This window comes from Buteo buteo, chromosome 1 (genome assembly GCF_964188355.1).
Source record: "Buteo buteo chromosome 1, bButBut1.hap1.1, whole genome shotgun sequence".
Taxonomy (NCBI): domain Eukaryota; kingdom Metazoa; phylum Chordata; class Aves; order Accipitriformes; family Accipitridae; genus Buteo; species Buteo buteo.
In genome coordinates this window covers 27,131,873-27,197,182 of record NC_134171.1, presented here as the reverse complement: position 1 = coordinate 27,197,182, position 65,310 = coordinate 27,131,873, and the positions used below count along the sequence as shown (strand labels likewise).

The 65,310-nt window shown below is 37.2% G+C and overlaps 2 protein-coding genes across 4 annotated transcripts in view; both read right to left on the bottom strand.

Moving 5' to 3' along the window:
• Positions 1-5,185: 5,185 nt before the first annotated feature.
• SLC30A9 (solute carrier family 30 member 9) lies at positions 5,186-45,002 on the bottom strand. Of its 2 annotated transcripts, none has more exons than XM_075025050.1 (18): positions 44,765-44,968; positions 42,625-42,801; positions 39,056-39,118; positions 35,398-35,497; positions 33,916-34,008; positions 33,438-33,520; positions 31,954-32,012; positions 31,076-31,143; positions 26,273-26,375; positions 22,849-22,904; positions 21,105-21,240; positions 20,641-20,680; positions 20,130-20,201; positions 19,563-19,670; positions 18,098-18,263; positions 12,329-12,458; positions 9,699-9,812; positions 5,186-8,194 (listed from the first exon to the last, which is right to left on the bottom strand). In XM_075025050.1, exons 1-18 carry the CDS (start codon positions 44,859-44,861, stop codon positions 8,150-8,152), a joined length of 1,710 nt encoding a protein of 569 aa, XP_074881151.1. In that variant the 5' UTR covers positions 44,862-44,968; the 3' UTR covers positions 5,186-8,149. The 2 variants fall into 2 exon arrangements, 1 of the variants encoding a protein (XP_074881151.1); XR_012650050.1 differs by lacking the exon at positions 5,186-8,194 and adding an exon at positions 17,089-17,200 and having other exon boundaries at positions 9,723-9,812; positions 44,765-45,002.
• An 11,550-nt stretch (positions 45,003-56,552) lies between these two features.
• Positions 56,553-65,310, bottom strand: part of TMEM33 (transmembrane protein 33) — a 12,457-nt gene continuing 3,699 nt past the window's right edge. For both annotated transcript variants that reach the window (XM_075025027.1, XM_075025032.1), the window contains 3 exons: positions 64,967-65,100; positions 62,942-63,025; positions 56,553-61,578 (listed from right to left, as the gene is read on the bottom strand). In XM_075025027.1, the coding sequence (XP_074881128.1) occupies positions 61,449-61,578; positions 62,942-63,025; positions 64,967-65,100 (348 nt within the window). In that variant the 3' untranslated portion in view covers positions 56,553-61,448. The remainder of the gene's footprint in view (positions 61,579-62,941; positions 63,026-64,966; positions 65,101-65,310) is intronic.

Below are 65,310 nucleotides of genomic sequence, written 5' to 3'. Positions count from 1 at the left end.
ATTCTCTAACACTGAATATCAGTTTACGCTGGAACACTGAATAATTTAAGCCACCTTGTTTGTAGGAAAGAGGACCTAGAAAAGATCCTACTAAGCCCCAATTCAGCACCAGAAGAACTGAAGAAGTCTAAATTAAAAAAGCAAAACAAAACAAACCCCCAAAACACCCAAAACCCCACAGTACAGAACTTGGGTCAGTCAATATAGGTAATTTACTAGAGGCTGAGCTGTGAAGGGAGAAATTATATCCCTTTGCTAAGGTTTTCAAAAAGTTTAACTCAAATGGTAAAGGAAGGTTTACTTTCCATGATCTTTTAATAAAGTCCTCCATAAAATATTTGGAAAGACGGACAAAACTGATTCTTGAACAGATTGCCTCCAACCAGCTGACTGCAAGGTCCCACTTCAACCCATTACCAACCATTTAACACAATTAAAGAATGGCCCTTCAACAAATGCCACAAATGGCAAATAAAGGATTTTGAAGATTCGAGGTTACATTATGCAAAGAGACAGAGCTCTCTCCCTCTTTCAAAGTGGCCGAGACCATCTGCCTGGTTATTCAGATAGCCCAAAAGACAGTCCAGTATTTGGACTTGACATCGAACACACAAGGCCCTGAAGTCTGTCACTTACCTTCTCAAGCAGATTTTGTGCCATTTTGTTTATTAAAAACAAAAAACAACAACAAAAACACAACTAAAAAAAACAAAACCCAAACCAAAACTGTTGGCAATGGTATCACCACCCAAAAATAATGTTGATGAACGTGGGAGATGAGTTTGTGACACACAGCCTTTTGCAATCTGAACACCATACATTACTGCCCAGTGTCCCTCCAAGAAAATCCCCTGAGAAAGGGAGTCTCTCGAGTACGAAATGAAACATCTTTAGCAATCAGGACACATGCTGCATATCCAAAATCTTTCCTGAAATATGTTGCCTGATGTATGCAGCTTTCTGATATCCAGTATCATACAGACAAAAACTCCACAGTTTTTCAAGTTTCTCTACTTTATCGCCCAGGCTTCTGGCATTTTTGTCTCTTCTTTCGAACCACACACAGGGGGTTTTTTTAGCCCAATCAAAAGTAGTTCTTTCCGTAACTGGATAAATCACCAGTTTTCATCAATGTTTGTGACAAAAAGTGGCACTTTAATGAATCAGTATGTTAAATCCTTTCTGAGCTGACCAATTTCAAGTGAATGATACCTAGCTTTTTCTTAAGAGGTTTGGACAGCTTTGCTGGGATTGTCAAACTACAGTTATTATGTAAGTCTAATACATAAACCCAACCTCTTCAAGAAAGTCTCCATACCCTTGACTATACACAGACATGCAACCCATCTGCCTTACCACCTTTCTTCACATCATCCTTAGATGTGGATCAGGACTGGTAGCCCAAACCAGAGACAGTGCCAGCGGGGCCTCTGAGCAAGGCCGAAAGAGCTTACTCTGTACTGGGAAAGGAAGTGCACTCTTTGGGGATGGGGGTGAATAGGATGAAAAGCACAGCTGCCAGTGAAGTAGAGAGTATACATAAATACAGCTTGGCTACCCTAGGCAGGTTGCTCACGTACCAAGTGCATGCTATTTAACAGAGTGTGTACCGTCAACATCACAAAGGCAGATTGAATAACTAGTACAAATAGATGGATATAACCTTTGTTTTGCATCCATAAAGTACTGTTATATGCATTCTGAATTCAGAAACGTAGCAAATCATCAACTGCCTCAAGCCAGTGTTATTGCTTACCTTTACTGTATATATGCAATTGCTTGAATTAACAGAACACAACCTTTACCAGCTATGTAACGTTTTACTGAGTAATTACAACTTCCAGACATTTTACAGGATGTACTGAACTCAAGTGTAATTACAAAAGAAAGAACACATGCAGAGAAATATTTAAATATCTACACCTCACAAATCAAAATTACTTCCCCATACTAATATGGGGTAACCAAGACACCGAATGAAAAAGCCAATACACCAAAAAGCATGGCAGGGGACAGGGAGGGGGGCAAATACGTTTGATTAAAAGGCTGCATGGAAAAACATGCTTCAACTTTGAGATTGCCCTTTGAAAGTTCTACCACCAGTGAAAATTCTCACCGTTGACTTTCAGGTTTAATACAATTTGACAATAGCCAAAATGGTTTCAGAATTTTTCAAATGCTTCTTCTCACATAGTTCTTCAGCATCTTTAATTTGAAGAGAAACTTACGAAAACCCCTTTATATTACATCATTTATACAACATTGCATATTTTTTTCTTCTATCTTCAGATCTGAAGCAGCTGATCACAACATCAAAAGTTTTAAATATAGTCTAAATTTACATTACAAAAATCAAACATAGGCTAGAGTGTGGAGCTGTATTCCACTATTTTAACAGACACCTTCTCCCCGTAACAGCCTATGAACACTGGCAATACAAAAATTTGACCAGGCTTACTGTTAGTATAACACTATAAAAAGTAATCGAGACCTTTTATTTTAATTGGTGGCTTTGATTTACACAGGAAAAAAAGCAATTGTCCTCAAGAGCCTCATGTAATATAGAACAATGTTCTGCCTATCTACTATAATCTGTTATAGTATCTGTCTCTGGTATTTAAAAAATGTACATCCTTTTCACATAATGCTTTATATGTTTTCTTTAACTCCTTTTCAGAATGTGATGATTTAACTGGAAATCTTACTTATCCACAGACATTTAAGCACCTTGAAGAATACGGACTAACATATTCACCAATGATTACAGTCCATTGCAAGAATTCTGCTCCCCCACAACATTTTCAGTATGGTGCTTCAATCATTTTCTGGCAAAGGAATAAATTCATTTTCTCTTTAACTCACTCCAGCTTCCTGTTTCCACATTTAAAATTACTCACCCTCCACTCACGAAATATATACCTCAAGAACAAAGTTCCAGACTGAGATTACACCATCACCCTGAGCAATAAGACTAAGTTTTCAGAGGGCAAATAGGTTTATAACTGCAAGACTGAACACTGTATTAGGAAACAGTTAAATAGAGGCACTGATTTTTCAATACAGGAAAAAAAAAAGATGAGTTTTTGCTGAGGGTGGGAGGGAAGAATCACCCAACTATCTGAATATTGCTAAAAGAAAGAGGATGTCATACTACATCATTTTATGCGTTCCAATCAAATATCATTTCTTTCTGTTCTTTTCCTCTCCAATCATCATTTCTTATTTCTGGCCACATTTTTCAGATTGTGTTCATCTTTTCCTATTGCCAAGTGCTCAACACCTTAGTTTTTTTCTTTCCTTGTATTCTTTTCTTTTTACCACACACTTTGTTATAGTTTCTTTTCTTTTGCTTCAGCAAAGCCTGATTGAATGCAGTTTCTATAGTCCATACAACCACTTAGAGCTCCTGGCACATTTTGTTTTCCTCAAAGGACATGCATTTCAGAAATCTGACTATTGTGCTTTAAAGCCTGGATTCCCATTTCTTTTTATATGTAATAAAGATATAGTCTACTTTTGATCTTAATTATTTGTGTCTCGCTAACAAGAAATGAAAAATTACTTATTTAAGCTATGCAACTCCTCTACAAAAAAATAATCTTTTTGGTACACCTCAACTTCTCATTTACATTAAGCAGGTAAACTGCAAAAGAGATGTTAGTTGTACTCTCTATTCAGAGCTAACAATAAGAACAGAAGCAGCACAATACTTAAGCTAGAGGAAAAAAAGCACATTGTCATTTTATATTCACTTCTGCAACATAAGCCTTCAGGCATGCACAGAAGTTCAGTTTTTGTACAGGAGTCAATATTAATCAATTGTTCTATTCTACCAAGCCAAAACACCTTAAGAACATATGACTCTTCTTTCAGATCTTAAACAATATGCTTCTGTGGATTCTTTTGTAAGAAACATCTAAATCAACTTTAGGAAAAGGATTACTTAATTGAGAATTTTCAAAAATTGCCACAATTTCAATACACAAAAACCTAAAAACTCTTTGCAGGAAGCCTGTATTCAATGCACTCATCATTAGTACAGGTACTTCCATAATGCATAATTTTTTCTTTGTTATGGAAAAAAAAGTCTGCTAAAATGATAACAAATAAGGAGAACACAGAATTGCCATCAGTGTATTACCTAGACAAAACATACCTAAAACTCTTCCCCATACCCCCCCTTATCAAAGGGGGGCCAGTAAAAACCTCTCAATAAAAACTGAGTCTCAGGATACAGCTGAAAAACTGCACCTGCCAGAATCAGAAAACTCTGGTAGTTTTGGCTAACATGACTTGTAGCTTTCAAAACAGCAATCACTATTGTCAACTATCAACAATGAAGTACAGTGCAAAATCCAGAGACCAAGAGTATTATCTAGCCCTGCTGTTAAAAACATAAGATGCTCATAATGGCTTCCTCCTCTAAAATAAGAGTTAAAAAAAATAGTAAAATCTGTGTGGAAATTCAAGGAAGGAGAAAAGCAGAGGCTAAAAAACCTTCAGCTTGAGTATGAGTCACAGAGGATAAAAGATACAACTTGTCCTAAAAAAAAAAAAATACGTTCCCCTGTTCCCTAAGTCCCTGCTACTTCTAGACCAGAACACACAGCAAGCAGTCCCTGTAATACAGTAGTCCACTAAAGTATTTACTACTACAATATGCTTAAATGCTTTGGAAAGTGGAGGGGTAGAGGGGGACCACATCAAATACTGAATTCCACAGTGTATAAAGGAGACAACTTAGACTTCAAATTGGTTCATGGGGGAAAGACGATCACTTCAGAACTTTATAGAAAAATAAATTCTACAGGAAAACATGTATTATTAGCATCCAGTCAAGTTTGACTTAAAATATATTCAGATCACTCAGTGTATTGGAACATTAAAGACAATTTTTTCCAAACATTGCAAGTTTTACAGAATTACGAGACATTGCGCAACAGGTAAGCAATCTTTCACAAAGCAGAGAGCAGTAGTACTTTGAACACAATTTGAAAAAATAGAACCTGCAAGGCCAGTCTACAAAAATAAATTATTTTAAAAGACCACACCTTAATCGAAAAAATTCTAGAATATAACTTTGTTAGCTAAATCCTCACTCCTTTTCCTTAAAATCCTTTTCCTTAAAATCAATCTAAAAGAAACATTATGTAATAGCATTTGTGATTAAAAAAAAATCCACTCCTCCACACTTTATAAGTTTTCTTTAATTTTGAGGATTCTATCATGTAAATGTATTAGCTAAACATTTTCCCCAAAACCACTAAAACAAAAGTAAACTAAGTACTGGACCCACATCACCTCAAGTTGTAGAGCATAAATACAGTTAAGAAAAAAAAAAGCAGTAAAAATGTCAAAACTGTTAAAAACAATCTGCAAGTTATAATATATATTTAAATTTAACAGCTTGGAACTACTTTTCCTTTCTGACCTGACAGGCTCAATGAATCATTATTTTCATTCAACTGCAAGACATGTAAACTTACAAGGTATTGCCAAAACCAGTCTGCCTGCCTTTTTGTGATACATCACCATGCAGGTTGTTTTTGAAAATGGAACTGGGTCCTCAAACTATGCAACTGTTATGTACCCAAAAACATTCAAGTTCTGGCTTCTTAAATTTAACATATTGTGATGCTATAATCAATAACATTACTGGGAGACCAGGATCTGAATTTTATCTTGGAATACAAACAAAAGGTGCGTGAAAGGTATGCTTCTGACTCAGATAAAGAAATTAAGATCAGAATTCATAAGAATTTCATCTCTGATAAATAAAAAAAAAATTAATAGGCTTTTGGAGTAGATGCCCTGTAGGAATATAAACTCAAGCCACCTCTTAAACAAGACATGGGAACACTTCAGTATTGAGATAACATTTACTAACCTCTCAGTGAAATTTCTGCCCTGTAAATTGCATATTAACACTACTCATTCATCAGCAGCTCCAGCATACAAACCACTTAGATCACATTGGCTATCTCCACTAACCTCCCCAGTAAGAACATTTTCCCAGTTTTACTTCTCTTCAGGTTTTTAAGATTTCTGGAATAACAGGTTTATTAAAGTGTTTATTCAAATTCAAAATCCACATAAATATCCTAGGAAGAAGGAAAGAGGTTATGCATTATCAGATTCCAGTGCTCTTCATGAATAAGACTAACATCAGCAGACTGCATACTGAGACGAGATGAAATTTACATGGAAGGGTGAGGAGAAAGGTAATCATTTATAGTGTCCTAAAATATGCCTTATTTACTTGATACAGTACACTTCCAAATTACCTTTAACTGCATTTCAAATCATCAGGCTTAAATATACTAACTAGTTCTACAACAGGAGAAAACCAGATAAAGTAAGCCTTATTTTGGATTAGCCATAATAAGCTAATATGCTACAAAGAAGCCACCAATGAATAGGGATTATAGACAAGGGTACTAAAGAGACCCCTTTACCCACAGTTACTGTACGTGAAGTCCCACCTGTAACTAAACTCTGGAATGTTTTTCTACTTAAAATGACCAGCATGCAAAGTGCTTTGGAGTTGTCAAAAGGCATGCTATTTTAAATTCTCATAATTCACTGGTAAGATACACTTGGTATGGAAAAAAAAAAACCCAAACATTCTAAAAAGCTTTTAGTCATACCTGGACATATTGGTCTCCACAATTATTATTGTGCATAAGCTGCAATGCTTATAATTTGATCTTAAATTTATTTTTGAAGACTTGTGTTTCATATCAACATTTCTTCTCTCAGCAAGTCAGTCATTACTCAGCAGCTGGGTCACTAGGAGGGTCTTATTACCACCTCTCACCCATGAACCATTCTCATTTTACTGAAATATGTTAAAGTGCATAAAGGATTTTCCTCAGAGTTATTTATGCAGTTATTTCACTTATATTTCAACTTGCATGTTCAGTATTCATGGCCTTATTAATAACGACCGGGTCTCAAAGAATCTGGTACAACTTGGGTGCCTATTGCAGAAAGCCTTGAGGCTGATTATATACAGTGCTAGAATTGCACATTTCAAAGGCAGAAACTCTAAACACTTAGCTCAGGACTGCTGAGGACCACTGATAGAATTACTCTACTTTCCCAAACAAGCAAGGTCAATTCTTAAAAAACACAAAATAAGCAGTCTAGAATTCAGGTAACAGATAATGTCTAGAGAGAAATAAATTAAAAATACAATGTATTCATTTGTTTAATTATAAATAGTTCCGATACATTTTTTACTATTGTAACTTCCAACTATGTTTCTTACACCTTCTAGCAAAGACCATACCTGGCAACACAGCCTATTAGATGTATAAAAAGCCAAAAATGCCAGGTAACTTTTAATAAGCACTACCATAAATATCTCCCAGATTACATCTGAAGATACTTACAAATAAGAGAACAAGTGTCAAAGTAGGGGAAAAAAGAACAAAATTAAAACAGAGGAAGTTCAGTGAAATCTCTACACAGTAATTTCTTCACAGTAACTTAACATACTCTGGCTAATGACATACAGCTGACTCCACTGAGGAGAAAAACCTTATTTTTCTGAAGTGCAGTTGGTAATCACAACAGTGGCAAAAAGCAGGTTTCCAGGTCATGGTACTTGAGAGAAGGCCAGCACCTATTTTAAAGAATTTATCTCATAGAAAAGAAAAACTGTGAAACAATCACACAGTTGAAATATTACAATTAGTTTAAGGTTGGCAGGTTCCACTGGAACAAACTCTTCCTAGCTAATCTTAATATCTCCCAAGAACCTTTAATGATATCTTGAAAGAAACTAAAGAAGTGCAAACTGACTGCAAAGGGACACAAATGGAAAAACTAAGTGTGTTGTGTATTTTCAGGCAGCTACATTTGCCTAACTAAGCCTCAAGTCTTAAGTTCTGAATTGCAGTAAATATACTCTGACAGACTCTCCTGTGTAATTTAAGTCAAGTAGCTTTTTAAAATTGATTTTGCCATGGAAATTTTTGTCTGCAAGTCTAGCGCTCTTCCAGAAACAGAAGCAGTGCTAACTCCAGGAAGCCTACAGCAAAAGTAAGCAAGGTATGGTGCTGAGGTCACTGCAATTTCAGAAGCTTTTCAGCCCTTTACATGACTTCTTTTCAAAATGGTAGCAACCTGATTTCTTCTGCCAAGGCTATAGTATCTCCAAATCCACATGACGAACATCAGGATTCCGTTGCTGAAATAAAATTAAAAAAAAAATTAATTGAAAATATTCAAACACATTTTTGCACATGGATAATGTATTTCTGGTACGATGTTGGCAGCTGGATAACAAATCCCCTTAGCTGGTAACATAGGGACTACTTTAAAATTAGAAATAGCCTCAGCAAACATTGCCCATACTACAAGCAATTTTTTGAAGGCTACGTCATCTTTTTATTTGACAAATATTTTTCAACACCACAGATAAATTAGTTCTTATGCTTTATAAAGTATGAAGCAGCTCTCTTGACTTTAAAGACAGTTAGTTTTTATACAAAAACTGTCCAAATAAACGTGTATATATATATCACTTTATTAAAGTTTTAACAGATACTTTCCTGAATAAAGGATAAGATTGCTGAAATAATTTGCTCCATGACACTGAAGCTATTTATAAAGATTCAAAATACTGTTTCTCTTAAGAAATATGAATTTTCTGATATTGTAGAAATATGTTATCGTCATTACATGGATTGTGTAATCCACGAGAGGTTTACTGAAAGTTACCGACTTCAAAATCATCCAGCATGTGAATCTGACTAGCATATTTAGTAAAGCATATTCAACAGCAACACAATCACTGAAATCCCTGCCTATACCAAAAAACAGTATTCATGTTTATAAAATAATTAGTCATGATCCTACTCCTCAAAAACCATGAAGAACTGGATCTGCTGGTGCAATTAAACTCAAAAATAATACTCTGATTTTTAAACAGCACCACTCTAGGGACAGAAACTAAAACTAGGATATTTATCAAGTATAATAAGCAAGGACAGACATGCTTTTGAGCACTGTCTCCTGATGACCAGAAAAGGCAGTCGTAACAGGACTGTATTTGTCTGGCAGTCAGTATACTTATAGTTCTGTATTCATGCCAGAAAAGGTAAGATTAACAGCCACAATATAATTATAAAATTAAAAGTGGAAACAATCCTTTGTTGCATCAACCAAAGGATCTTTAAATCACAGAATGAAAAGAATGTAATTATTAGAAAGTTATGACGGGCTTAAAAGTAAACACTGTACTGCTTCAAAAAGAGCAAAAAAAATGTTGAATAAAGCCCTCATCACACACTGATATACTTGATACAATGCTAAGTACCAGATTTAAAAAAAAAAATAAATAAATTGGAATTTGCTTCTTTACAACCAAAACATAATTCAACAGCACGTAAATAACCTGACATTCTGAGAATACAGTAACAAAGACACGATCAGGTCTCATTTCACAAAAATATTGTCCTACAGTGGTATAAAATTGAACAAAACACATAACAAACAGATCAGTGGCAAAGTAAGGGTTTGCTACTGGTCAGAACTTAATTAATTATACTATAGCAAGAAAACCTGCATTAGGATTATTGACCTCTTCCCCTCTCCCATATTTACAAACAAAATCCCCAAAAGTAGATGCAGTCATATTGTTTAAAGTATATCACTGAATAAGGACTCCCTAATAAGCAGCTCAATTTTACCTTTAGGTCCTTCTCAAGTCTGTCTACTTCAGCTCCCAGTGTGTCAATGATATTCTCACCATGCTTAAGCATGAAGGCTTCTAATTCTTCAAGAGTTTTCACTTGTTGAATTTCCTAAGAAGAAATCAAATTTAAGAGGCTGAGATGAGGGAAAGAAAAGAAACAAATAACACTACAGAGGGTCCTGACATATTTCAAGTGGGGAAAAAAAACAACCAAAAAAACCCTCCCTAAAAAAACAAACACCAAACACTTTTCAGCTTTTGCCATTTCCTTTCAAAATGTCATCTGTTCTTGTATCTGATAGACACAGAAGAGTAGCATCTATTCAATGAAAACAGCTGGCTTACCATTACACCTGCACTTGATATAAAACCTTCTCTCCTTAATGGATTTCCTCCTGTACTTGATATAAAATCACCTTCTATCTTTAATGGATTTCCTGCTTTATTTTCCAAGTAAGTTTAGAGAATTTCATTCATTTTCTAGAAGTTTCTGGGGTATCCCTTGCTCACAGCAAGGCAAAGCAGGGTACCCTGTGTATTCTTTCCTCATTTTCATACATTCTTGCTATTGCATTACACTGCTTACTCCTGGCATCACATTATCAACTCATCTGAAAACCCACAAGGATTACTACGAATGCTGCTGTAAATACAGCTCCTCCATAATATCACAAAACTCACAAGATACTTGTTAGGAACTCAGACTAAGAGACCCACAGCACACAAGACTGAAGGAATGATGTTAAGGAAGACAAGATGCTACTATGCTTGTCCCTCCAAAAAAACCACAGACACCAGAAACACCAAAGCAGGTATTACAGCATTGCCATGAGCTTTCCGTAGAGGTCTCGCACCAAGTTGGCCAGAAGCCATTTGCCCTGTAGTATCTCAGCCATAGTTTAGGCAATACAGCTGCAGTATGTTTAGAACAAATAGGTTACTGCTAACAGAGTAATTATTAAATAGCTAATTCTTCTTGTGTATATAACTACAACACAAGATCAATTTCTTCCCTCCCTCCCCATTACTCCAAAACTGAGGAGGAATAATGTAATTGGAGAGAGCTTAAAAGATATTCCAACCACAATAATCCATGACTATGATCACAGCAAGTCTAACAAGAAAAAGAAATGAGATTAATCTGAATGACAGAATTTCAACAAATATTTCACAACTTTAGAAAGTAATGTTGATAGCAGTGCCAGCTGAATGAGCTAGTTATTTGAAAAACTATAGATCAAAAGGCAAGCACTATGTCTGCTCTTGACTTCGTATGGCTGAGTCCTGCTAAAAGTGGCTATCTTTCAACCATGGTTTTATAGCTGACACGAGGTTACTACATGAAACTACAATGACCTGTGTAGGAAAACAGTTGCCAACCTAGAAACAATCAGGAAGAACTTTCCCAACAATACTAGTTGGAAGAACCAGGGAAGGCTGTATGCAATCGCCAAAGGGAATAGTGGGTAAAGAACAAAAGCTAACAAAACCTTTGAAAAGAAAAGTAGCATATTAAATAGCTGCAATAGCAAAGCGACTGAGACTTGGCAATATAAAACCAAGCAAACCTGCAGTGCCTCAGTTGTACAAAGCTGATGGCACTTTTCGTCTCAAAAATGTATCAAATTGAAATCCGACACATGAACAGATCACTTACTGCACTACATATATAATATACATACATTCTTATTTTGACATTAAAGGGCGGTACTTTTTAAAAACTGGGACACTGACTAATGGTTTAAAAAATTGCAGTAATTTAAATGTAAACTCAGATAACTTCTAAGTAGTGTTTAACAGACAGACATAAAATGCAGACATCTGACATCTACTTTTCATTTTGAAAGCGTAGCAGAGAAAGAAATCTTGTAGGTACACAAGCAAATGTATATAGGTAAGTTACTGATGAAAGCGGGTAAGCAAGCGAAACATTTTGCCCACTTAAAACTCTCCCTGTAATTTAGATGATTTAGTCTTTACTTCATAGCTTTGCCATTTAGAATCCAGCTGAAAGCAGTTTTGCATTTCTATATTGAAGAGAGGGATTAAGAAAAGCTACTCTGAACAACACTAAAATCAGAGACAGACACTTACTTAAGGATGGTTAATTGTTAAATGCTGTCAAAATGCTAAGTCATGTGATGCAAGCAATCCACATTCAAGCCTAGTCTGAATGGCAGAATCTGTAAACTGTAACACTGCATCTCCAGCACCCAAGGCAAACGGCTCTGCCAAAACAGATGCTTATTCTCAGGTGACAGGCTTCCAGTTTTAACTAGGGATCTTGTAATTCAGTAAAAATTTATTGGAATAACTATGTTCTCATCAAAATTATTTTGGACAAATCTGTATTTTCTAACAAAAAATTGAACTTAAAAAAAAAATTGGTCCTCCTCCTACCCAGGCCCTACTCAGCCCAGAAGTGGCTCTATTTCAGCAGCACATAATATGATTCCATGTACAGATATTTAACACGCTAACACAAAGTAGAAACATCTGCAATCCCTGAAAATTAAGAAGTGAAATATATGTCACCTACTTGAAAATCTTGGGTTTAGACATACGTGAAACTGGAAAGTAAATATCAAATATTGGAAGTTACAAAATCATTTTTTTAAAACATACTTGTAGCAGCTGTTCAATGTCTTGTTTTTCCAGGTAAGAACGAGTAACAACCCGTCCATCAAAGTCTACTTCTGCCTTGAATCTCACTTTGCTCATTCCCATGTCTGTGGCTTTAACATCATGAATTGCTCTGAAACACATAATTTTTAAAAAAAATGTAGAACAACATAAAACAAACAACTAGCTAGTTCGACTTCTGATATTAACAATATCGTCACAGTAAAATGATCCTGTAATTTTAAAAGGCCACTGCCTTTGACTAACATATCCTCATTTTGCCATCACACACTTCCATTAAATACTGATTTATATTTAACTGGTTATACCACTTCCACAGGTATCCGCTACACCAAAACATCTAGAAATGGCTCGCTGTAATAAAAGACAGACTACAAGAAGCATTGCAGATTTAGAACTAGACCAATAGTATAAAAACAAAAAAAGACAAAAAAAACCAAAAAACATCCCACAATAGAATGTGAGAACCTCCCTATTCTGAGTTAAACTTTTAAGTTCAACTTACTTGCTACTATACAAAAGTTTTTGTGCATGTACATATACATGACACGGTAACAATCTTTAAGTACCCTCAGTTCTCATGTAAGGAACAATAATCTATTGTCAATTACTGAAAGCACACATTGCAACTATAGAAGCGTCCTTTCCTAGATAACTACAATTTGTAAAGGCATGGCCTTTTGGAGAATTTTCTATCAAAGTTATATTTGACATAAGAAAGTTACGGATACTGTGTCTGGAACTCATTTTTGATCGTATTGAATTATTGATCACAACTGGTCACAATACAGCTGTTTGCAAATGCTGAACATACATATTTATTTAAAGGTTCCTAATAAATAGAAGAACATGAAAGTTGCAATATGTTTATCTTTTGGTCCTTTGAAAAATTCTGTTTTTCCATAGCATAGTTTTGTTCCAGTTTGTTATATTCACACATCACGGAGTTTATCTAAGTAATAAACAAAAAGCCCTCTATTTTTCAGGGATAAAAAGATATGAAGCAAACTCAGGACCCAGACATATTGTGGTGCATTTCAACAGCAGAATGAATATAAAATAAAATAACAAAATAAAATACTCTAGGGTTTTTTCCAACTAGATTAACAGAAACTTAGTTTATCTTTAAGGCTAAGTAGAATTTAAAGTAGCCACTGCAGAGTAAGTTTCCACATTTTTCCATCAAGGCCAGGAAAAAAAAAAGTGGATACTAAAATACGGGACATAAATCACAGAGAAGTTTCAAATTTTTGAAACTATTTCTTCTGACATTTCCAAATGAAAACAAGTATCTGAGGTCAACTATAAAATATTCCAAAGACTTCGGTTTTATTAACAGAAAAATGCAATCTTCATAATTTTTAAAATTCTAACACAAAATTTAGATTCAGCAATAAAGCTCACTTGATGGAAAGTTACTAAACTTTTTTTCCGCATTCATTTTACTAAGTTGTGCATTTTCAAAGCATCTTTAAATTTAGCATGCCCTTTGTCTCAAGCAAATTTACTCTTCCCAACTAGAAATGTTTCTTCTCATCTGAATGTTTATAAATCTGAACTAACTTCACAGGCGGTGCAGGAAGAAAGTGGAAGGCATATATTTCAGAAGTAACCTGCTAGAGTAAACAGCCGACAAGGAACAGGAGGCTGAAATTTAAGATGAACAGTCACAGGAAATGTTTATGGAATATTTCTTGTAATACTCAGGGTGGAGGAGAGGTAAGCACATTAAAAAAGAAATAGAACATGCACTAAATATAGAAACACCAAAAAATACATCTTAGTAAACATTTAAGCAAATTAAAAGAACTATCAGTTTACTGGTAGCAATAAAGAATTTCCAGCTCCAATTAAATTTACACAGCTATTCTGTGGGAAGCTACCAAATCGTAACAGTATTAACTGGAGTAACCTAACTGGCAAACTACCTCCTCGCACAAAGGGTATTTAGGATAACGGATGTGGTCCAATGAGGGTTACTGAAGAGAATTTGAATCCATGTGATTCAAAAATGCTGAAGAAGTATCAAGTGCCTATCGGAGCTAAGCAATAAGATAACAAGAGATATTTGAGATTCTCATTAAGCAGTAACCTGATAGAATTCAGTTGAATGATGCATATTCTGTAAATGTGAAGAAAACATGTCTACCTTACTGCTTATAATCTGTCCAAGAAAGATAAGACAGCGAGTCAGGAGGAGAAAAATCACTAATAATTCAAAAATACAGATGTGTAGGCTAAAACTTAAGCTACAAAGCTTTCTTATGGAAGCTTCTGGATGGCTAGTAGGCAATTCAAACTAGGGAAAAGAGCAAGTTTCACATTAAAGAAAGATTTGTCAGAGGATATTAAGTTACTGGTTTTGAGCCATCAGTTGTAATACTTTTTTTTTTTTCCCTCCAACCAGAATAACAGATTTTCCAGCACAACAGTAGCACCATTACCCAATAACTGTTACAATGAAGTAAAAATTAAAAAGATGGAACTGTCACTAAGAATAGTTTATGCCTAAGGATCCATAATTACATTCCATAAGAACAGAATCAGGACAGTCTGTACCACATCATATATTTTATTTCACAGTTCTGAAAGCCTAATCTCCTACACTTCAGTTAAGCTGAACACAAGAAAGAGACACCAAAGGTGTGAATGAGAGTTAAGAATGGAATGTTTGTATAGCAAAAAACAAAATCAAATAAATTTCCAGCTGAGAACAAATCTGACTGAAAGCCCATTCTGGATCACAAATGAAATAAGGGCTACAACTAGAAATTACCAAGCAAAATGAAAAGAAAGGGGAAATAGCCATGAGCCTAAGAAAGAAATTATGATGTCCAGAAAACTGATAGGAGAAGCATAAAAAAAGGCACTGTATGTGATACAAACCAACATTTTTTAAGTATAGCAACACCAAAGGACAACCTGGAAACAAGCCTGCTATTAGATGGAAATGGTAAAATTGTTACTGATGATACAGATTAGGCAGAAACATGCAATAATCATTGTCGTCTTGATCTAAAAAAGCAAAACTGTATTAGTACAACAAAACATTTCCCTATTAGTAGCAGAGAAGCATACTGGATATTTAAAAGGAAGAAAATGCTTCTAATTCAGCAGGCTCCAAAAGTTGCATTCAAGAGTAAAAAGAACTAAGAATAACTGTGAAGGCCAATTAATTTTTCATCCTGCAATACTGATGAGAATTCAAAACAAGAGTAGATTAACAACACTGTGCCAAAATTTAAGAACAGCAAATGAGGCAATCCATTTAACTAAAGACAGCTTCACCTGACAACCCAAGGAAAAACAGTGAAAAGGGTAGGGAAAAAAATTATATATAAAGAGCATTAATTCCAGTCATTAAGGTTTTATGGAATGTAGGTCTTGTCAAACTGCCCTCTGTTGAAAAAAAATATAAATAAATAAATCAAGATTTAGCTGGGGAAAAAAAATCAACAACACAGATTTATTTTAGTAGCACAGCAGTTACTATTGTCTGATAAATGAAACACTTCATAATTAGCAGCGGAACATGATGTTCAGGCAACCTACTGCTAGAATAGTAAGCTAAGTGGTGGTGGTGCTGACAGGGGCAGGGGAGAGTGGAAATCAGACCTTCTGGACCCTTTGGTCAATTTGGATCTAGAATACCTTCTGGTGAATACTAAATGATTCCCTAATATATCCCCTTCATATTTGGCAGAACACATCTGAAAATAAAGATTGCAAACTCTCCCTGAAAGAGCAAGGGAGGACTGTTCTGGGAAGCAGCAGCTGCAAAAAGGATTGCATTGAGAACTCAGATATAGTTTGATAGCTTAAAACCCTGAAAGGTTGAAATAAAAAGAGTAAATATGAGTCACAGCTTCAGAAGCAGACCAGTCCTCAGGAGCTTTTTCTTTTACATTTTGTGTCACTAGAAAAAAAAAGTAAGAGTAGGACATACTACTACACAACTCCATTTAAGAAAATGGGATTTTGAATGTACAAGAAAATGCTGAAACTCTTACAAGCCCAAAGCTATGTGATGAAAATGTACAAGTAGCCTTTTGAAGAAATACTTGAAGCTAAAAGACTTCCTCATTTCACAGAAAAAAGTTGAAAACAAACAAACCAAAAAACATAACTAACCAAAGGTTGGAATAAGAAAAAAACATTTAGAGTAGCTTTTTCCCAAAATTTTGCCTAGTTACAAGCAACGGTAATATACATTTACACCTCAGAGAATTCTGAGGTCAAGACCCAATGCCTTATTAGAAGATGTAAGTTAACCAAGCTCAAGATATTAGGCTTGTTACAACAAGAACTTGGTCAAAGATGAAGTGTACGCTAGAAGAAATCAAAGTGGATAATGTAATGGATCTAAGAAAGAGATCACTCAAGACAAAAGTGCATACAGAAGGTCCTGCAAACAGTGTTTTGAGAAGTACCTAAATGAGTTTCAGCTTCTAACCTTAAGAGAAACATGCAGGTTTTTTACCAAGTCTTCAGTTTTTTAATTTTTAAAAAAGCAGGAAGAATAAAGTTACTTCTTGTTTTTTAAAAATGTCTACAGCAAGAAGGAGATGAAGTAAGTCTGCTCTGTTGAGAGGTTATAGCCATCTACAAAATGGAATATAATATAAAAGGGTGCTTGGAATAGGAGAAATTTTATGATTCCAGTCTGAGACAAGCAAAAGCCAACTGTGCACTTTGGAAAAAAGAACTACAGAAGTCATGTACAAATAACCATGTGAACTCACCTAGTCTAACACAGCACTGTTGACACATGCTCCTCCATTTAGACCAATCCAGGGCCACCACAAATACTTTAACAGAGTTTAGTTACTGACACATGAAAATTCTAACACAATTCTGTTCCAAAATAAGAAAGGAATCTTGTTTAGTGTCTGGAATGAAGGGCATGTTGTTCAGACCTGTTGCTTGCAACTGAGATGATGCAGCACTTTGTTTCTTTCAAGTATTCTGGTGTTAACTAATGGGCTTGGTTTTTTTTTTTTTTCCAGAGCTCAGTAATGACTACAAATAAATAAAAAAAGCACTAAAATATTCCAGCTGATTTACACAGAAATATATTTCTGAATATAGAATAAGAAGGAAACAAAAAGGGGTTTGCTTCTAAATTAAGGTTAATAGGGTTAAAGCTAAAATAGCTCCTTAAAAAGCATTTAAACAAGATTTCATAATTACAATGAGCTATAAGTTTATTTCACTACAAATTGCAGATTTCTGAAGAGAAATTAGCATTAAGTTCATTTTGTAAGCATTTACCATGCAGAATCTATTACATCATAATACTGCAGCACTTCACTGCCAACAGCTACAGAATTCCAGACGCTGAATATTAACAGTAACAGAATTAAATATTTAAAGTGCTAATAAACTATAAAAGCAACATTACAGTATCATGTAAGCACTTGCATTTCATGCATTTGAAAATAGTTTTGTGATGGCTTTCTCATTAAGTCATTGTCAACTCCTGTAATTAGTGTAACTGTTAGAACATATTTGCAATTTTATTTCAGCTGTGGAATATGAGAGGTACGAGTATGCACTCATCGAAATTTTTATCGCAGAAATAGAAGTTAGTAATAATTAAGATTCTAAAAATCTCAAAACAGAAGAATCCACCCTAAAAATAATCAATTTCACCAGATTTCTCTCATTTAAAGTGCTTGAACTATTTTTTGCAAATGTTATTTTTTTGCTTTTTGTTGTTCTTAGTAGAGATTGAGCTGTAAAGATTCTTACCTTACTACAGGATCACTTTCCAGTAACTCGGTGAGGCGCTGCAGTTGTTCAGGCTGAATGGATCGTCCCAGAAGGGCTTCAGTGTTAGTGTAGATTAGAAATGCTGACACAGTTCCTAATAAAGTTCCAACACCTAGAGACCCCACACTGTCATAATAAGGGTTTCCTAAACAAGACATGTCAAATTAGTTTCACAGAACATTAATAAAACATAGCAGATAATTCAGATTTCACACTGTAAAGAGTACATAGTTTGGGGGGCTTTGGAGGGGGAGGGGTGTTGGTTTTGGGGTTTATTGGTGGGCTTTTTTTGTTTTGGTTTTGGGGTGGTTTGGTTTTTTTAATGCACTGGCAATTCTTTCCTACTGAGGAACAAGATGAAACTGGAAGAAAACAAGTTATCTTAAGATAATGTTTCAAAAGTCCCTCTTGTCCGTCAGCCACTCCTGTCTCCTGCAGGACTCATAAATGGTAAACTCATCAGCTATTTGGGTTTCTGTGTACAGATTTACCTTTATTAATACAAAATTATATACACCTAAACACAGGTAGTAGCACAAAAGTCTGTGTTCTTTTATCAGTAACTCAGAAACTTGCAAGTATTAACCATTTCTGGAATACAGTACTCAGACGTTTTAAACATACATTCATTCATATTCAGATTTGTAGAAACAGTAAAGTATTTTTAAGTTTATGAAAGAAACTAGAGATGGAATAAAAAACTGCCTTCTATATAGAACTGAAACTTGCAACTAACTCATTAGAAGCCACAAAGAAACAAAATTACCACATTTATTTTTTTAAACAATTGAAAAGCCCAGGCCAATACTTAAAAAGGGACAAATAAATAATCTTTCCTCTTTAGAAACTTAACTGTGCAGCAAAGACAGACTTTGAATCAGTTGCCATATAGATCATCCTACCTGTGTGAGTTAGGTTTGCCACACCGTTCAGGAGCAGCTGTTGTAATCTGAAGGTAACACTAATACCACTACATATCAAAAGGAAGGAAAGAACTGCTTCCTTAAATCCTCCCCACATGCACATGGAGCTGCACACCACTGAATAAGGAAGCTCAAATTATGTAATCCCACCATGGCACAAAGGGATTTACATAACTGACTACAATAAATACACGTTCAGTTAAAAAACCCTTAGTTTGTATTACAAAATAGCTCAAAAGGAAGTTAGACCGATCTGTGAGTACTCTTTCAAGCTTAACCCCACCAATAATAAGACACTAAAAAAAGTATGGGGTTTTTCATATTTTACATATTTTCAACTCAAACTACTAGAAATCAGATCAGAGAACAGTATAAACCTCCAGAAGCTTACAAAGTACAAGTATCAGAAAAACAGTAGAGATGTATTTTACTCAACCAATATAAACTAAGTGCTCTGTGTTCATATCACGCACAGGAGGAAATTCACATCCTGCTTGCCTCAGTTTGAGGCAGAATTTTACCTGTTAAAGAAGTCAGACCCATACAGGTAGCAGCTACAGCCACACTCAGAACTGCTGCAGCATCCTCCAGTAACACCACGTTCGTACTAGGATCACGACTCTGCACGACTGCATATACAACAACAAAAAAATAACATTGCTTTGGAAAGCTAGCTTTACTACATTATGCAGAGTACTTAAACTATATTAACACCGGCAACTTAAAAGAAAAATTTCCCTAAGTATATAAGCGTAAACCAAATTTTTGCATATGCACACTTCTGGAAGCATTCATAAATACACAGAACAAGCCCTGTGTCAATTATGGAAGCTTCTCCAAAATGTTTGAAAAATTTTAAGGGGCATTTAACATGAAAAATCCAAGTAGTTTAGTAAAAGTATCGAAGTATTGTTTCTGAACAGGTTTTCATCTAATTTGTAGAATGTATTTGTTACTAGAATAGAAAACAGATCAATATAGCAAGAGGAAAGGGAAAACAGACAAAATTGCTTCTCTTGTTATGCAAACACTGGTAAATAGATTCTGTTTTAAATAACCACATACCTTATTGCTGTAACGACACATACCATATTGATAAAATGACAGACCCTTGGCTCGAGCACTTCTGCGAATTTCATTTATAGCAACAAGAAGGGTAGCTGAAACAACACCAAAGTAGTTGCTGAAAATGTTTAGAGGCAAAAAGACTTGTTTCCATTTTGAAAAGATGGAACTTCATATCATAGAAACATCAAGAAAGCTCTGATTATTGATAATTGAGTAATGACAAAGCATAAAGTTATCTTCTTTTCTACATGCATCTCCCATACAAATCAGAACAGTTATATTCGCTGATAGTTGAATACCAAAAAGGCATTCTACATATACTTCCCAAATAATGTGTTCTTCAACTTCTTATTATATAGACAGGTAAGAAAAAAAGTTTTCCCAACTTTTTGTTTGTTTGTTTACAACACAAATATTTGCAACAGAGCTCAAAACTTTACTGTGTAAGCAAGTGCCAATTATTACTGTAATTGCACTGTACTCTTCGAGATTATGAATACTTAAATAGAAATATTTCTTGAAACTGCATACCTCCTTCAGACACCAATGACCCTGCTAAAATGCAGTATGCCTGTATAAAAGAAAAGTCTCAATTATTACGTTATTATTACGTTATATGCATATTTGTACAGATCTCTTCACCATAGACTATTCAAACGCAGCATTCCAGAACCTCATTACCCACTGTGTCATGTAGCCGTCCTTAAACAGAAGGCAACCAACAATATATGAATTATGCAATGTACTGCAAGATGGGAAAGGAAGACCTCTTGGGAGGTGTGAAGGGAAGATGTAGCATTTAAAGAACAGCTCATTTTGCTATAAGATCAGCTATAGTTTAACATGCTTTTTTTCTTAAAACACATTCTCATTTAGGATCATTTGAGTTAATTGTGTCGGGATTCAAACTGACTCAGAAAGTGAATTTCAGACCATGCCATTACTTTCTATTAAGTCACCAGCATTAGATACAATATCAGACAAGATTAGCTTACCCAGAGAAGAGATTCTATAGGATGAGGGTGGAGTAAACCTATGATCCCATGATACCACGAAAGTCCTGCACCCATCATGAAAATGCCAACCCCGCTAATAAGTGAGGCAATATAGCGCATGTTTGTGAAACCATACCTAGATGAAAACAAAGGAAGCGATTTAGTAAAATAAAATTCTTTATCTCTGCAAACATATCTACAAGTTTTTTCCATTAATTTTTGTATGTCTTCAATTATCATCATATGACTGGACATCTATTTAAGACAAAGCTGCCAAATCCAATCCAACCCAAGGAAAAAAAAGCCACGTGGAAAAGGATATCTAGTACACGCCAAGGATATCAAGCATAGATCTTTTTCTAATTCATTTTTAAACAAGCTATTTACACAGCTGTATCAGCTCCTGTGCACAGACTGAGGATTTTACTACTGTAAAAAAAAAAAAAAAAAACAAAACAAACAAAAAAAACCCCCAACATTCATGTCACTTTTACATTTCCTTGAAATGCTACTTCTAAATGAAAACTCTAGCCTTGTAGGCAGCCAGCCTATGTATTTTATAATGCTATTTTAAAGGGATTAAAATTTGTGACATCTTTAAGTAGTTCAGCTAACTGCAGACATTCAACACTTGCAGTTTTTAAGAGCAGTGGGAAAAGCTAAAGCAATATTAAAAGCGTACATTTATTCCCTTTTTTTTTATATTAACTGCTACTACAAACAGTATATTTCTTTAGCAACATTTAAAAACCAATAGTACAAAAGACTATATTAAAGAAGAAAGGAAAAAAGTGGGAAAGGGGAAGGAGACACAATGAATATTTAGACAAATTTAAGATTAAAATATTTTTTCAAATTACATGATGCTCTTAATGAAGAAAATCTTAACTAATTCTGCAAATTAGACATATTTTGAACTAGTGCTTACAGCATGAACGACTTGCCCAAATGTGTGAATTGTAAAGCAGGTCAACATCAAGAAAACATCATGGAGAGATTAGCTTAACTTTCATGAAGTTGTAAGAACTTATCAATAATATCCCTATTACTCAGATAAAACCAGAGTAGTTTAAGTCAAACACACGTCCTTACGAGACAAGTAGCTGCCTTGCAGAAAAGCACTTATTTGAAAACAGGAAGAGGACAGTATTTTTTATTTTTTAAAAAATCTTGCCATTCACATGAACAGGGTTTAAAAACAAAGTAAATCTATCCATCGGAGAAGGTAGAAGAGCCTAGAACAACTTTGTATTGGGTTTGCATGGCAAGGTTTTGGTAGCAGGGGGGTTACAGGGGTGGCTTCTGTGAGAAGCTGCTAGAAGCTTCCTCTATGTCCAAAAGAGCCAATACCAGTCGGCTCCAAGACGGACCTCGCCACCAGCCAAGGCCAAGCCAATCAGCGATAGTGGTAGCGCCTCTGTGATAACATATTTAAGAAGGAAAAAAAGTTGCAGGGGGTAGAGAAACAGCAGCTGGAGAGAGGCATGGCAACATGTAAGAGAAACAACCCTGCAGACCACAAAAAAAAAAAATCATGAAATACAGCATTCATCAAGCCACTGAAGCTACAACTCCTGCAGTTTGGAAGAAAACCCTTTTATTTTATCTATTGTAAAATCAGAAACTATGCATTTCAGAAACTATATGACACAGAAGATTAAAAAGAACAAGGTGACGCACAAACAAGAAGTGAACTTACTCCTATATATAATTACCAAAATCATTATTTACTCAAAAAGCTTACGGATGACTAGGGTCAGGCGTCCTTGCAGACTGACTGATGCCCAAAGCTAGCAATGCCTATTTAGGATAAAAGGAAAAAACCCTTGTTAAAAAAAAAAAATATTTTGAAACATTCTACATCAACTGAACTTGAAAGATAAAGGCACATGCAATTTGCTGATCTGCACATATACTTTGTTCCTGATATTTTGTTAGAGTTGGAATATAAACTTCAAAATCTGTCGCCTAAATCTACTGCCCCCCCCAATTGTTAATTATACCTATATATAAAATACATGGGCAATTATATAGTGTGTGTATATATATAATTACTGTTAATTATAATTTTAGAATTTCAACCAAAAACGAACATTACATGCAATCACAAGTGTTGTTGCTCTGCTTCAATGTGAAGGAATGAACTTGTTCAGGAAACAAAGCTATTTAAATAAATCCTTCTTGAAGAGAAATTATAGAGACACTATGGTGATAGGATACTACATTTAAAGCAATAATTTTACACTGCAGCTTCTTTCAGTAGTGAACTTCGTATTCTCCAAACTAAAGAAAAAAATTATTTTGAAGAAAGAAATAAAAACCTCTTGCTATCTAAATGGCCTATTTGGGATAAATTTAATTAGGTATGTATTAAACTACTGATGCAGTAAGTTATAAATCTAGACCTCAATTTTGCAAAGCACATGCTTTGGTTTAGGACTATGAATTATTGAAATATAATAACTAGTATTAAAATTTAGACAGACTAGTCTTCGCAGCAGCAAGCTGCTTTGAGGCAGGAAGGTTTCTCCTGCGTTTTTCCCAAAACCACATACTCAAATATTTGAGCAAAACCCCCCTGCATTTCCAGTGGAACATTTAACTTTCACATTTAAAAACCAGAATAGCTCTTCCACATTTAAGTGGTAGATAATACCACTATCAAACTTGGTTCACCTATAATTGACATGCTTGGCCAAGTGAAAATCACACATTTTAAGGCTGCCTCCCCATAAATTTCTTTAAGTATTATCAGCTGATTTAGTAGTGCCCCACCTTCACTTTACAGCTGGAACAGCTGAAAGGTTGCATAAAACCATTTACAGAAAAATAGCAAACAAAATGTGAATCCTCAACTCAGTCTTTCTGGACAGAGAACATACTAGATACAACCGAAGCAAAAAGGTAGCCAAAATTACGTTAAAATGCTTTTTAAGACATTAAGTCTGCTCTAAGGTTCCATACATTCCTCAAATTTGGAGAAGCGCAAGACTTGCATTTTTGTATGAATCCGAACCTATCCAAGGACTCCTGCTTGAGCTGCAGGAGGGTTTCAGACACTCATCTTTAAGTACTTTTTTTGTTTACAAAGCCTTGCTATATCAAAAACTGCAACATGAAAAATTCTTTCTACACTGGGAGAAGGGGAAATTACAAGGTCTCGTAATGTATGCCTCAAGCACACTAAAGAAAATAGTGGAAAAAAACATTAATTTTGTCCCTGCACACTAATATTACATGCCCAGCTCTGAGTCTGCCACACCACCTATCAAACTAAATGTGCCAGGTATGTGGCTACTTGTGCTATGCAAGGCTGCTAAGGCAGTCTAGGAATAGAAAAAGAAACAGAGAGGCTCAAATTCTCATCATTATGCTTCTGAGAGATGACAAAGCAACAACAAAGTCTGTCATTCTATTACAATAACTGACAGGAAAAGTATTTCAAGTTAACATTTAACCAAAATAAGAGAGAGGTATACTTCGTACATCATCTTAGTTTCCAGTCCCATTTATGATCCATGAAGTAGCTGAGCACAGTTCTGCTTACCAGAACTCCTCTCTTTCAACTCATTTCTAAAAAAACACTTCAGAATCTACATTCTGACTTGTTGCATTCTTACATTAATACAAAATTAAAAACACCTAATTTTAATTTTTTATTATCTGGACAGGCTCTCAATAATCCTTTAAGATGTCCGACACATCATTCTTGTCCAGGAAGGGCAAGGAGCAAGGCAGAGAGGAAGGAGCATGTAACCCAAATTACTAAGATTTTCTTCTGACACCACTTCCTAAAGATAAGGCTGGTCACATTACACATATGAATTGCAACAAACAAAATTAAGCCTGTCCTGGGACTTATTTCCTAATGCTTGTATATTTGACTAATATTATAACCTGTTTAACCTTTTTTGATGCACTTCCATCTTGATAGTTATAGGGAAAATAAATTGCAACCAAAGTATGGAACAATCTATTACATGAAAAAACAAGGGTTTAGAAAAGAACAGAACTAATTGGGGCAGGCAGTCTGAAATAATGTAGATGTACTACAAATAATAGTGTATTAGCAGAAATACTAGTCCAAACACCATTCAAACAGATTTTATTTATAATTACAGGTGACTCTTTCTAGATTCCTTCTGCATTTAAGGTTTCAAGACTTGGTCAGTTATTTTACTGTTAGCTTATAAACCCTCCATCAAATTACTGGCATCAATATAAAAAAAAAAATAAGACAGCAGCTAGATAAAACTGCAGAAACCACTAGTTGAAACCACTAGTTTTGTCAAGTAAATTTCCAACAGAGCAACAACAGCTTTGCACTCAGATTGGGGAACAGCAGAAACAACTTTGGGCTTAGCAGTATTTCTAAAGTAATGTGAGTTTCTGACAAAATATGCCTTCATCTGCCTACAGTTTGATAAAAACTGTATATAATATTAACACTACTTGGTAAGTGAGATTTGCTTTTGTCTCTGGGAAGCTAAAAAATACACATGTATACTACATAACACACAGAAAAGAGTACATCTTCCTCCCACTGCATGCACACAGAGCTTGTCACACTCTGGGCAGGCTTTGTAATCTGAATGACTGAAACCAGAAATTATTTAATAATAAAGTGAAACAAAACCCCACCCTCTCCCAGATCAAACTGTTTATTTAAAAAACACCTTTAAGACTGTTTTGCCTCAAAATTATTTAAATGGTCATTAGATGAAGTACTAGCTCTTTTCCAACTAGAATATATTACTGTTAATTCTAGGAAGCATGTAAACCATAAAAAACAGTACAAAAATGATCACAGGTATTGAACAGGAAAAGCACTATAAATACACACCACAGCAGAATCTGAAAGAGATTTTTAATAAGAGTTGTGGCTAATGAACTTGGAACTTCTAGGCCTCTCTACAATGCCAATATTATCTATGAGCAAACTTTGTAAAGAAAAACAAAGTATTTTGCCATGCGCTATAGTCCTCCTAAAGAAAATACTGCTTTCATTTCTCTGGTGTTTACTATTTAGACAGTATAGGCAAACTAAGGAACACTAGTAGACTGAATTATTGCTTTCAAGTGTAATACAACTACTTACTGTAAGTATGTCTTTATTCCTGAAAAATTATTACAAGTGCTAGCTTAAGCAGAATGGAAAAAACACTCACCTGGTTACATGTGTCTGCTAAAGAATGTATGGCTTCTGAAAACATACTTGCAGAACCCGTGTAAACCCAAGCAAGTAGCTTAAAGAAAAAATTCAACCCATTTCTGAAAACAAAGACAAGAAATAAGCTAAAGAACAACAGAATATTTCCTCTAATACTTTCAGCAAAACCACAAGTGCTGTATAATCATGCATTACCTGCCAGTAAGTGGTGAAACCAAGTATCAGTTTAATCATTAGAGACCTGTACAGGCAGATAAGGCATACAGATTTTCTGCATGGTTACTGTTAAAAAGCCCTTTCAGCTAACCTTGATATGTAGAGATATACAATTTATTTTTCAAAAATTGTTAACTTCTAAAAAGTTCTGAATAAGTTGCACTTCCTGAAAACTTCCATCACATTCACTACTAATTGCCTACCAGTGGGAGAATACAAGCCTTAACGATTTGCTTCTCTCTTTCTTCAATCCTTTGCCTCCTATAAATCCCCTCCTAATACTGGAGTGCAAGGTTCCCCACTTCAATCTCAGCTTGGGCAATTCCCAGTAGGATATGAACATAAGAAAACAGACAGGAAGACAAGGCTGTCATTAGATTACGCTGTAAAAATAATCTATGGAACTTTTCTATTAAGTTGTCCAGTGTGACTGGTCAAGTCTTTTTTAGGTTACAAGCTCACTTGAGTAAACATTGTGTTATGTTGTACACAGAAAGGTAACTACCAGCACTAAAATCCGAGACTACATTCTCACTTCAAACATTCATTATCAGAATCAGTAGATTAATTGTTACAATCATATTGCAAAGAAAATCAGACTAGAGGATTATAACATTCTCCTCTACCTTTTTTTAATATATTTGAGTTTAGCTTATTGGCAATTTTTAAAAGTATTAAAATGAAATTAAGTGTTATAACTAAGTATTAACATCTTGTAGTTGCATTTTTGAACAAACAAGAAATTGTATTTAAGTTAGAGGAAGCACAAGTCCAGCCCCTTGCCATACCCCAAATTATACAGTTGATTAAATAACATTAATTTCCAAGGTCGTCCTTAAAGAATTTCTGTGAGAGTACATCCACTTCTTCAAGCAAGAGGTAGCACTGTTCTCTATACCTCCTTACATCCAAGGACCTGAACGTGCTTTAGAATTTTTAATTTAGTCTCATAACCTCATGAGGTGGTGAAGCATCACCATAATTTATAGGTGTGAAGTAAAAAAATGCATAAGTTAGTGGATAACCCAAGAAGAAAGTAAGGCTGTTGTAACACTAAACCATAATTTAAACTCCTTGTGTTAATTACAAGTTCTTCCAACTCACAGCATAGTGCATCTTTAGCATAGAAAGAAAATGAAATAAATTACAGTGGGATTCATGAGCACAGTCTCTTGACTTTTGTATTGTTCTTCTCAATGTTGTATTAATGGAGTTGACAGCTTATCTGAAGGTACAATTCAGTTGGGGGGCCCCCACCTGTTCAGGTGACACAACAGGCACTCAGCTGGTATTTTATTTCACCCCTACAAATTCCAAATTCTAGGATGTCAAATCCTAGAAATCTAAAATGAAACCCATACTTAGATTTTCAAATGTCAGGCCCAGCAAAACCAATGTGTTAAAGATGTCCAGTAAGGTGGAGACATAGGATAGAAAGATGAAGAGTGCTAAATGGGAAATTACAAAAAACCTTGTGAGTCTACAGAGCCGTCAAGGCTATTTGGTGTTTCCTGTCTGACTAGATGTTCACATTAATATAAGACAATAGATAAAAGTCAGTTGGGGGGAAGTCATGATTTTTACCACGAGTAAAATATGTATTGCTATAAAAAACAAATTCACCACTACATTTGAAAATAATAAGCCCTACGAAAGCCTAAATTCTGTTGAAGATATACTACAAAGTTTTTAAACAGCAGAGGAAAAATAATCCAAAACCAGCAGATTCTGAGAAAACAGCTAAAATACTCTGAATCAGTTTGAACCAAAGTTACCTTTTACATCAGTGACCACCAATTCAGAAAGTATTCTCTCTATTGTACTGAAATGAACTGAACTGTCTGATTTAGCTACCTCATTTCTATCTGCATGGATTTCAAACAATAGGAAATCTTAACAGAACTCAAACCAAAGCTAGGTAAAGTCTGAAAAGGACTTTATTGTAATGTTTTGGACACCATGCCAAGAAATACCAAAAAAAAACCCCACCAACAAAAAAAACCCAACACCGTGATTCATTAGGTACGATTCTCTTGCTTATTAAAGCTCCTACTATACAGCATTTTCTAATAAGCCTCTCTTCTGCACCTAGAAAATAAGCAGTTTCATTCAACACAATTGTTCATAACTGTATTCCAAAGTCCCCATAGGAGGCAGACATTCACCAGCCAAATGGGGGCAGGTGAGGTAAGGGAGGGTTGGTGGTATTGAAACAGATATACATCTTCCTTGCGGTCAGAAGCCAATTTTAGTGTACAGTCTAAATTTAATTGGCAACTTTAAAATGTACTGATACATGAACAGAATCAGTCTTTGACAAAAAAAACTCACAAAAATACACAAATGCAAAAGTAGATCAAAATCAATTATTCAAATCAAGGTTCCTAACTTAACTATTTAAATTACAATTAAACCAAATTCAAATAAGTCTATCCTGACTGAACTGTACACTTGAAAAAAATTAAAGGACATTAATACTTGCTTTTACATATCTACCATTCCAAATTTGTTTTAAAGATAACCACCTCAAAACCCCAAGATGTATATGGGGAACAGGAATTACAGGGAATTGAGAAATATACATATAGGGAATTGTGCCATCATGTGATTGCCCTTTTTATACTCTACCTTACAGCATAAGATAATAGTCTAAAAGGACCTGGTCTGGTTTACACAACCATTCCTGTCTACCTACATAAAATATTCAGGGTTTTGAAGAAAGGACATTAAAAAAAAAGTCAAAATTAAAAAAAAAAATCAAACTGAAATTATTCAGATCCATTATGAATCTACGGAAAAAATCTTCTATTTAGGCTCTAGATTTGAGAACTAAACACATTTCATCACATCTATTTCCAAAGAAGCAGTAACATTACTAATATTCTTATAACTTTTTTAAAAATATTATATACTGTGCGAACTTTGTATTGTTCAAAAGGTAAAGCATTAGCATGACAATGAAATCACTTCAACCAGACTCTGAAGAATGTTTTACTAATAATAGATTATTCCCTTTTTGATAAAAAAAAAAATTACCTTCCTGTATTTCTCAAACAGAGCTTCAAAGTTTTTCCTCGTACACAGAACTCTATTAACAACATCGACTGTGCCAGTGCAGCTGGTCTATACCCTCCAAGTGGATCCATAGTGAAGAACTCTGCTTTTGACTGAACCACATTTCATCCTCCCTGGGGGTGCCCGAAGTTTGTGAAAAGTCTACCAAATCATTCCAACTGGAGAAGTTAAGACAGACCGGCCTTTCTTGACCCAAAACCACAAGCCATTAAAAATCATGCTGATGTCAACAAAATCAGAGCCACCAACAAAGCAGCACTGATGGTGACCTTGACTTAATCTCTGAAAAATCACGAGGTATTTGAGGGCGACAAGATCCTTTAACTTCTAAAAAAGCTCCACAAAAAGATGACTGAAAAATACAACAGGCTCTACAAACTTCTGCTGGCCTGGCTGCCAGGCATTCATCTATAAAAATACCTAATCATCCAAATGCTATTTATGAAATAAAGAGTGCAATGTTTATAGCAATGCCCTATTTACAAAGCAGGAGGAAAGGTCTGTTTTCTCTAGATCATTATAAGAAAGTGAAGGAGGTAGAAGTGACCATAGAACATTTCCCCCATCCCCACCCCACCTCCTCTTTTTTTTTTTTCCCATTAGAAACATCCATACTAGCAGTTCTTATATGTTTTTTAACTTGGAAAGCTCTGAGTAGTTACTAGTAGAATACTCAATAAAGAAAGGGGCAGGTTTTCAGTCAAACAAGCTTTGTGGGTTTTTTCCCCCCAAGCAAAAAGCATATAGTTTTGTAGAAAAACTCAGTTACTTCCTGCTCAAAATGTTGTTTCCTGTGCCAAAAAAGCATTTTCCCTATGTTTCTATTTTGGTCCCTTATATCCATAGTGTCTTAGCAAATAAATACATTTTATAAAATCAAATTTATTTTTAAAATTACAGATTTTATGGTAAGTAAATTTTAGCCGTCATCTCCCGAGAGAAACTTAACACGCTTCTGTGTATTTCATGCCAGATAGTCTCTGTGTTCATTTGCTTCAAAAATCAGGATCATTAGTTTACTTTTGTTTCATTCAAACTGGTAAGACATGTGAAAGGCAAAAACCTCCTAAAATATCTCCTTCTCCGTTAGAAAGATAAAGAGCTGAGTAACAGCAGAAATAGAAAAGTGAATTCTTTTCTGTTGGTTATATGGAAGATTGTTCAAAACATATGAAAAGCTTCCTCTCGAGAAAGAGCAAGAAAAAAGGACAACTTTAAATGCCTGCCTCTCCATGTCCTTCAAAATTTTAGCTTTTACTTTAATAAATTGTTTAGCCTGATCAACTTCAAAAAATTTGCTCATCTCTGATCAGATATATTCTATCCCTGATCTCTATATATTGATGAATTTATTTACCTAAACTCTCTCCCATCAACAATGAATATTAACTTCAGTTACAGAGACACAGATACCTTTAGCTTGAATACACAGACTGTTGTCATTTCCAGGATAATACAAATTAATTGTTTTATACTTGCATAAACAAAACATTTATTTTTTTAAACTTACATGCAAATAGCTACCATTACCACCTTCCCTGGTCCCTTGAAAAACATAGCTGCTGCACTGGAGCGTGGCTACATAAAGAAATAAGAGATTATTAAAATAAAATAACCAAATCTTGACCTCATGAAGGACCTACCATACAAATTATTAAATAAAAAGTTTGCATCGCCCTGTTATTGCAAAAGTGAAACTACAGTCCTTGAAGCCTACTAATTTACTACTGAATGCTCATCAAAACTGCAGTTGGGACTTACACATTTCTACAAATGGATGGCTATAAAAAGAATAAACAACTAACAAAAACTCCAGCAGGGGCCACTGCAACCATAAGGACAGGAGCCAGCTGTGCAGCAGAAAGATTAAGAAATCATTCTACCATAGCAGAGCACCTGGATCTAGGCAATGGGTCTGCTTAAGCAAAGAGGAAGGGCCAGTAGGGCACAAAGCGAAGTGTTAATGTTTTGGTTTTGGGGTTTGTTTTTTTTACCTTAAAGAAACCTATTTCATTTCTTTATATTAGTAATGTATTTATTATACATGTTTATAGGCTATAGATGAAATCACAAATACAGCTGAAATTTTGTTAATAAGGTGGCAATTCACTAAAAAAAAAACCAAAAAAACCCAAAAAAACAACCAAAAATAAACCACCCACACACCTTACCAGTGGATTACATTGCCACAGTAGGAACCCATTTAAACTGGCATCATAACATTTACCACTGCATTACAATCAGAGACAGATCAGGTATGTTACAGTGCAAATAAAACTTCCAATAATAGTTAAGCTTATTCAACTGTTTCACAACTCTTTCCTTCAAAAGGTGTCACCGTACATGCTGTAGCATTTTTCCAGCCAAAAACTTTAAAACATCTCTTACCTTAGTATTTCCAAAGAACTCCTTGTACTCCCACAACAGCCTTTGGTTTCTAAATAGATCTGCAATACAAAATCATTATCCTGAATACATACTAGTAACCAGTAGTTTCAGGAACTGAAGTCTGTGTTTTTTATGCAGCAGTCTTGTAAGAGCTACATAGTCTATCTTTCTTTGTGAAAAACTCCTCTACCAGTATTGTTAATCAGAAACACATGTTGTTATATATTCATGCAAAATACCAAATACAATCTGTTATGATCCTATATGTCATTGCCATTCCTAACAAAAAAGGATGATACACAGAGGGGGAAAAAATTAAAATACACCATACCAATTGCAGGCATTCTACTGCCTCCCTCCCGTCCCTTAACCACGAGGGAGAGGGGGAAGGATGTTTCAAAGCAAGTCTCTTAATGTCAGTATTTTTCCATTCACTAATGATATTCAGTAACTTCAAAATAAACATTGGTATACTACAGTATCTAGAAGCTGTAATGCTAGACTCTCCCCTACAAAGTTATACAAAATACGTTGTACAAAATAATTTAAATAGATTAAAACAGTCAGTGGAGTACAAGAATGCAAAAAAAAAAAGGGGGGGTGGGGGTGTTACCACTTCAAGTATACAACATTTCAGTATGCTATTATAACTGAGCAGTATTTTTTTAAATCTCTTTTTTTTTTATTATGTCCAAGAATTATTCTGTTGCTCACTGAAAGTTTTTAAGCTACTGACTGCACTCTCAGTACAAATACAGGTACCTTAAAAAGTGCCTGCAGCTCTAGCTTTTTTACTAGGAGGGTGTTCCAGTGGCAGAACTGTTTCAAAAAAAAAAAAAACCAAAACAAAACAAAAAAACACCATCACTCTAATTTTAAGGTGCATAATTGGAATAAGTACCTTGAATATTGCCTCTCCTGTGATTTCAACTGACTAGACAGATCGAAATCCATTACAAACTACTGATTTGACTGTACCTGTTATTGATAATACTGGCAAGGACGACAACAATAATTTTAAGCAAAAAGACAATTTGGGGGTGTTCCCCCCCCGCCCCTTCTGAAGCACAAAGGTAAGCTGAATTCATCTCAGAGGAAAAATAAATGAGTAACAGTATGGTATCAAGGTTTGGATTGGTTTTAAGTCTTTTCAAATTTCTCAATTAAAAAAAAAAATCCAAACCCATTGAAGATGTGAATTCTAATAAAAAAACTCAAAGCCCCCCAAAAATCAAAGTATGACTATAGATCTCAACTGAATGTATATTCTTGCTATATCAACTAGATGATAAACTGTAAGATAGTAACAGACTATATCTGCATAGATAGTAATGTGTTACTCTAATATTATGCTATAAAACCTTATCAGTAATTGCCAATTCCAAATTCGTAGGCTCTCAATGAAGTAACACACCATCTAGTGGATTTCTAACAATCATACTTCGTTGTTTACATCTGAAGGTATTTGAAAACTCTATACTCACTTTCTCTGTACTTGATCTCTGCCTCTTTACGTCGTTTTCTTTCTCTAGCAAGAGCCTCTGGACTACCCCAAACTTCAAGAGACCTGCACAGAGTAAAAGTAACTTAACAATGGTTCTATTTATGCAACTTCTTTTCAGTTTGACTACATTACAAATGCCTTTCCTAAAAGCAGAACATCACATCATTCTTTCTGATAAGAAGCCATGCAGACTACTTTACAGAATAAAAAGCTGGGCAAGAGGGGGCTGAGGACAGCACTTAATCTTTGGACACATGAAACACCCTCCAATTTTATACAGACCATGTAATTACTACAATGATGAGGGTATAAAATGTGTTCAGATATAAAATGGAAAACATTACTGCCCTTTCACATTGTAAACCTTTCACACTGTAATGGGGTTTTTTTTCCCCTCTCTCTCTCATATAATCCATTTTAAATGATCCAAACATTTTCCTTCATAAAAATGTTCTTACTTTGCCTCTACATCCGATCTCAGGTACACAGTGAAAGTCTCGGTGTCATCATGAGGGCTTCGTCGTTTAATTTTTCTCAGCTGGTCTAAATCGCTAAGGAAAGTGGACAAACAGTTTAGTGCAAGAAACAGTTCATATTATTCTAATTTTACTTGTATGTCTTCCACAATTTTAATATTATTAATTTGCAGTACAAAAAACTGAAGTTGTTTACTTGAGACAAACAGAACATATACACAACATGAAGCAAGCGTTCTCTTGGATGCTATTGAAAAACCACTGTGGTTTCCACACTCAAAAGTCCAAATCATATCCTCACACCATGAAATACTACAGATGGAAGACAAAGTAATAAAACATTAAATAATAAAACATCCAATGAATGATCTGCATGTAATTAATAACATGCACAAGTGCTAAACAAGAGGTTTCACAGCTTAACATTTCTAAACAGAAATCAGAAGTCACATGACATGAAAAATTAAGAAATTTAACTTCAAAACCTACATACCCAGCACAAGCTATAAAAGGTTGGAGATAACAAAACTATTTGGGGGAACATATAAGTTTCCTATGCTGAGCTACACATTAGGGCATCTACATTGAGAAGCATCGGGGGGGTTTTTTTCTTATTTTATTTTTTAAAATACAACAGAACATTTCATTTTTAGCCCACCCAATTATCTAGTCCTTTTTTCTTCCTCCCCTCCTCTCTTGGTCAATCCAGCAAAACTTTAGCTAGTTATTTCTCTGCATGACAAGCCACTTATGATAAAAATATGGCAGAGGACTAAGCACAATTTGTCACTGGATTTTCAGCAAAGACCAAGTCTGATGACATACACTATATGTAAAAACAGGGGAGGTACAGTGACAGCATAGTAAATTATAAACAAAGCTGCTAAGCCTTTAGATTTAATATGGGTCACACACATAATGTGCATAAATCTGACAGACACCTCAACTATAGTGATACTCAGTAAGACCTGCTGGCAGGCATGGCACATAGTGAATGGCAGTAAATATGAATCAAGTAACAATAGTTAGGTTACAAGAAACCAGATTATATTTTATTCCAAATTACAGATATAACAGACAGTACATTACATAACATGAAGCTTGCACTGATCTTTTAGAGATGTTCACATGAAACCATCATGACCCCAAAATGCTGAAACAAGAGTTGTCTTTCCCCCCTGTAACTAGCTGCTTTAGAGGTGGACACCCCCCAACTACATTTATGGCCATGTAAGTACAAATAAATTACTTCAAGAAGCAACTACAGAAACATGCAAACTAAGTGCAAGTTTCTAATCCACTGTAACACTAAGTAAATAAGAACTTCAGTCACTTATGGTTATGTATACCACAAAAGCATTTAGAAAAAGTTGCCATGCAAAATTACTCTACAATCACAATTACTTTTGTGAAGTCGAACAAACAAATATTCACAATTTAAATTTCAACTCAAACCCATCATACCTGGATTTAAGACAAAACTCATTTATTGCTCTGACTCCAGTGATGAAGTTATTCTGTGTGTATTTTGGTCCATACTCTCTTTTTTTAAGGACTGCTTTCACTTAAAAAGAGAAATAGATAAGCAGATCACATCACTCGTGGAGACTACAGTAGAAACTTCAAAAGGTAATTCAATCTAGTGTCGTATCATGATACCTCTAAGTGGAGATCTGAAAAATAATGCTTGTCAGTGAGATAGAAAACTTACATTTCTTTTTTTTCCAATACTTAACCAATTCCATCTTCTAGAGATAAGATTTTTGACCTTGGCAGACCATAAAGAGAACTGAGACAGACTGTATACTTTGTTTTTCTCAACTATTACTTTCAAAATTAGCACACTTAATATTGGGCATCTATAACAATTAAAAATACGCATTCTTTACATTGTTTTCTATGTCTAGAAGACGTACTCCTATCACATCAGATTTTCATGCACAAGGAAAAGAATACCACATGTATTCAGAAAAAGGATAAATGGAATTTTAAGTTTATGCCATTATTTCCTGCTTGTCTATACACTCACAACTTCATCTTATTTTCAAATGTAAGGCACTACACACTCACTTCCATTAAAAACATTATGCTTATTGGAAGAAGAGCTACAACTGCTGAAGGATATAACATTCAACAACACAACTGAACACAAAAAGCCCAAATTCTGCAGGTGAGAAGACTTATATCTTCACATGAAGACACACAAACTTCCTGCATACCATAGGATTGATGTGATTTCTATAGTTAGTCCAGAACTTCTCCTTAAGTCACAGGATACTTACAGAAAGATACTAACACTAGATATTTACCATAATATGATTTCTGTCATCCAGTCTGAATTTAAATGATTTTTTTAAGTACTTGAGTAATCATATTCATCCCACAATGCTCCTGAGCGAAGGTGACAAAAAAATTAGAGCTTTCCTAAAAACAGTCTATCACTCACTAAAGTTAGAACAGGATGAACATTTTTAAACAAGAAGAATGTGTCCCATCTTTTCTTATTTAAAACAGATATATATCCAAAGTGTATTAACCTTAGTAAAAGATAACTTGTGATTTATCAAACACTTACTAATCCATCTTTCCGAAACACAGGTAAATTTCACTAAAATAAAATACTATAACCAATTGTACGTTGCAGAATATCTCAACAATCCTACCCTTAGTTCAAATAACTGCATAAAATTGGCAATAAATGGGGGGGGGGGAGGAATCCATTTAGTATTTCCAAGAGAAGGACAAAGCCCAATAAAAGATGATGTAAATAAAACACTTTAAATAGCACAAATTTTTAAGACTAGTGATACTTTTAGAATGTTATTGTCTTAGTAATACTTGGATCAATAAGTTTATAAGTCACAGCAGCATCTGAAGACTAAAATTTACTTTCTAGACACTATCAAATTCTTTAATATAAACATTCTTGCTTGTGCATCTATAATCTACAGAGGCAAGATGTATCTATTTTTACAATAATTTCACAGTCTATCTGATTTCTCCTATGGACCTCATATGTTCCCTCTGCATAGGTACACTAAATGACAACAGACCCAAAGAAATTGATATAAAGGATGTAGACAAAAGTGTACAGAAAATACACATACAGAGACCCTGATCTCACCTTGTTACTAACAAGTATTATTATTTGAGGTTTCAAATTTAAATCTGGGGAAAGACAGGAAGGAATTTTGATACAGTTTATAGCCTGCTGAGTCACTTTCACTCCAGAGATTATTTTTTTTTTTTTAACAGACTTTAAAGAGAAATGGCAGGTTTTATTTTAATAAAGTTCTTTCCATACATAGAAGGCTAGGAGTGATCAAAAGCACAGAAGTTTTTAATAGCGTAATTCCCACAATAACAAAATAGAAACTACCAGAGTGAAGATGGAATTAAATCAAGTCATGATAAATTAAAAACATGAAAGAAAGTTACGCCTTTATTTTATCCACTTATGTTTTTAAACAACGTAACTAAAGACAAAAGGATGTATTTACTTGTATTGGGTTTCCATGGCAAGGTTTTGGTAGCAGGGGGGCTACAGGGGCGGCTTCTGTGAGAAGCTGCTAGAAGCTTCCCCCATGTCCGATGGAGCCAACGCCAGCCGGCTCCAAGACGGACCTGCCGCTGGCCAAGGCCGAGCCCATCAGTGATAGTGGTAGCACCTCTGGGATAACAGATTTAAGAAGGGAAAAAGTTGCTGCTCAACAGAAACTTCAGCTGGAGAGAGGAGTAAAAATATGTGAGAGCAACAACCCTGCAGACACCAAGGTCAGTGAAGAAGGAGGGGAGGAGATGCTCCAGGCACTGGAGCAGAGATTCCCCTGCAGCCCGTGGTGAAGACCCTGGTGAGGCAGGCTGTCCCCCTGCAGCCCACGGAGCTCCACGGTGGAGCAGATCTCCACCTGCAGCCGGGGAGGACCCCACACTGGAGCAGGTGGATGCCCAAAGAAGGCTGTGACCCCGTGGGAAGCCCATGCTGGAGCAGGCTCCTGGCAGGACCTGCAGACCCGTGGAGAGACCCCACGCTGGAGCAGGTTTTGTGGCAGGACTTGTGACCCCATGGGGGACCCACGCTGGAGCAGTGTGTGCCTGAATGAATGCACCCCGTAGAAGGGACCCGTGCTGGAGCAGTTCGTGAAGGACTGCAGCCTGTGGGAAGGACTCATGTTGAAGTTGTTCATGGAGAACTGTCTGTTGTAGGAGGGACCCCAAGCTGGAGCAGGGGAAGAGTGTGAGGAGTCCTGCCCCTGAGGAGGAAGGAGCAGCAGACACAACGTGTGATGGACTGACCACAACCCCCATTCCCCATCCCCCTGTGCTGCTGGGGGGGAGGAGGTAGAGAAAATCAGGAGCAAAGTTAAGCCCGGGAAGAAGGAAGGGGTGGGGGAAGGTGTTTTAAGATTTAGTTTTTATTTCTAATTACCCTACTCTGATTTGATTGGTAATGAATAAAACTAACTTCCCCAAGTCGAGTCTGTTTTGCCTGTGATAGTAGTTGGTGAATGATCTCTCCCTGTCCTTATCTCTACCCACAAGCCTTTCATTATATTTTCTCTCCCCTGCCCAGCTGAGGTCCCATCCAGCCAAGGTCAACCCACCATTACTACAGGCACAAATGGGAACATTACAGGATTCAGATTAGGCAGTTCATGCGGTCTCAATATATTTAGAAGCAACACTGATTAGATTAACTTAGCAATAAGAAGGAACAGATGAAGACTTAGAACAAGGAACAGGGGAAGATCAAGTATTCAGCTTAGCCACATTAAGTCTGAGATGGTGAATGGACATGCCTAAAAACATGCAAGGAGGATTGACTGTGGTAACAGATGAGAAAACAAATTAGTCTTTTCCTGACAAACTCATCAGCTTAAATGAAACAATTAAAAACAGACATAGAGGAGTGAGTAATTAGAAGGAACATTGCTACATTTGATTTTTTGGGAGTCATTTTCAAACAACTGCATACCAAACAAAGCTGACATACAAGTGTGTTTTAAAATGTTATTCACATAACTTGTTACACTATTGAAGAGGAACCACTCCTTACACCTATCTTTTTTGCCTACTAGCAGCAGACAACAGTAGAGTTTCAATACAGGAAGTATTTCTTTACCTTTTACTTGGATTGGCTCTTTAAGGAAAGACTGCTTTTGACCTGCATTGGTCGTATCTTGTCCTGTAAAATAAAAATAAAGCTCACTGTAAATATGGAAGTACCTACTTTTCTTTTTAGTATAGAGTTTGGTTTACATAACAAATTAAGAATATATCTTAATGTTGCTTTCCACCCTAACAATTAAAAAAACATTTTTGCTAGATTTCCAACATTTAAAACTCTCAAAAGACAGAAACAGTACAAAAAAAGACATTTAATATAGCACTTATCAATAAACTCCTAGCAGCTAGCAGAAGAGCACCAACTTGCAACATACTTCAAAGAGAATCCTGAATTTTTAAAAAATATTTTAACAGTGCACTTACAGTGTGGGGCAAGTCTTATACAAAATTTTAGATTAGTAAATATAATGAATCCTATATAGCTTATGGCTGCTGATCAGCCCAGTCTCATAGAGCTTTCAAGCTGTAATTCAATTTTAAGGGACTGAAGCTTTTTCACATACAAAAAGCAAGCTCCTTAAAATACAGAATATTTAAACTAAAATCCACAACTCTCGTGTCACAAGCTGGAGCTAGAATGAAAAAGTATTTTAGCTAGTTTTGAAATTTGAGGATATGACTCAAGAAAAAGCTAATAAAATACAATTTACAGTACTGTTAAGTGAATCTTAATATTTGGAAAATAATAAATTCTAGTAATTTCAGTGAGATTTCTACTTAGAAATCAGAAGTACTCCTTGAAAACACAAATATTGCATCCTTACCTCACACATCTCGACATAGCTTTCAGAACAAAAACTTTATGATACTAACACGTCAAACCAACACACCCACTCTTTTGTGCCCTAATACTCTCTAACATGGGAGGTTTGCCACACATCCACAGTCATTAACAAAATTAAAACTGACCGTATTGAAAGTGATACATCAAAAAAGTGAAGATTTTTCAAGCAGGTTTGTGTTAATTAATGAGATACTCCTAGCTTAACATGCTATTCAAATTAGTCAAAGGTCAGATATTCTTGAAGCTTGAACTACATAACTGTCTTTTCATCAGGCAATTAGTTATTGCCCTAACAACGACAGAGGACTAAGGCTAATAACAATCCAAGTATACCTTCTTGGAAAAATAACACTTATAAATTTATGAAACTGATCTTATTAAACAAAAAATAAGGCTGGACCACAAATAACTAGCATTCCTAAAACAGTCACCCCTATCCGTTATTGACTTGAAAACGGACGAGGAAAAAAAAACCTTTGCTGTTCCTTTCCTTTCTTTTATTACATGGTTTAGAACATCCGGCAGCCAATCTATCAATAGTCATGATAAAAAAACTTCAGCTAAGATTGCTTAGCAAAAACTGAGCAGTAGCTGCTTTTCAGAAACTGCATGCAACCATTTATGTCATTAAAAGAAAAATCACCAACACTATTTAACAAAAGATTGAGTCATAAGATTTCAGAGGGGGGAGAAAAGGGCACAGATGTATCAATATTTATATATATGCATAGAGATCTATGTACATCAAGTACCCTTTTAAAGTTTACTACCTCAGCCTAGAGAATGGACAAAATCACAGTGCATCAGTGAGAAAAAAAAAAATACAGAATACTTGAATTCACAATTACTGTTTTTCAGACTAGCAGCAGTTGATATGATAGAACTTTCAAGATGAATACGTTAATATTTTCAGTATCACAACAGCATTTCCCAAGTTCACTGACAAAGAAATGGAGGTCCAAAAGATATCCGTTATTTGCTAAATATTTAAGTTTCTGGAAAAGTATGGCAATCTTTACAAGTAGTATGTTACCTGTTCAGAATTCTATCAAAATCTCATGCTTTTTTAAATAAACAGTAGTAATATGTCCATAATACATAAGAACATTCTACCCACTAGGCCCCAGAAAATACCCCCCCTTTATGAAGCATGCATATAACAACATGAATTGCAAAATAAACTTCAAAGTGATTGTTCATCTATGCACAATATCTCTAGGCTGCAGTTTCCATATACACTTGCATATGTGAGACCCCACTCTCAACAAAAGGTAAGTGTCATGGCGCCCACACAGCACAGTTCCACTCAAGGCTTACTATGACTCAAGGCTGCACTGCCACAGAGGGCAGCATCTCTCCTCCAGCCATTCTAGAGACAGTGAGCAGGATCAGCTTACTGATCCATCCTACCTCTACCCTACTTCTGCAAAACAAGCAATTAGTTTTTTCACAAAAGAGGCCTAAACGTAATTAATGCCAGCACAAGAGAGGGAATAATCAGACAGGGGTAGGAGAAGGCAGAAACACCCCTTCTGATAACAGTCAACAATTATATAAACTTAAGGCAATCATGAAAGCAGTAGTACTAGACTGTTTTCACATGTCTGTTGTTTAACATCAGTAACTGCACATTAAGAACCCAGAAAACACCAACAACTAAAACTGGCTCTACAGTCTTTCACCGTATTCAAGCACACATTCTTCTGCAAGAATCTTACCCTCTAGCAACCATCTTCACCTTAAGACTTTCCTAGAAACATAAATGGTCTTAAGTATTATCCTCTTCTAAAATCCAATCACAGACTTAAGAAACAATATCTAATCGTTACACTCAGAACAACATTTAAGATCCACTTTTGTACTTCAAAACATCAGAAAAGTAATACTCTTAGTTGGCCATAGTTACCAGCTTTTAAAGACTGCTGTAAGCCTCCGGAATTTAAAAGTTACTAAAGAAAGAACAAATACCTGCTAACCTGACAATTAAGAGAAAGACATTTTTTTTAGCAGACCACTTAGTTTCAGACAAAAGTACACAGGAAGAGCATTTTAAAATGCATTTGTTACCTTTTAAGCATGGTAGTCTTCCAAACATATATCTGTGCAGTCCTACACTTAATAAGCAGAAAAAATAGAGGACGCTATGATGGAGCAAGGACAAGACAGTTGTGAATTTCACAAGCACCTAACTAGCACAGGACTGACAATCAAATTGAACAGCAAGGAGGGTCAGGTTATGTCCATTGTATCAAGTGTTCAATGCAAATGCTGCAGTTCTGGCACCAGTCAGATTAGAAAGCTCTAGCAGGTGAAACAGCTCGACCTTCTTTACCAGTCATCTATAGCCTGACCTGGAAAAGTCACAGTGCTCAGTATTCACACTCATTCAATCTTTATCACTAGTTCATTTCACACAACAAACCTGCAATACTACAAAAAGAATCCAAGTAAGCAAGCAAAGTGGTTAAAGCCAAGTAATACGTTCCATTTCTTATCCCTTAAGTCACCCAATCCCTTCTGACATCGACATTTTATTATCACCACTTCAAATTTGATTACTCTAAACTTCAATACTTTAAATACTGGAATGACAAAGAAATAAGTTTCAACATCCATCCCTACTTATGCATTTGAAATTTATATATTGATGCCTACAAGCAAAAAACACCAAGAATTCTGCAACCGTAATAGCACATAATTGAGACAAAAAAAAGTTATCAATTGTTAAATACAAAGTTTTCACATTTACATAAATACTCTTTATTTTAGCTTAGTACTACCTGTTCCAACTTTATGCAGGGTTTCTTCAGGCGTTGATCCATTTGTATCTTCTGATCCAAGATCTTTTTTCTGACCATTGGAGGTATAAACTCTCACTTGACTCATCAACTGCACAGGCAGACGATTGCATGACAGAATATAAGACAGACTCCCACTTTTCATTGAAGCTTGCCATCCTAACAGGGGAAGGAAAAAAGATATTTCAGGCAACCATTTTGGAAGAAAAAAGAAGGGAAAGCGGTCCAGCTATACCAGCATAAGTTATGGAAGGTGAGCTTTTAAGTACTGCTTTATGCTTATTTTACCCATGTTTAGGAATTACAAAATGGGAGTACACAGCATGCTTTCACTGCCTCCCTTCAAACATCCACTTTTAAACTTTATTCTAACATTAGGGTTTTTTCCCCGTACAATCCGGTATGCACTTTTTCCAAAGACCTCTAGATGATCTTAACGTGGTAAAAAAAAACAAAAACAAAACAAAACACAAAGCTATTTGATAAGATTGGCTTACTGACACATTAAGTCCCATTCTAGTCATACCGCCTCAAAATCTTTAAAAAACAAGTACTGATAAAAGAACAAATACAGACCACTACAGAACTATTAGGCAGTGTTGCCATTTCATTTCACTCTGTGTATACTCTGTAGAAACCACAGCCTACCAATTAAGAAAATTTGAACTGTGTGCATTATGCATTAAGAGCAACTTGCTCCAGAAATTACATAGAAAAGCACACGTTGCTGTATAAAACATTTTATACAGAAGAATCTTAAATTTTGCAACATTTACAACAGACAAATTACAAGATAAGTATGTAAAAAGCGTACTGAGAAATCACCCTGAGTAGGCAATCTTCAATTTCAAAAACTAGCCAAAAAGTAGAGTTGTATGAAGTACAGACCAACCTGTATTAGCAACTAGTTTTTTTTAGGCAGCACAAACACTTCTGTAGAGAGGGTATATAACTCCTCCAACCAGAAATGCAACATGCAAACTGGCTGTTTTGGAAAGCACTCATTAAAAGAATAAATAAATTAAAAAAAAAAAATTAAGCAGTGCTGGTAAATCAAATCATACAAAGTATGACTAATCATGTATGAATAACGCACCTCTCACAAAATGAAAGTATTTTATATGACTGTGTATTCCATAAGAGTCTGAACAGCTTTGCTTTTATTTTAGTCCTCTACAGTACCGAAGCATCTGCACCTTTGCAATGCAGCAAACCGAAACTTACAGAAGACCACTTTCACCAAAAAAAGTCAGATAAGCTCTTACTATTAGTTGTTGCTAACGTGACAAAAGCCCAGAAAAATCAACTGAACGCAGCTCAGTCAGCTTACTGATTACGAGGCATAAAACACTACAATAAACATATGGCACAAGAGGAGCACTGTTGTTTCCTAAGCTTTGGTGATAGCGGAGCAGCTGAAAAAGGGAAACTTGATCAGCATGTTTAGAGGACGTTTTTCCTACTAATCCATACATACAAAAGAAACCATTAAAGAGAAAGGGTATTTGCTGCAATTCAACCGTAAGTGATGACATGAAGGGGGAAAAAGCCGGTCAGAATTTAAATTTCAGGGGACCTGTGGCCCAAAGGAAAAGCCAGGGCTCGCTCCTCAGACCCACAAAAATCCTGCGAGGCCGCGCTTCGCTTCACAGAATTACTGCAAACCTCAACCCCGACACGGGCGTGACGCTATCAATCTTACGTAAGAGTGGGGCTGACAGGGCAGCGGGCCCACGAAGGGCGTGCGAAAACACCCGCGACAAGGCATTACGCACGTCCGCACACGCCTCGCCTACCGCGGCACTGAACGACTCGAGCGTTCCCCTTCCTTTTCGGGCCGATACTCGGACGGCAGCCCCCAGCCCGGAGACGCCCCGCAGCCGGGGGCAGCGTCACGGCCTCCAGAGGAATCCCTTCCCGCCCCTGCTGGCGCCCGCGGCCGGCTGCCACCCGCCGCCTGCGAGCGCTGGCACTCGCTTTCCCCCACGCGAGCTCGCAGCTCGACTACACCTTCGTTACAGCTCTCTGCGAGGCTCCACCGGGGTCCGCCGGCCCGGCCCGCGGAGGCGGGGGGGGGGGGTTCCCAGCAGCCCGCCGGCGGGCCGGGCCCTGAGGGACTCACCGTGGCAGGCGCGGGGGAGCGGCGCCGCCTGGCACCGCAAGTACAGGCGGTAGAGGCCACGGCAGCCCCGCCGCTGGGCGGCCAGGGCCGGCATCATGGCGGCGACCGCGCGCGGAGCCCGGCCGCTCCCCGCCGCACGGCAGCGGCCGGCGAGCGGGCGGCGATTCGCATCGGAGAGGCCCGGCCCGGCGGCGGTAGCCGGGAGGCCGGCGGTGGGCGGGGCCTCGGCACCCGGATGTGCGGAGGGACCTCGGGGCCGCCGGGCGGGCGCGACGCCCAGCGGCCGCCGCTGACTCACCCGCCCCTCCCGCTGCGCCTGCGCGGAGCGGCCCAGCCGCCCCGCCCCGCCTCGCGTCGCGTCGCCTCAGCTCCGCGCCCGCGGCGGGCGAGGCCTTCCCGGGCCCGGGGGAGCGACGGGGTTGCCCAGCACCGGCCTGGCGCTTAAAACCGGCTCGGCCCTAACTGCCCCCCCCGCCTCGGCTGCAGCGAGGCTGCATCCGCCCAAAGGACGCGTTGGGAGCGCCTTCTGCGCAGGAACGGCTAATTTCCTCCTCGTAATAAAGAGGCAATAGATCCGTGCGTGTGCAGCATAGGCATGTATGCTAAATGCGTTAGCACAGATAAAAACATGTAAAGAGACATGGTTTTATCGGTAGTAACAGCATTAAAACACACAAGCTAAAGCTGCTTGCGGGATTTTTCTGTGAAAATGCTCTTCCCTACCCTTAGGTCTCCCCTAAAATGCGCTTCCTGGATCAGTGCTGGTAAAAAAAAATTAATTAAAATCCTGTTTCTTTCTGCAGAGAGGGAGTGCCCTGCAGGTGATGCTGCTGTCAGAGGGTTGTGATGTCTCCTACCCATCCCAGCCCTGTTGTGACACCGCCTTCTGCTCTTCTCACCTACAGTCTGGCGCAGGACCATGCATGCATCAGTTTACATGCTTTTTTTTAATTAAAAAAAAAAAGGGGGCAATGTTTTTCCAGTATAGCTTTGATATTAGTTTACGTGACTCTGACAAACTGTCTCTAGCTTCCTTGCCTTCATTTGCACACTATGAGGAACGTGGGAGCTCACCAGAAGTTAGCTTGGCAGGGAATTTGGATAATTAATGTACCTGAAAATCCACAAAGCATTTGATCACTGAGGAGAATTATTATGGTGCCTGTGTTTAACATACCCAATTAGATTTTGAACAAGGTTTGCTGGCACATAACTTCTTTACCAGCCAGCTAGTCATTAGCATTGCCAATACAAGTTTTCGTAGAAGCCCAATGGAGGCAGATTGAAGTAAAATACTTGCATAAAATAATTAACACCCATCTTCCCAATAGTCCAATCACAGCCATACCAGGTGAATCAGGAGTATTGCAACAGATGCTGTATCATTAAGTAACAGATGTAGAGCAATGGAGTTAAATACTAAATTCACTGCAAGTTATAAAGTACCAAAGATGGAGTTAATTCACCAATTTTAGTTGGAGTCTAGCATGCAGCTGATGTATGTTTTGCTGGCTGCTTGTAATTTTGGCAAGAGCCTAACAGTAAAAAAAAAAAACAACATGGGGTTAACAGAGTACCCTTTCTCTTCCCTGCATAAAGATATTTGAAAGAATATAAGCAGAAATTCTTGAAACATTTGTAATTCCTGAAGACTCTCTGCTATACTCTAGAAAAGGTGCTAACTGTTATGTTACTTCTACAAGTATTTTTCTTTAGATTTATCATTTCCTATCCAAACCCAAATGGAATTACTAAACTATTTCATATACTTTTATCCAGCTAAATAATTGAATTTGCCTTGTCTAGTTTTGTTGTTGTAAATATGAAACAGGAAGGAAAATAATAAAGCTGAAATACCATAGACATTAATAGATACTACCAGTGTGGCAGTCAACCAATATTCACGTGATCAAGGGCTCTGCATGAATCTTTCTATTACTGAAACCTGAGGAAGGAGACAAACAACAAGCAAAAGAACATCAGTAGCAGCCTATTCGGTATGCAATAGCCAAGTACATAAAACAATTGATAATAAACTACCATGTTCATGGTATGTAGCTGCAGCATCCTAAGACAAAAATCTCAAATCCTTATTTATGAGCATCACAACCACTAGTTATCACTAGCAATGAATGGAGAAACACCCTAAATAATAGGGAACTGTTTATGTATTTCAGCACATCCAAACTAAATTAAATGACTTTTTGCCTGTGGCAAAGACTACTATATATAGCCATGGTGAATAGGCTGTGAGATCTTGTTTCTCACTAAGTGGCAACATTTGCATTCAATATAGTTGGAATTGCATCCTAAGGTTTAATTTTGAATAATGGTTATTCAATAGTTATTTTAAGCCCGTATTTCATGAAATCAAGCCAGTTCAAAAAAAAATAAAACCAAAAAGAAAAATCTCATTCACATTCAAGTTGCTAAACTCTGACCAACCTGATAAAAAAATTTATTATTTATATATGTCATGCTTGTGTAGGGGCTTCTGTACCATCTGAACCTCTCACTAGGAGATAGAGGTTGCCTCTCATTTTCTGGCAGTTTATTATACAGTGGGGCCTTTTCAGCACACATCACCTCCTCCTCTGGCAATACATTGCCTTCTGGCCAGTCCACCGTCACTTCCACAATTCCTGGGCGACTGGGGTTTCCTGTTCGAGCTCGTGTGATCAGCGCAACCCACTTAACTCCACGTGGCATCAGTCGCGTGATGTGTAGAAGAGACCCTCCCTTGGAACATCCAGCCCAGCACCGGCAGTCAGGGTGCTGAGAGGAGGTGTGCTTCAGTACCAACCACTTCTGAGGTGGCTCGAACTCCTTCATGTGCTGCCAAAACTGGAGTATAGCAGCCTTGGATCCTCAATATCCCTGACCCCAAAACCCTAGGGGTTGGTCTCAGGTCTCCCCAGATGCTCTCTGCCAGAGACTCCAGGTAGGGACATTCTCCCCAGCTGCAGTGTAGAGCACATTTTTAACATCTTGTCCTGCCTGGACTGGCCCAAGGGCTACTGCGTGAACAATCTCCTGTTTAATTTGTTCAAAGGCTTATTGTTGCTCAGGGCCCCATTTAAAATCATTCTTCTTCCAGGTCACTTGATAGACAGGGCTTACAATCAGACTGTAGTTTGGAACATGCATTCTCCAAAAGCCCACAACACCTAAGAAAGCTTGTGTTTCCTTTTTACTAGTCAGTGGACACCTAGCTGCTATTTTGTTGATCACATCCGTTAGGATCTGACAACATCCATCTTGCCATTTTATTCCTAAAAACTGGATCCCCTGTGCAAGTCCCTTAACCTTACTTTGTTTTATAGCAAAACTGGCTTTCAGAAGGATTTGGATCATTTTCTTCCCTTTCTCAAAAACTTCTTCTGCTGTGTTGCCCCATATGATGTCATCAGTGTATTACTGGTGTTCCAGAGCTTCACCCTTTTCCAGTGCAGTCTGGATTAGTCCATGGCAAATGGCGGGGCTGTGTTTCCACCCCTGGGGCAGTCGTTTCCAGGTGTACTGGACATTGCTCCAAGTGAAAACAAACTGTGGCCAGCATTCTGCTGCCAAAGGGATTGAGAAAAACACATTAGCAATATTAATTGTGTCGTTCCACTTGGCTGGCTGCCTTTGACTCCAGTTCATACTGAAGTTCCAGCCTGTCTGGCACAGCAGCACTCAGCAGCAGCATGACTTCATTCAGGCCACGACAGTCTGCTGTTACTCTCTACTCTCCATTAAACTTTTGCACTAGCCCTATGGGGCTGTTAAAGGGTGACCGAGTTTTGCTGATCAGCCCTTGGCTCTCCAATTGACAAATCAGCTTATGGATGGGAACCAGGGAGTCTTGGTGCGATATCGCTGCTGGTGCACCATTGTGGTAGCGACTGGCACTTTTTGTTCTTTAACCCTCAACAACCCCATGCAGAAGGGTCCTCAGAGAGACCAGGCAGGGTAGACAGCTGCTTAATTTCCTCCATCTCCAAGGCAGCTATACTGAAAGCCCAGCAATACCCCTTTGGGTCCTTAAAATACCCCCTCCTGAGGTAGTCCATGCCAAGGATGCACAGAGCCTCTGGGCCAGTCACAATGGGGTGTTTCTGCCACTCATTCCCAGTTAGGCTTACTTCAGCTTCCAATACAGTTAGCTGTTGGGATCCCCTGGTCAATCCAGAAATACAGGTGGGTTCTGCCCCTTTATAACTTGATGACATTAGAGTATACTGTGCACCGGTGTCCATCACAGCCTTATACTCCTGTGGGTCTGAGGTGCCAGGCCAGCAAATCCAGACAGTCCAATAAACCTGGTTGTCCCTGTCCTACCCCTAGCTGGTGGCAGGGCCCTCTAATCCTGGTCAGAGAATTCATCACTCACTTCTTGTAAAAATTACTTAGAAGTCCCTTCAAGAGGATCAGAAGTAAGATCAGCCCTTCTACTCTGTCTGGAAACTGGAGCAGCATTTTTCCTGGGAGAATCCCCTTTTGTGTTTGTTTTTCCTCTCATGTACCCATGCATCTAGGGTCAAGGTAGGTTTTCCATCCCACTTCCTCATGTCCTTTCCGTGATGACACAGGTAAAACCACAGGGCACCCCATGGTGTGTACCTTCTATATTCTCTCGCTTGAGCAGAACACTTGCTCCTAATAGCTGAGATACTGGTCCATACAAGTGGGGAGTAGGACTTTTCAATCACTTTGATCAGTTTTTCAGATTTTTTGGACAGTTTTTCCACAGCCGAGACACAGGCTCATAGGGAGGGAGAGAAGTTTTCTTCGTATTGCCAGAGTTGGCAAGCCTTTTCATCCACTGTCAGTGCCTCTTCATCCTTCCAGGTCAGTACTGCCAATGGGTTGTCATACGATGATTGTGCGCTCCATACAAACTTCTGCCACGTGGGTCATGCATTGGACTTCATCTGGATCTCTGGATAACTGTGCGTCATCCAGGTCATAACAAATCATGGCTAGCACGGCTAATTCCCTGAAGTACTGGAGACCTTTCTCCATAGTGGTCCACTTGCCTGGTTGACATGGAAAGGTTTCCTTTCAAGGAAGATGTTACTTCACGCTTGACAGGAGTTGCCTTGGGAGGCAAGGGCTTGTGCCCCTTTTCTGATCACCTTGTCAAAGCCCCCCTTCCCTAAACAGGGATCCCGCTGCTTGGCTTCCCTACCTTCTAATTCCAGGCTACTAGCCCCATTGTCCCAGCATCGGAGCAGCCAGGTAACAATGTGCTGACCTGGATAATAGCTGAAATTCTTTCACATATCCCACAGTTTGCTCAGGGATAGGGATCAGGTGATTACCTCTGGTTCTGCCTCTTCCTCCTGTTCTTGTGATGACCCTGGTTCATCTTCATCCCTCACTAAGCGAACTAGTTTTTTTTTGTATATTTCTTCTTCTGTACAGGGGCACCTGATACTGGCACAGGTTGGTTCTCTGGTTCAGCTGCAATGCCTATCACCAGGGTTGGAGTAGCTGCAGTGCCTGTCACTCTGTTTTTCTCTCCCTTGCCCCTGAGGGTGCTGCATAATATCGAGCAGTGTTTGGTAGATACTGGCCAGGACCCAGCACAGAGCAGTAAGTTATGCCTCTTCAGAATAGCCACAGCATTTTCCTTTCAAATATTTTGTCACTTCATCAGGGCTCTGTAGTTGTTCAGGAGTGAAGTTGCAAACCATTGGTGGTGAGAAGTTCTCTAGATACCTGCCCACATTCTCCCACATGCCATGCCACCTGTGATTATCCAGCCTCAGGGCAGATCTCCGGGTTATATTCTTAAATAGTTGTTTAGCCTTATACAATATCTGGGACACATTCAGGAGACATAGCAATAGGAACATGCTGGTTTGAACATCTCAAGGATTTTCAAAATTCTCAAGAGCTATTGTAATTTGCCTGGAGGAGAAGGGGAAGGTGGAGAGATGTGTCTCCCCGCCTTGAATTGGCTCTCCAAGGAGAAAAGGTAAAAGGTGTAATTATTAATAGTTTCTGACAGATTGGTTGACAGGCTCCGGAGGTACCGAGATGACAGCAATGCTGAGTACAAATACCAAATTAGTTAGTTGCACAACCAGCGATTCCATTGTATCATAAACCAGCATTACAAAGTACAACACGATAACGTTAGCCCAGTTCCCACAGGTGATAAATGGCACAACAGGGAGCATATACATTAAGGTATTACATAATGCAACTTTAAGAACAAGCACACTGACTTTGAGAGCAAATAAATCAACATTGTGACCAGCAACTATTGAACTAATATGATGAATGCTTACAATAAATTTGTTGTAAAGCATTCCAGTCAGATTTATCGTTATCTCAACCCACTGGGCTCCACGTTGGGTGCCAAAAAGGACAGTTATGGTTTAACCCCAGCCAGCAACTAAGCACCATGCAGCTGCTTGCTCACTCCCCCCCCTCAGTGGGATGGGGGAAAGAATCGGAAAAATGTAAAACTCATGAGATAAAGACACTTTAATAGGACAAAAAAATCAAATAATAAAAATAATAAAAAGACCATAATTTTATTAAATAAAATAATAGAACTGGAATATAAAAAAAAGTGATGCACAATGCAATTGCTCACCAGTTACCAACTGATGCCCAGTTAGTCCTCGAGCAGCAATCTGCGCACACCACACCCCCCCCCCAGCCAACTCCACCCAGTCAACTCCCCCCAGTTTATATACTGGGCATGACATCACATGGTATGGAACATTCCTTTGGTCAGTTTGGGTCAGCTGTTCTGGCTGCGTCCCCTCCCAGTTTCTTGTGCCCCTCCAGCCTTCTTGCTGGCTGGGCATCAGAAGCTGAAAAATCCTTGACTTAGTCTGAACACTACTGAGCAACAACTGAAAACATCAGTGTGTTATCAATATTCTTCTCATCCTAAATCCAAAACACAGCACTATACCAGCTACTAGGAAGAAAATTTACTCTATGCCAGCTGAAACCAGGACAATGAAAGAGGATGTAGTACAAAGCCAATTTGAATATTTTTAAATCTGAAATTCATTAAAGATTTCAAGTTCATACAGTGGAGGAGACTTACAATGTCCCCAGATCAGCAGCAAGAGCTGAGGTAATGACTTAATATAGTTTAAATTACTCTTTGGGATTCCCTTAACATCCTGCTTTGTGTGTCTTCCATACAGCATAGCAAGGTTTTTAAAAGGGAAAGACTGTTTTGATTTTGTACCTTTTATGATCCTACACGTATATTGTTAACACCAAGCAAATACATACTGAGAGTTCAAAAAAAAAGTATGACTATATGAAGTGTCCAGTGATCCCAAACGGCCTTTTTCAGGTACAATATTTAAATTAACAGAAAAAGAGAAAATATTTCGTGGCAGGCAGGTGCATGAGGGGAATGACTCTTATGAAGCACAAAATGGTGAGTCTACAGAAGTCTGCATAACACCACTGAGTCACACAGGTCTATAAACTTATTTCATGGTCACTAGGTCAAAGATCAACATAGACTGGAAGTAAATAGCTTTCATTTCCAGCACGTGGATAAGTGTTTCCCATTATTCACATGCAGTTCATTCACCTGAACACCAGCAGAGTCACCTTCAGTTTCTTGAACTGCAGAGAGCAGTGTTCCACCAGCCCTTTCGACCCCAGCAGCAGCCACACACCTAGAGACCTCCTGCTGCTGCTGGAGCCGCTCGCAGTCCTCTCCTGGCACAGGCTGGCAACCCCAGCCTTTCCTCAGGAACACAGGTGACGCATGCCAGGTCTTCTGGGAGGCTACACCGACATCCGTAGTGCAGAACTGGTTGAAGTAGGAGTACAATAAAGCAGAGGGAGGGAATTCCAGAAGAGAGAAAGGGTTTCACAAGAGCAGACAACAGGAGATAGGGCAGGTAAAGAAAGGAAGGAATATCAGGATAGGAGAAAGATGGGATAAACTTTTAGAGCTAGAGGTTGACAGCAGACACAGAGGCAGAGATCATTTGGCCCTTTAATTAGTGCTCAAAAAACCTGAGGACACTATATGTTGTCTCCATGGTTTCGAAGCCCTCCATCACCACGTGCACGCGGTACACACAGGAGAACTTGGCAGTAGTGCAGCCCCCACACCGGTCAGGCCCTGCATCCCTGGCAGAGACTGGAGCCCATTAGGAGTGAGCCTAGAGCAGACCTTCCAGTTTGGTTTCACAGTAAATGAGATCAGGATTCACTTAAAAAAAACCCAGTATGGCTCTGATTTAACATGTTAATGCACGCACTCCTTTTAGCTACCCAATACTCTGTTTTCCTAAAGGGAAGCATTCCATTTTAAAGAACTTGCTCTCCCACTGGAGAGTCACTTGCCTATCTCAACAAAAATCAATGAGAGTTATACTGGGACATGCACAGCTACAATCAAGCTAGGGAAAAGGGAAAGATTCATACAGCATACATTCAGAAATGTGTGCCTCATGGTCATGCAGGAAAAAGATGAAAATATTAATGTTCCTGGATCAATAATCCTACACATGTAGGAAAGACTTCAATTGTAAAGTAGCAACATCCTAAGCAAAAAGGAATCAGGATTCTGCTAATATAATTACCATGCTTTATGGCTGCAAGGATTTGACAATAAACATTTTAAGATCTTTATTATGGGATGCTCTCACAGATCATAGGGTCTTCTAGCTTCGCAATAACAACAACAAATATTTGGGCTTGTGAGTATTTACTGCTTTAAAGAAACCTTAACCATAAATCTGGTTTTCTTTTGATCTCCTTTCTAATGCACAAGTCAGATACTTGCAAAGCCAAAGTACAATAAATCGTGAAGAGACATTATTCTCCCAAGAAATGTAAAGGGAAAAATACTCTCCGGTAGCCAAGAGACACATGAGGAGCACATTAAATTACTAAAGTGTTTTGCTTCATAGTTGCAAACCAGCCACTAGAGGTCAGTGGTTTGGAATAAGTTTAGCACATGGAAGAAGAATTCCATTTCATTTCAAATGACCATACCACATTGTCAAACAAGCTTTCCAGCCTTTGAGTAAGGAAGCAGAACTGTTACAGTTAGCAGCACTTACCTTCATCCTAAAGCAGAAAGCTAGTTTAAAATTCTTAAACACAATATTAGGTACATAATACATAACATAGTGAAACAACTACTCCTATTCTCTACAGTAATTTGCAGACATGCATAGGAACATAGGATTGGAGGAAGCTTCCTGCATCATCAGGTCTAGTCTCCTGCCACTCCACCTGTCCTACAATCTCTTACATAAACAAAGCAAGGACCAGCTTAAAAGCAGCTTGATTCTTTTGCTTGTAAGAAAAAAAAAAATATTACAAGAATGTGAAATAAGCTTGACTAGTACTTTTGAAGTGTATCAAGGCAGTATATTAGAAGCACCTATGCAGTGCAAGAATCTTTATTTACAAGCTATCTCCCTTATAAATGTAACACTCTGCAAAGAGAGAAGGCTGGCAGAGGGCAGAAGGCAGAAAGAGGCTTTTTAATCATAAAGAGCAGTGTATTAACATATCCAAATGGCAAAAAACCCTCAAAATATATTACCTTTTATTTAGTCATTTATCTGCTGCTTGAAGTATGCATAAATATCATCAACCACAGTACAAACATTGATGCAACCAAATGTCTTGCTTACCTCTGCCCCAGAGTGATGTTAAAAAATTTGAATTAAAAATGTGAATAGAACCACTGGATGCTCAAACACACGCTGAACCAATGCTTCATGCTCTAACTGTAGTTTCTAAGGTCTCAGTATTTCTCTGTATTACAGTTATACAATTGATAAAGTGCCAGTGGACACATAAGAATTCAGAAAGTCGACTTCAGATTTCCATCTACCATTACAAAAAAACTTGCTAATAACAGCTATGATTTAAACTTTATCACTAAAAGGATTCACAATGGTTTTTGTTGCGCTTTAGTCAGAACCTAACAGAAGTTGCTATAGCAGAATATGTTGAAAGGCATTGTAATAGGCAAACATCTGTCATCTCAAAATACTGTTTGGTCAGATTTTCTAGATTAAAAAAATAAATACAAAAAATTGAAAATGCTAAGGTACAAATATGTTCTATATGTGTCTTCGCACACAGAAGCAAACATACATCAGGACAAAACCCCACGCAGTTGCACTTATATCTTCCCCTAGACTGCCAATGTAAAAATGTAGCAAAGCAATATGGAAAGAGAAAAGCTTAAAAAAAAGCCAAGAGCAATATAGACCATCATATTTATTTCTCTACTTTTCCACTACAGGAGCTTCAAACATAATGGAGAAGAACACAATTCCATTGCAGCTGTTTTCCATTTCAAGTAAACCAAGATCAGCCTGTCAGCTCTTGTGCAATGTGGCAGCATTCAAACATGCTATTCCAATAGTATTTTAATAGAGACTAAGTTGGAAATAATTTACAGCTAGAAAACTTAAGTACTGTCCAGAGGATACTGATAGCATGAAACCATAAATGGTGAATTGGGGTTTGTGAAAGCAACAGAGCGCCCAGTAGGATTTCCATACCTCTTTTTGTCACGCAGCTAAACTATTCTGCATTCTCATTATTTTTCTCCTCATTCTTCTTCCTTCTATTCCATTTCTACCTTTGTGAAAACTATAGTTGACATTGCTTTAACCTTTGCAGATAATCTAGCCCTGCACTTTTACCATTTCTCATTTTCAGCTTAATTTTCCTGTGAAATATCTCAACCAACTGATGCACCGCCTTCATCCAACACACTCTAGCTCTTCACATTGGCAAAGGTGCATGAATGAACATTCATAGGAATACACAGAGCAAATGAAAATACCATGATCTGCACTTGCTCTTAAGGAAACCAGTTTCCTCACCCCAGGCAGGAGTCTGGACTGCTGCAACACTTCACTCGCCTTGCAAGCAAGGTATCCTGGTCAGGCACATGGAAACTGGGATGAAGGAAGATGAACTCAAATTAACCATTGCTTTAAGAACCAAGTCTTTCATGGCTCCTCAGGAAGCAATCCACACTACTGCTTCAACAAAACTGCAGCTGTACAGTGGTAGCCAGCTGTGGTAGAATAAAGCCTATCTGGTTGGAACTGGGGTTAAAGAGAAGTCAGCTATTTAACATGCCATCACAAATGAGCTAGGCCTAGCCCACAAGAAGAGGGTAACGTAGGGTTACATTATTAACACTGGTTTATAATTTTGCTTACTAGTTGCAGAACAAATTATTATTATACTGATATAAATTCCAAATAATCAAGTGCTAGCTATGACTCCTTTTCAGTTCAGCAGTGGCATTTACTAAGGCAGTGGGATGTAATCATAGTCACAAAGTAACCTATTTTAAGATTAAAGGGACAGGACTCCTGCCAAAACACAGGTGTACAGTCAACTTCATTAATACCTGCACTGAAAATATGGTAGTAAACTGAGCACATAGGTAAATTTTTTCACAGGACTTGGTGTTACCTATGCCAGGTGTAAAGCAGAATAGCTCCAATGACTTAAGACAGGGATGAACTTTTCTTGGTTTTGATATACAGCTTAATCTTCCTTTTTCTCTAGAAAAAGCAAATGAGAAACCAAAGTAGCTCACTACATCTTGCACTATTCTAAACACGCAAAAAACCAAGACAAAAAAACATAACACCCTACACACAGCTAGAACACTTAACATGCAAAGCTGTTGGTCAGTAACTCAAACTCAGAGATTTGAACAAGTGCTGTTTTGCAACGCAATATTGGTAATATTTTAAATTCAGAAAAAAAACTACACAATTTCATTTCAAGAACATCAACAAAACCATAGCTGTATCAAGACAGAAAACAATTTAATTTGTTTTGAAATAAATATTTGACATACAAAGCACATACAGTGAAAAAGGGTCACAATAAATTACAAATGGAGATACTTGCTCGTTCACTGAGAAAAACCCTTGGTATTTCCAATTTCATACCATCAAATTTATCATTCTTGCTGATTTAAGCACAGCACTAAACAAATATGGATCCCAGTGCTTTCTTTCACAGGTACTGGCATGGATAATTTACTGCAGTGATCCAATTTGAAAATCAGTAGGGACCAGTAAATCGCTGCATAAAAGAAAGAGCGAATGAGGTGCTTTTTCCTTAGTGTCAGCAGCCTGTGATTATGATGTTTATTAGATTTTCTTGAAAGGGCTTCACATTTTCTCAAATATGCAGGAGAACTGTATTTCCCCTCTGAGCCCTTACATTAGCATTTTGTGCCTCAGTCCTTGAATACAAGCAAAAGATGAATTTTTCAATTCATTTTAGAAGTTTGTGCCATCTGGATGGCACAGAACTAAGCAATGAAACTCCCTTACCTGCACAATATCTGCTATTAGCACAGAGCTAGCTTCTGCAGAAAAATTAGTAAGTAATGCTGACATTTTATGAAAAAGATATTTTTGAATCCACATTTAAGATTAAATTCAATTACATTATCCATACTGATAATGCATCTTTGATATAAAGGATTGCTTACGGGTCTAACCTTAAAAGGCAATTTAAAACAGCAAGGTCTGACCCTTCCTATGATTTTAAGATAATCGTAACATAATAAAAGTTACAGTACAAAGATAAACTAACCACTTTCAGTATATATAGTTTAACCACAAATACTTGCACTGCAGCAATTAAAAATTATAGACAATTACAACAGATCAGCATACATGCTAGATGTTAGTAGGGTAAGTGCTTGCAGTCTTACTCTATTGCACTATTTTTCCTCACCAGAAAGATGACAATACCAGGGGCTATACCTAGCTCTTGCAAATGAGAATCAATTTTTGACACTGTTTAAAAGAACATGCTGTTCTAGCTCAATGGTCTTCGCTACCCTTACTCTGAGCACCATAAGGTACAGTACTTTTTGAAACTGTGTAAGCAGCAGTAAGTATCATTTTGGAAACAGGACCAAGAAGTCCTATGTGGTGTAGAAACAAATTACAGTTCCCCTGAATGTTTGTCCAACTCTTTTCTATTTCCTGCTCTGCCAGAGCTCTTACATCACCTCAAGCAAGTGGTCTTTCCCTCCATGCCTCAGTTCCTGTCTGTAAAATGGGCAGGAACTGTACTTCCTTAATTAAAAAGGGATCTGCACAGCAAATGTTGCAATACCAGTGCCTAATGATAAAAAGGCCCAACACAGACTCTACAAAATCACCAGCTACGTTATTTGTTTGGAACAGTACTATCACATATATAGTTAGCAGCTCAAAAACTGTTGGAATAGTGGCTCATAATTATAATATATTAAAAAAAATCCTTAAAACATGTAACTTAAAATATTGACAGATATTGCTCCCCTTGAACATCCATCAGAGAAGAGAGCAAAACATAAAACTGACAGGACAAAAATGACAATAAAAGTATAAAGTTAAAGACAATAAAGGAAAGGATGGATGCATTAGTGAATTACTGTGTATGTAAGAAACCTCAACTGGCATTAGCTACTCCAACAGACCCAGTGGGTCCTGACACTTTATTTATCTACAGGTGAGAACAGACCAGTCTTACACTGGAGCATCACTTCTACAGCAAGCTTGTGGACAGCAAGGGGTAGGTCTACCCACAGAATCTGTGCAACAGCACTTCAACTTATGAAAGCTAAGATGATGAAAACAATCACCGCTGATGTATACCAGTGGAAACAATTACCACATTAGGTAGACAACCTTTCAGCAGGACAAAGACTCTTCTGCTTCACATTTGGGGTTGGCAGGTGTTTTATGGTCAGCTGCAAAACTTCTCTACCACCACAGACTTCTGTTACAGCCTCTGCATCACCACTAGCTGTTGACAGCGCAGCAGCATGAACATACAGTTATTTTCACCAGAAAAATCTCAGGCTATCAGGACACAACCAGCATTTCATGTGTTTGTTAGTATAGAAACAGTCACAAACTGTGGTAAGAAAGCAGGCACAAGGACAAAACGTTTTTGCCAGCATTGAGGAAACTCGGTGTTATCACTGAGGCAACCTAAAGGCTGCAGTAAAAAAAAAAAAGTTGATGCAGAGTGCAGGTTAGTTGCCTTATTTATTTAGCTTCAAAGTTATCCTTACCCCATTGTTCCACATTTTCTTGGCACATCAGAGAGGTAAGTTTTACCAGGCCACAAGTAAAATCCAGGCCTCATTTGTCAAGCAACTCCTTGCAAAGCCAAGAATATACTACTAGCCAAATCAAATCAAATCCCGTTTATGAAACATCTTCCTCCTCTTGATCTATTTTTAAGACTTAATAGAAGGAGTTAACAAGAAATTCAGTATCGACATAAAAGCTTTACTTTATGGCACTATCTTCCAACTCCCTATTTACTGACATCTCTCTCACTCCTTTTGATCTTCCTCATCCATTCACAGAGTTGGATCTCAAGACAGCATCCTTCAGTTACAGTTGCAATACATCAGATCCAATGTAGACTTGTCTCTAATTTAGTAACAGCATACAATTAAAGGAACAGTAGACTGCACCCATAACAGCAGTCCTAGGCCACAAAAATTTTCTCAGAAGTAATATGTTATTTTGCTTACAGTAATTACACAAGTATTTATTTGCCTTCTACTCCCAGTATGCAAGACGAATTTAGATGGCCAAATTAAATATTAAATCACAGTGGTGCAAAGAGCTGAACAGAATCTGATATCACCACTCGAAAAATACACCATGTAACACAAAAGAGAGTCTAGAATAGTGCTGAAGAATTGAACAGGTTGTAAGTAGGTCTAGATTTCTCCTCTGATTAGATAACTGTTGTTGCAGTGCTTATTTTTGGGTTAAATTTTGAAGGAAAGGGTCACAAATTTTTGCACTTTAGAAAGCAAAGATTACCTAAAAAACAATTTAGAAATGCACAAGACATTATGTCCCAATTCACAAGCAGCAGTGGGATATAAGAACATGCACACATACACACAGGACAGCATTCTGCTCAACTTCCAGGTTCAAGCATCAGTATGTTCTGTTAGAGAGAAAATAAGCTTGAAGAGCCTAGCAAATTACATTTAACACTCCTTTTATTGCAGTAGAAATTTTAGTTTTTATAAAATCCTCAAATTACAGGATATACATATAGTGAATCTCATTGCAAGTCTTTAGCAGCTGTACAGCATTACTGCATGCAGTTGCTTCTGCAGTGTGGAAGTGTTCTGTAAATAGCTAATCATGTTCAGAGAGCAAGACTAGTAGTCAAAGAATATCATATTGAATTACCAATTGGTCATAAGTACCAAGAGGTTGAGCAAAAAATTAAGTTTATAAATACATGGCTCTGATCTAACAAACTAATACAACTGGCAAGTCTGAATGATATCCACATCACAGACAAGATAACTCAATAGTTACATGAAAATACTTTGCTTCAAGACTGTTTTCAAAAGTGTTTCACATAAGATTTCTCTGACCAAGGAAGAATAGTTAAGTACAATGCTACAGAAGTTTACAAAAGGCCAATGAAACTCATTTAATTTTATGCAATTAGAATACTAACATTAACCACAGAAGATTATGCAAATAGTTTGCCCTGAATTTATGGAAAGAAGTTGTGTTCAGACAGATAATATTCTTTTTCCACGACCTACCTTTCAGCTGCTGGGTGAATGCATAATCAGCACTCAATTCAATATTCACTTCTGTAGTCATGACACTAGCTTCAGATCAGTCAGAAGGATTTATGCCAAAAAATCCCACACCCATTTGTTTCAGAAGCTGCCTAAACAGGTGCAATCCTTTATGCAAATTTCCCATCACAATGAGAGTCTCAGAAACTGGAATAAGAATTTATATAGAGCTAGCTACAGATTAATTTTCTAAAAAGCTGACATGCTTGAATTACTGCAGTCTCACATTTATGTGGACACAAGAACAAATCTGCAATGATTCTACAAAAGTTACTTCGTTTACATTGATTAGTTCACTTAAGAGGTGGTTAAAAGTTTAAGCATTGCATCTTTGTCTGAAAAGCCTACAGGTCAGCAATTTGGCTTGGTAAAACATCTTGTTATGACAAGACAACTGCACAGAGTTTTCCATGATCAGAGTCTTGAGATTTCTTCCAACAACATGATGTAAGACTATGTCACAAGGTAGAAACTTGGAAGAGTTCTTTTTAAATAGTATTAATAAAAATAGCCTCTCCTTGAGAAAAGGTGTTAACTATGTCAGCTTGATTGAATTTAACAAAAGGGATTAAAAACTAAGTGGGCCATATTTTTACATTGAGTATAGTAAATTAGACAAAATGGTTCTACAGGTACATTTAGTAAGCAGGAGAATACTGTCCAAAGTGTACTACATAGGTATGTGTACCAATTGCTATCCACTAGAGACATCCTACAGTAGCTATAGTTCCAACTAACATAAACCTACTGAGCACAGACTTCTTAAAGTTTTAATCAACCTCAAACAGTCCTCGATTTCTAGAAAACCAATTCTGTATGACTGGGCATGTTTTGGACAGGATGCAGCTACTTTTTTTTCCACCAATTAGCAATACAGCACAGTAATTTTAAGTTTCCATGACTTGCTTTTGATATGCTAAATTTCATATTATCTCCAAGAAAAGCATATACACATTTTTATACAGCCTGGAGTGAGATCAGTGTAAAACCAGGAATTTATAGTCATCAGCAGAAGTGTCAGCTGCTCATAATGTTCACAAAACACAAGTGCCTGAAATTTGGCTATGCAACAGTTGGTGCCAATCTGCTTATAAAGGAAATGCTGCTGAGGCATAGTCTTCTTACAAAAACAGGGCATGAGGGCTTCATTATTAAGTGTTCAACAACAATCCTCAGCTCGGTGAAAAGAGTCCTGAAAAATCAGATTTAAAGAGAGTTTTAAAATCCTACAGCACTTATCAGAAGTAAATATCATCTAAATCTATCTTTTTCATTCACTTCTTTTCTCAACACCCCCCACACACTCTACTTAACAAGTTCTTTAGATCAACTCAGTGTTGCAGTATCTTGCAAGAGCTTCAGAACTCTCGTCCTTTAAACATCAACATTTTAATTAACTTTAGTTCAGCAGCTTTCAGCTGAGGACAGATATAAAGACAGCAGAAAAATTCCACTTCCAAGAAAAAAACCCCCACACTATAAAAAAAAAAAAGGAAGAGTAATGCTTTATCAGACATAGTGTAAGAACTTGGGAGGTAATTATGCGTTTGCACTCTTTCATGTCAGAATGCAAGAACCCTGCACTGTAGAAGCAACTATGAGAAGACAGACATGAAAAATAAAACCCACACCACCCCTTAAAACTACATAAATGCCAGCAGAACATCTTGGATAAACTAGTTCTACTGAAACTGAGTTTTAGTATTGCACGACTTGAATTATTTTTAGATATGAAAGTAGAAAAGCACCTTCATAGATTGTTGTTGTTGTTAAAAACAAACAAAGAAACTAAACAAAATAGTAGGGAATAGGACATGATTAAGTTTACGATTCTCAGACCTATCTTTGCATGCCATGGCAGCCAAAGCCACATCCTCAGTAATTTAGCAAACCATTTTCTAATTGTGTAGTGATCAGACTGGAAAGTATGTTCACAAAATCTCATGCTATACAATGCTTGTCATAAGAAAAGTTCTGAGAAAACACTGACCTGAGCAAGTCCTCATGGAAATATTTATGTTTTCAAAGTTTAAAGCAATGGCATTGGCTTGACTAACTTTCAAACAAAAATCAATAAGGCTCTACTTCAATTATAATTAACCTGACTTATGAATTTAACTGAAGGAGGTAATGAACATGTTTAAGATCCACAGATTTTATTTCTGTCAACATTACACAAGTTCGTAAGTGCCTGTTCATGTATAGACTTAGCCTCAGATAGGCCTGGAATCTAAAAATAAGGACATCTTTCTGGTAAATGGTTACAGAACAATTAAAAGACTTTCTTTTCCCAATTTTAATTACACAAGCATGTTCTGGAAGCTCCCATTCAAGGATGATGGTACATTCCAGAAAAGTTCAGTTACATGAAATAATGTAATCTTAAATCAGCTGGTTCGGGGTTTTTTTTAGCATCCAGGTGTATTCCACATTCTGTAATTACCATTTGCAGATTCGGTATTATGAGTTATACATTCATTTTAAAATGAAAAATTTATGAATGCCTAAACACTATGCAGTTAGACATGAACTTTGAAAATCAATTTAGTGCTTACCGACAGTATGGATTTCGCCGAGAGGAGTAGCGTAATGTAAGAAATCTATAGTAAATGAATGGCTGGAGCAGACTCCCTTGCCCACTGTAAGAAAATAGAGAAGTAGAGCTTAATACTGACAAAAAAAAAAAAAAAAAAAAAAATCAAGACTTTTCTTAATAAAAGCAAGCAAACTACTTAGGCTCAAAAAAACCTAGACTGGGGTCACATTGGTTCAGATAATCTAGATCTGACAAGAAAGAGCACATAACCATACACTTACAAAAGCAGAAACTTACATTATAAAACAAAACTGCTCAATGAAGCAGTTAAAGTGTTGTTCTTGTATTGATTCTATATTTATGAAGTTTTGTATATGCCTCATTTCTGGTGGTGGGCAAAGAATCACAGAAGTGATGGTGGACACCTGTTCAGGTTTAAGAAAAAGCTTGCTGGTCAAGCACAGAAATTGGCTGACATAAGTCGTCCAGTTACAGCAAGCTTCTTCAGCTCCAATTGTAGCACTTTGACCATCTGGACCATATTTCTAATATCTTTTGCAAAACTTCTCAGAACACACTGGAGACTATTATAGCTGTATTGAGATATTAATGCCAAGCTGATATCCAACTATTTCAGTTACACTGAAATTAGGTTTTGATACTTTACAAAGCTGCTGTTTCACATCACAGTGCTGTAAAACAGCAAAAGGGTAGCATACAAACCATACATAGCAAAGCACAGAAATACTATGAGTTTAATTTTAATGACTGGAGCTTCTTCATATAACACAATATTAAAAAGCTCTGTTTGAAGTTGAACATGACAGTTCCAGTAACTAGAGCTCCTTCAAGTACGAGCAGTATCTTTACCCAGAAGAAAAAAAACGTGAAAAGGAAAGCAAGCTACAAAAAGGGAAAAAGAGGAAATCTTGCTCCTGTGCAGTATTTACAAGCAATTTAATATTCTAAAACAGTTTAAAGAACAAATTCTCACAATAGCTGCATTTAACCATTATACAATTTTAAAATTTGGTATATGATCTTTTATAAGCTTCAGTATCTACCAGATGACATACCAAGTAGCGACACTTCACATACTAAATTCTCCATAGAGAGAGAAAAAAAAGTTATCCTAAAGAGAAGTTTAAAGCACTAGAAAGTTTCAGATACTGGATACAGAGTGTATCTGTCAGTTGGCAAGTGGCCTTAAAATGAAATGGAATCCTTCAGGGCTGAAGCATTGAAGTGTTTCAGCTGACATATCAAAAGATAAAGACAAATTAAGCATTCTACCAACTTCCAAGAAGATAAAGCCTCCCTTCTGCTGCCTGCGAGACCACTCAAGACAAATGCTCTCACTGTGCTACAACTTATATAGAACAAAGGGTGTTATTCCTCCTCCAAATATTAAAAGGAAATGACCCAAACTTCAGTGACTGGCAGGTCATTATGCCTATATGACTTCAGTAGGATTCTAACATGCATATGCTCAAGATCCCCAAAATGAATTCAACAGCCTGCACAGTAGGCAAAGCCAAATAGAATAAAAAAAAAAAAAGAAACAAGGGTCACTGGTCAGAAGTAACACAGTAGAGGACATAACCTACTCCTGCTTGCACAGTTTTAGCACAATGAAATTTCATGCCACTTAAATTTCTGGAATCTAATAGTCAAAAATAAGAGTTCACTTTCAGTGAAGCTGAAGATCTTAATATTCTATTACACTGACCAAAATTCAACTTACTGAACGGTATAGGAGAAAATTTACAGGCCTGAAAAACTTTAATTTGACCCAACAATGTGACCTATGCTATGAAACGGAAGGGGGTTTTGGTGCTTAGTTATATCAGAGTGAATGCTTTTTGATTTCATGATGCACCAACTTGAGAAGTCTAGGAATCAAATAAATTTAACTCTAAGTTCAAGCCTTGGTCAGCCAGAACCATACAAATGGAGATCTGTGACCAGCAGAGAACTCTGCCTGCAAAAAAGTAATCCTATGTAGAAAGTTTCCAATTATGAAAATAGTTGTGGTAATTCTTACCTGAAGAGCATAAAAACTGTAGCTGGCATCAGGAAAATTTCATTGCAAGCAATGAATTTTAGAATATTCTGTTGATTAGCATTCAGTTTCTCCAAAAGATTTCTCAGAAAGGGCAGACTGTTTGAACTTCGTGCCTTTAAAGAAAAAAAGATTGCCAGAAAACATACAAGTTATACCTATCTTCTCTAGCACAAAGAAATCAAAATACTAACAATTATCATTTACAAGTCATTTCAGCATTTTAAGATTAGATCCTTTGAAGGTATGGAGATTAGTATCCCAAAGAAAACTACCGGAAGCTTGGAACTCCATAATTACATAGCGTTCAATTAAAAACATGAGGT

Coding starts and splice junctions, on each gene's coding strand:
- SLC30A9 (XM_075025050.1), bottom strand. CDS start 44,861: ATGATGCCGGCCCTGGCCGCCCAGCGGCGGGGCTGCCGTGGCCTCTAC. Junction 21,241..22,848: donor ACGCCTGACCCTAGTCATCC/GTAAGCTTTTTG, acceptor GTTTTCATCTAG/GTATGGTTTCACAAACATGC. Junction 12,459..18,097: donor GAAAGTGATCCTGTAGTAAG/GTAAGAATCTTT, acceptor TATGTGTTTCAG/AGCAATTCATGATGTTAAAG.